This window comes from Ranitomeya variabilis, chromosome 1 (genome assembly GCF_051348905.1).
Source record: "Ranitomeya variabilis isolate aRanVar5 chromosome 1, aRanVar5.hap1, whole genome shotgun sequence".
Classification (NCBI taxonomy): domain Eukaryota; kingdom Metazoa; phylum Chordata; class Amphibia; order Anura; family Dendrobatidae; genus Ranitomeya; species Ranitomeya variabilis.
The window spans coordinates 328,279,845-328,351,933 of record NC_135232.1 but is presented as its reverse complement, the minus strand read 5'-3'; the positions used below and the strand labels follow the sequence as shown (position 1 = coordinate 328,351,933).

At 44.0% G+C, this 72,089-nt stretch overlaps 1 long non-coding RNA gene across 1 annotated transcript; it reads left to right on the top strand.

Moving 5' to 3' along the window:
• The first annotated feature begins 32,857 nt into the window (after positions 1-32,857).
• LOC143817323 (uncharacterized) lies at positions 32,858-70,362 on the top strand. Its single transcript, XR_013224115.1, has 4 exons — positions 32,858-32,991; positions 33,158-33,276; positions 68,431-68,569; positions 69,514-70,362. It is a non-coding gene; the product is annotated as an uncharacterized LOC143817323 (long non-coding RNA).
• The last annotated feature ends 1,727 nt before the right edge of the window (positions 70,363-72,089 follow it).

Sequence of the window (72,089 nt, the reverse complement as noted above, 5' to 3'; positions counted from 1 at the left end):
AAATGTCATCCAGATAAACAATCATAAATTTATCTAGATACTTCCGGAAGATGTCATGCATAAAGGATTGAAACACTGAAGGAGCATTAGAGAGCCCAAAAGGCATCACCAAGTACTCAAAATTAGAGTTGAGCGACTTTCATTTTTTTAAGATCGAGTCGGGTTTTGTGAAACCCGATTTTGTCCAGAGTCGAGTCGAGTGCAGTCGGCCGATTATCGCTAAAAGTCGGGGATCGACCGAAACACGAAACCCAATGCAAGTCAATGGGGAAGCATAGTCGGCAGTGAGTGGAGGCCAGGAAAACACCTACAGTGCCCATTTTAATGCCAAAAACATCCATTCTTGTTTCTGAAGCTTGTCAATCTTAATTAACTTTATAATAATAGTTGGGCATAGGGAATTGGGGGTCATTTGGCAAAAGTTGTGGGGGGAGTAGGGCCGGCTCAAGTTTTTCGTGGGCCCAGGAAATGCGGACTACGTCACGGCGGTGTTGCAGGGAAAGGTAAGTATTTCAACGTTGCAAGTGCTGTGATCCTGAGCAAGCAGGGGGGGCCCACTCGTTCGCATTGGCACTGGCACAGGGCCCCTCAAAGTACAGCGATGTGTGTTTGCATGGCGGGGGCACCTCCCACCAGCAGCGACACTTTTGCGTACTCTGAGGGGCCCTGTGCCAGTGACGTCGCCAACGAGTATGCCCCCCCACCTGATGAAGGAACCTGCACTTTCATCTGCACCTTCCTCTCTGTCCCTGTGTAAGGTGGTATAACATGCGGGAAGGGGAACCTTACTTTCAGCAGGGTCAGATTCTGGCTGTGTAGAGTATAAGGGGAATGTAGTGGTCTAGGTCAATGTACCAGCAGACTCATCTAGCAGTGGCTGGGCAATGGGCAGGATGAGGAGGAAACAGATATAGGGCCAAAGAATAAAGTAGGCTAAATGCAGTTCAAAATTGGTAACAGGACTAAACAGGCGGCATTGCTTTGTTCAGTGGAGTAGCAAACCCAAGAGCAGCAGACACTGTTTCAAGGGCATAACCACACTAGTAGGCCAAATTCAGTTTAATATCTGATAGTATAGGGCGAAAGCCAGAATGTGGAAGCTCAGCTTTGTTCAGTTGAGGACAACACCAGGCAGGGGCAGACAGACACCTTTAGTAGGCCGGAACAGCCAATTGCATTTTTAAAAATGGTAATTTGGAACTGAAGGTAGAAGCTCAGCTTTATTCAGTTGAGGACAACACCAGGCAGGGGCAGACATTCACCTTTACTAGGCCGGAACAGCCAATTGCATTTTTAAAAATGGTAATTTGGAACAGAAGGTTGAGGCTCAGCTTTATTCAGTTGAGGACAACACCAGGTAGGGGCAGACAGACACCTTTAGTAGGCCGGAACAGCCAATTTTTAAAAAAAACAGCAGTTAGTAAGAGGCAGAAGGTAGAAGCTCAGCTTTATTCAGTTGAGGACAACACCAGGCAGGGGCAGACAGACACCTTTAGTAGGCCGGAACAGCCAATGGCATTTTTAAAAATGGTAATTTGGAACTGAAGGTTGAAGCTCAGCTTTATTCAGTTGAGGACAACACCAGGCAGGGGCAGACATTCACCTTTAGTAGGCCGGAACAGCCAATTGCATTTTTAAAAATGGTAATTTGGAACAGAAGGTTGAGGCTCAGCTTTATTCAGTTGAGGACAACACCAGGCAGGGGCAGACAGACACCTTTAGTAGGCCGGAACAGCCAATTGCATTTTTAAAAATGGTAATTTGGAACAGAAGGTTGAAGCTCAGCTTTATTCAGTTGAGGACAACACCAGGCAGGGGCAGACAGACACCTTTAGTAGGCCGGAACAGCCAATTTTTTAAAAAAACAGCAGTTAGTAAGAGGCAGAAGGTAGAAGCTCAGCTTTATTCAGTTGAGGACAACACCAGGCAGGGGCAGACAGACACCTTTAGTAGGCCGGAACAGCCAATGGCATTTTTAAAAATGGTAATTTGGAACTGAAGGTTGAAGCTCAGCTTTATTCAGTTGAGGACAACACCAGGCAGGGGCAGACATTCACCTTTAGTAGGCCGGAACAGCCAATTGCATTTTTAAAAATGGTAATTTGGAACAGAAGGTTGAGGCTCAGCTTTATTCAGTTGAGGACAACACCAGGCAGGGGCAGACAGACACCTTTAGTAGGCCGGAACAGCCAATTGCATTTTTAAAAATGGTAATTTGGAACAGAAGGTTGAAGCTCAGCTTTATTCAGTTGAGGACAACACCAGGCAGGGGCAGACAGACACCTTTAGTCGGCCGGAACAGCCAATGGCATTTTTAAAAATGGTAATTTGGAACTGAAGGTTGAAGCTCAGCTTTATTCAGTTGAGGACAACACCAGGCAGGGGCAGACATTCACCTTTAGTAGGCCGGAACAGCCAATTGCATTTTTAAAAATGGTAATTTGGAACAGAAGGTTGAGGCTCAGCTTTATTCAGTTGAGGACAACACCAGGCAGGGGCAGACAGACACCTTTAGTAGGCCGGAACAGCCAATTGCATTTTTAAAAATGGTAATTTGGAACAGAAGGTAGAAGCTCAGCTTTATTCAGTTGAGGACAACACCAGGCAGGGGCAGACAGACACCTTTAGTAGGCCGGAACAGCCAATGGCATTTTTAAAAATGGTAATTTGGAACTGAAGGTTGAAGCTCAGCTTTATTCAGTTGAGGACAACACCAGGCAGGGGCAGACATTCACCTTTAGTAGGCCGGAACAGCCAATTGCATTTTTAAAAATGGTAATTTGGAACAGAAGGTTGAGGCTCAGCTTTATTCAGTTGAGGACAACACCAGGCAGGGGCAGACAGACACCTTTAGTAGGCCGGAACAGCCAATTGCATTTTTAAAAATGGTAATTTGGAACAGAACGTTGAAGCTCAGCTTTATTCAGTTGAGGACAACACCAGGCAGGGGCAGACAGACACCTTTAGTAGGCCGGAACAGCCAATGGCATTTTTAAAAATGGTAATTTGGAACTGAAGGTTGAAGCTCAGCTTTATTCAGTTGAGGACAACACCAGGCAGGGGCAGACATTCACCTTTAGTAGGCCGGAACAGCCAATTGCATTTTTAAAAATGGTAATTTGGAACAGAAGGTTGAGGCTCAGCTTTATTCAGTTGAGGACAACACCAGGCAGGGGCAGACAGACACCTTTAGTAGGCCGGAACAGCCAATTGCATTTTTAAAAATGGTAATTTGGAACAGAAGGTAGAAGCTCAGCTTTATTCAGTTGAGGACAACACCAGGCAGGGGCAGACAGACACCTTTAGTAGGCCGGAACAGCCAATGGCATTTTTAAAAATGGTAATTTGGAACTGAAGGTTGAAGCTCAGCTTTATTCAGTTGAGGACAACACCAGGCAGGGGCAGACATTCACCTTTAGTAGGCCGGAACAGCCAATTGCATTTTTAAAAATGGTAATTTGGAACAGAAGGTTGAGGCTCAGCTTTATTCAGTTGAGGACAACACCAGGCAGGGGCAGACAGACACCTTTAGTAGGCCGGAACAGCCAATTGCATTTTTAAAAATGGTAATTTGGAACAGAAGGTTGAAGCTCAGCTTTATTCAGTTGAGGACAACACCAGGCAGGGGCAGACAGACACCTTTAGTAGGCCGGAACAGCCAATTGCTTTTTTAAAAATGGTAATTTGGAACTGAAGGTTGAAGCTCAGCTTTATTCAGTTGCAGCTTCTTGGCAATAATATAAAGAAGACGAGACAGGACAACACTCGTTGGATGCCATATCTGTGTTTTCACTGGAAAAAAAACTGTCAGTTAACTACTTGTAGGAGAAAGTTTTTGTAGCTGGAGGCCACTTTTTGTATTGTACCAGTTTTCTGTTGTATGTTTGGAACTGAAGGTTGAAGCTCAGCTTTATTCAGTTGAGGACAACACCAGGCAGGGGCAGACACCTTTAGAAGGACGGAACAGCCAATTTTTTTAAAAACAGCAGTTAATCAGAGCCAGAAGGTAGAAGCTCAGCTTTATTCAGTTGAGGACAACTTGAACTAGGGACTGCAGACAGACTTTGCAGGCTGTCCCCTGTGTGGACCATGCATCCAATACATTAACCCATTTAGCCACAAAGGACACGTAACCTTCCGTGGCCAGGCCTACAGGTCCATGTGTCTGTTGTCAGGTATACCTTTGGACTGACAAATTGACAGAATGCAAGGACAATGCGGTCTTTAACATGCAGGTGGAGGGGTGGGATGGCTTTTCTCGCAAAAGAATTGTCAACTGGGTAGCTCATAGCGTGGTATATCGTAGTTCATCCTGGCTTTATTAATATTAAATTAAATAAAAAAATAGGCTCTAGGCACTTTATTATTGGTTCCAGGGGTACACGGGCAGCAGTGGTCAGGTGAGTGGAGGCCTAGTGGAAGGAGGGACCTTAGACAGGCTTCGAAGGCCTAACATAATAAAATGGGCTGGCGGTAGGCACTTTATTATTGGTTCCAGGGGTACACGGGCAGCAGTGGTCTGGTCAGTGGAGGCCTAGTGGAAGGAGGGACCGCAGACAGGCTTCAAAGGCCTAACATAATAAAATGGGCTGGCTGTAGGCACTTTATTATTGGTTCCAGGGGTACACGGGCAGCAGTGGTCAGGTGAGTGGAGGCCTAGTGGAAGGAGGGACCGCAGACAGGCTTCGAAGGCCTAACACAATAAAATGGGCTGGCTGTAGGCACTTTAAAATTGGTTCCAGGGGTACACGGGCAGCAGTGGTCTGGTCAGTGGAGGCCTAGTGGAAGGAGGGACCGCAGACAGGCTTCGAAGGCCTAACACAATAAAATGGGCTGGCTGTAGGCACTTTAAAATTGGTTCCAGGGGTACACGGGCAGCAGTGGTCTGGTCAGTGGAGGCCTAGTGGAAGGAGGGACCGCAGACAGGCTTCGAAGGCCTAAAATAACAAACAATAGGCTCATGGCAGTTTTACAGCGGTTACATGGATACACGGGCAGCTTGGTGGTGAGTGGAGGAGTATTTAAAGTAGGGACCGCAGACAGGCTATCAAAGGCCTAAAATAACAAACAATAGGCTCATGGCAGCTTTACAGCGGTTACATGGATACACAGGCAGCTTGGTGGTGAGTGGAGGAGTATTTAAAGTAGGGACCGCAGACAGGCTATCAAAGGCCTAAAATAACAAACAATAGGCTCATGGCAGCTTTACAGCGGTTACATGGATACACAGGCAGCTTGGTGGTGAGTGGAGGAGTATTTAAAGTAGGGACCGCAGACAGGCTATCAAAGGCCTAAAATAACAAACAATAGGCTCATGGCAGCTTTACAGCGGTTACATGGATACACAGGCAGCTTGGTGATGAGTGGAGGAGTATTTAAAGTAGGGACCGCAGACAGGCTATCAAAGGCCTAAAATAACAAACAATAGGCTCATGGCAGTTTTACAGCGGTTACATGGATACACGGGCAGGCAGCTTGGTGGTGAGTGGAGGAGTATTTAAAGTAGGGACCGCAGACAGGCTATCAAAGGCCTAAAATAACAAACAATAGGCTCATGGCAGCTTTACAGCGGTTACATGGATACACAGGCAGCTTGGTGGTGAGTGGAGGAGTATTTAAAGTAGGGACCGCAGACAGGCTATCAAAGGCCTAAAATAACAAACAATAGGCTCATGGCAGCTTTACAGCGGTTACATGGATACACAGGCAGCTTGGTGGTGAGTGGAGGAGTATTTAAAGTAGGGACCGCAGACAGGCTATCAAAGGCCTAAAATTACAAACAATAGGCTCATGGCAGTTTTACAGCGGTTACATGGATACACGGGCAGGCAGCTTGGTGGTGAGTGGAGGAGTATTTAAAGTAGGGACCGCAGACAGGCTATCAAAGGCCTAAAATAACAAACAATAGGCTCATGGCAGTTTTACAGCGGTTACATGGATACACGGGCAGGCAGCTTGGTGGTGAGTGGAGGAGTATTTAAAGTAGGGACCGCAGACAGGCTATCAAAGGCCTAAAATAACAAACAATAGGCTTATGGCAGTTTTACAGCGGTTACATGGATACACGGGCAGGCAGCTTGGTGGTGAGTGGAGGAGTATTTAAAGTAGGGACCGCAGACAGGCTATCAAAGGCCTAAAATAACAAACAATAGGCTCATGGCAGCTTTACAGCGGTTACATGGATACACAGGCAGCTTGGTGGTGAGTGGAGGAGTATTTAAAGTAGGGACCGCAGACAGGCTATCAAAGGCCTAAAATAACAAACAATAGGCTCATGGCAGCTTTACAGCGGTTACATGGATACACGGGCAGGCAGCTTGGTGGTGAGTGGAGGAGTATTTAAAGTAGGGACCGCAGACAGGCTATCAAAGGCCTAAAATAACAAACAATAGGCTCATGGCAGCTTTACAGCGGTTACATGGATACACAGGCAGCTTGGTGGTGAGTGGAGGAGTATTTAAAGTAGGGACCGCAGACAGGCTATCAAAGGCCTAAAATAACAAACAATAGGCTCATGGCAGCTTTACAGCGGTTACATGGATACACAGGCAGCTTGGTGGTGAGTGGAGGAGTATTTAAAGTAGGGACCGCAGACAGGCTATCAAAGGCCTAAAATAACAAACAATAGGCTCATGGCAGCTTTACAGCGGTTACATGGATACACAGGCAGCTTGGTGGTGAGTGGAGGAGTAGTGCAAGGAGTGTCTGTCCCAGTACTCCCAAAATATAAATAGATGTTAATGTCTCGCAAAACAACCAAAACAAAAAAAAAGGTGGCATACTTAGGTACAGGGGTGGGCTCATCTACTGAGTTTCTGACATAGTAATTTGGCAGTAACTATTTAATGGTGCCAATATAGGACACAGACACAGACTACTTTAAGTTGCATCATAGATGTCTACAAATTTGTATTGTCAGTGCCAGACATTGAATGATGTCAGCGAATAGACTAAAGATTGGTGGAGCTGTGCGACATAATTTTGCACGTGGTAGAGCACATTTTGAGCTGGGGTAGGGGGGAACTCTCTTGAGGCCGGCGGGACCGCCCCAGGGCCCCTCATGTTACAACGGTGTGTCTGACGTTGGGTGCGCACCACCACCGCCAGAGACACTACATTGTACTATGAGGGACCCAGTAGCAATGCCGTCAACCAAAAGCGAGCACACCCACCTCTTCAGACAAACAGCAGTCTCACGGGTGCTTGCGCCAAGTCGCGATACCACGGCCCCGTGTGGGGAGTTTTGCCATTTAGGGAGGTGTAAACATGTCGTATGCTGTACAATCAGCTGCAGCAAATTAGACATTAGAAAAGTAATTCACAGGCAAGAGCTTTTCATAGGAAAGCTAGGTGTCGGCCGGGCAAGGTGGGGCAAAAGATTTCGAAATCCAGTTGTGGTTCATTTTAATGAATGTTAGATCGTCAACATTTTGGGTAGCCAGACGAGTCCTTTTTTCGGTTAATATTGAACCTGCAGCACTGAATACTCTTTCTGATAGGACACTTGCTGCCGGGCAAGCAAGCTCCTGCAATGCATATTCTGCCAATTCTGGCCAGGTGTCTAATTTGGAGGCCCAGTAATCAAATGGGAATGACGGTTGAGGGAGAACATCGATAAGGGATGAAAAATAGTTAGTAACCATACTGGACAAATGTTGTCTCCTGTCACTTTCAATTGATGCAGCAGTACCTGTCCTGTCTGCGGTCATAGCAAAATCACTCCACAACCTGGTCAGAAAACCCCTCTGTCCAACGCCACTTCTGATGTGTGCACCCCTAACACTCCTAGTCTGCTGCCCCCTGGAGCTCGTGTGAGAACGATCACGTGCGCTGTGTGCTGGGAATGCCTGAAGCAAACGGTCAACAAGAGTTGATTGTTTGGTTGCTAATATTAGTTCCAAGTTCTCATGTGGCATAATATTTTGCAATTTGCCTTTATAGCGTGGATCAAGGAGGCAGGCCAACCAGTAATCGTCATCGTTCATCATTTTCGTAATGCGTGTGTCCCTTTTTAGGATACGTAAGGCATAATCCGCCATGTGGGCCAAAGTTCCAGTTGTCAAATCTCCGGTTGTGATTGGTTGAGGGGCAGTTGCAGGCAAATCTACGTCACTTGTGTCCCTCAAAAAACCAGAACCCGGCCGTGACACGCAACCAATTTCCTGTGCCCCCGGGAAAGGTTCGGCATTAAAAATATACTCATCCCCATCATCCTCCTCGTCCTCCACCTCCTCTTCGCCCGCTACCTCGTCCTGTACACTGCCCTGACCAGACAATGGCTGACTGTCATCAAGGCTTTCCTCTTCCTCTGGTGCAGACGCCTGCTCCTTTATGTGCGTCAAACTTTGCATCAGCAGACGCATTAGGGGGATGCTCATGCTTATTACGGCGTTGTCTGCACTAACCAGCCGTGTGCATTCCTCAAAACACTGAAGGACTTGACACATGTCTTGTATCTTAGACCACTGCACACCTGACAACTCCATGTCTGCCATCCTACTGCCTGCCCGTGTATCCTCCCACAAATAAATAACAGCACGCCTCTGTTCGCACAGTCTCTGAAGCATGTGCACTGTTGAGTTCCACCTTGTTGCAACGTCTATGATGAGGCGATGCTGGGGAAGGTTCAAAGACCGCTGATAGGTCTGCATACGGCTGGCGTGTACAGGCGAACGTCGGATATGTGAGCAAAGTGCACGCACTTTGAGGAGCAGGTCGGAGAACCCAGGATAAGTTTTCAATAAGCACTGCACCACCAGGTTTAAGGTGTGAGCCAGGCAAGGAATGTGTTTCAGTTGGGAAAGGGAGATGGCAGCCATGAAATTCCTTCCGTTATCACTCACTACCTTGCCTGCCTCAAGATCTACTGTGCCCAGCCACGACTGCGTTTCTTGTTGCAAGAACTCGGACAGAACTTCCGCGGTGTGTCTGTTGTCGCCCAAACACTTCATAGCCAATACAGCCTGCTGACGCTTGGCAGTAGCTGGCCCATAATGGGACAACTGGTGTGCAACAGTGTCATCTGCCGATGGAGTGGTTGGCAGACTGCGTTCTGTGGAAGAGCTGTAGCTTCTGCAGGAGGACGAGGAGGAGGAGGAGGAGGGGGTGCGAACGCCTACAGCCAACTGTTTCCTAGACCGTGGGTAGGCACAACTGTCCCTAAATTGATGTCGCCTGTGGACCCTGCATCCACCACATTCACCCAGTGTGCCGTGATGGACACATAACGTCCCTGGCCATGCCTACTGGTCCATGCATCTGTAGTCAGGTGCACCTTTGTACTCACAGATTGCCTGAGTGCATGGACGATGCGCTGTTTAACATGCTGGTGCAGGGCTGGGATGGCTTTTCTGGAAAAAAAGTGTCGACTGGGTAGCTCGTATCGTGGTTCAGCGTACTCCATCAGGGCTTTGAAAGCTTCGCTTTCAACAAACCGGTAGGGCATCATCTCTAACGAGATTAGTCTAGCTATGTGGGCGTTAAAACCCTGTGTACGCGGATGCGAGGATAAGTACTTCCTTTTTCTAACCAGAGTCTCATGTAGGGTGAGCTGGACTGGAGAGCTGGAGATCGTGGAACTTTCGGGTGTGCCGGTGTACATGGCAGACTGAGAGACGGTTGGAGACGGTATTGTTTCCGCCGGTGCCCTAGATGCAATATTTCCTCCTACAAAACTGGTGGTTCCCTGACCCTGACTGCTTTTGGCTGGCAAAGAAACCTGCACAGATACTGCCGGTGGTGCGGAAAATGGTGGCCTTACAGTGACGGAAGGGATGTTGCGTTGCTGACTAGCTTCATTGGCCGAGGGTGCTACAACCTTAAGGGACGTTTGGTAGTTAGTCCAGGCTTGAAAATGCATGGTGGTTAAGTGTCTATGCATGCAACTAGTATTTAGACTTTTCAGATTCTGACCTCTGCTTAAGCTAGTTGAACATTTTTGACAGATGACTTTGCGCTGATCAGTTGGATGTTGTTTAAAAAAATGCCAGACTGCACTCTTCCTAGACTCGGATCCCTTTTCAGGGATTGCAGACTGAGCTTTAACCGGATGGCCACGCTGTCCTCCAACAGGTTTTGGCTTTGACACGCGTTTTGGGCCAGATACGGGCCCGGCAGATGGAACCTGTTGCGATGTTGATGCCTGCTGCGGCCCCTCCTCCACCTCCGCTTCTGAACTACTGCCGCCTGCACCCTGTTCCCCCAATGGCTGCCAATCGGGGTCAATAACTGGGTCATCTATTACCTCCTCTTCGAGCTCGTGTGCAACTTCGTCTGTGTCACTGTGTCGGTCGGTGGTATAGCGTTCGTGGCGGGGCAACATAGTCTCATCAGGGTCTGATTGTGGATCTGTACCCTGAGAGGGCAATGTGGTGGTCTGAGTCAAAGGAGCAGCATAGTACTCTGGCTGTGGCTGTGCATCAGTGCACTCCATGTCAGAATATACTTGTAATGGGCATGGCCTGTTAAATGTTTCACTTTCTAAGCCAGGGACGGTATGTGTAAAGAGCTCCATGGAGTGACCCGTTGTGTCGCCTGCTGCATCCTTCTCTCTTGTTGTAGTTTTTGCTGAGGAGGACAAGGAAGCGACTTGTCCCTGACCGTGAACATCCACAAGCGACGCGCTGCTTTTACATTTACCAGTTTCGGAAGAGGAGGCAAAAGAGCTAGAGGCTGAGTCTGCAATGTAAGCCAAAACTTGCTGTTGCTGCTCCGCCTTTAAAAGCGGTTTTCCTACTCCCAGAAAAGAGAGCGTTCGAGGCCTTGTGTAGCCTGACGACGAAACTGGCTCCACAGCTCCAGACTTAGGTGGAATATTTTTATCCCCACGACCACCTGATGCTCCACTACCACTACCATCATTACCAGCTGACAATGAACGCCCACGACGACCTCTTGCACCAGACTTCCTCATTGTTTTAAAATCTTAACCAAAGTAACTTTATTTGTTGCTGTCAAACAACTTACACGGTGAGCTATAACTTCAGTATGATTTCAATATCCCTTAACAGGTTGGTGAGACCACAAGGAAAATCAGGCACAATGTTACACACTCTGTTTTCTGTGGCACAAAATCACAGAGATGACACACACGCAGGACTGTCACTCAAGCACTAATGTCAATATTAATCTCCCACCTAATTTATTTATTTTTTTTTTTCAGGGAGACTTTAGAAACCAAATAATATTAAAAAAACCAAAAAAATAAATAGCCTTTCTATGGCCCACTGAATGAGAGAGGTGGCACACCCAGGAGTCAAGACTGGCACACAAGCTGAAAGGGCAATATTACTCTCCCACTGTTTTTTTTTTTTTTTTTTTTTTTCAGGGAGACTTTAGAAACCAAATAATAAGAAAAAAAATAAATAAATAAATAGGCTTTCTATAGCCCACTGAATGAGAGATAGCACACACAGCAGTGGCACACAAGCCCTGACTGAGGCCAATATTTTTCTCCCACTGATTGATGTAGTGTTTTTGTGTTGAGGTAGATTTTAGAACACAAATCAAGGAAAAAAAAAAAATGCTTTCTATGGCCCACTGAATGAGAGAGGTGGCACACCCAGGAGTCAAGACTGGCACACAAGCTGAAAGGGCAATATTACTCTCCCACTGTTTTTTTATGTATTTTTTGTTTTTTAAGGGAGACTTTAGAATCCCAATAATATTTTAAAAAAAAAATAAATAGGCTTTCTATGGCCCACTGAATGAGAGAGGTGGCACACCCAGGAGTCAAGACTGGCACACAAGCTGAAAGGGCAATATTACTCTCCCACTGTTTTTTTAAGTTTTTTTTTTATTATTTTCAGGGAGACTTTAGAAACCAAATAATATTAAAAAAACCAAAAAAATAAATAGGCTTTCTATGGCCCACTGAATGAGAGAGAGGTGGCACACCCAGGAGTCAAGACTGGCACACAAGCTGAAAGGGCAATATTACTCTCCCACTGTTTTTTTTTTTTTTTTTTTTTTTCAGGGAGACTTTAGAAACCAAATAATAAGAAAAAAAATAAATAAATAAATAGGCTTTCTATAGCCCACTGAATGAGAGATAGCACACACAGCAGTGGCACACAAGCCCTGACTGAGGCCAATATTTTTCTACCACTGATTGATGTAGTGTTTTTGTGTTGAGGTAGATTTTAGAACACAAATCAAGGAAAAAAAAAATGCTTTCTATGGCCCACTGAATGAGAGAGGTGGCACACCCAGGAGTCAAGACTGGCACACAAGCTGAAAGGGCAATATTACTCTCCCACTGTTTTTTTATGTATTTTTTGTTTTTTAAGGGAGACTTTAGAAACCCAATAATATTTAAAAAAATAAATAAATAGGCTTTCTATGGCCCACTGAATGAGAGAGGTGGCACACCCAGGAGTCAAGACTGGCACACAAGCTGAAAGGGCAATATTACTCTCCCACTGTTTTTTTAAGTTTTTTTTTTTTATTTTCATGGAGACTTTAGAAACCAAATAATATTAAAAAAACCAAAAAAATAAATAGGCTTTCTATGGCCCACTGAATGAGAGAGAGGTGGCACACCCAGGAGTCAAGACTGGCACACAAGCTGAAAGGGCAATATTACTCTCCCACTGTTTTTTTTTTTTTTTTTTTTTTTCAGGGAGACTTTAGAAACCAAATAATAAGAAAAAAAATAAATAAATAAATAGGCTTTCTATAGCCCACTGAATGAGAGATAGCACACACAGCAGTGGCACACAAGCCCTGACTGAGGCCAATATTTTTCTACCACTGATTGATGTAGTGTTTTTGTGTTGAGGTAGATTTTAGAACACAAATCAAGGAAAAAAAAAAAAATGCTTTCTATGGCCCACTGAATGAGAGAGGTGGCACACCCAGGAGTCAAGACTGGCACACAAGCTGAAAGGGCAATATTACTCTCCCACTGTTTTTTTATGTATTTTTTGTTTTTTAAGGGAGACTTTAGAAACCCAATAATATTTAAAAAAAAAAATAAATAGGCTTTCTATGGCCCACTGAATGAGAGAGGTGGCACACCCAGGAGTCAAGACTGGCACACAAGCTGAAAGGGCAATATTACTCTCCCACTGTTTTTTTAAGTTTTTTTTTTTTATTTTCAGGGAGACTTTAGAAACCAAATAATATTAAAAAAACCAAAAAAATAAATAGGCTTTCTATGGCCCACTGAATGAGAGAGAGGTGGCACACCCAGGAGTCAAGACTGGCACACAAGCTGAAAGGGCAATATTACTCTCCCACTGTTTTTTTTTTTTTTTTCAGGGAGACTTTAGAAACCAAATAATAAGAAAAAAAATAAATAAATAAATAGGCTTTCTATAGCCCACTGAATGAGAGATAGCACACACAGCAGTGGCACACAAGCCCTGACTGAGGCCAATATTTTTCTACCACTGATTGATGTAGTGTTTTTGTGTTGAGGTAGATTTTAGAACACAAATCAAGGAAAAAAAAAAATGCTTTCTATGGCCCACTGAATGAGAGAGGTGGCACACCCAGGAGTCAAGACTGGCACACAAGCTGAAAGGGCAATATTACTCTCCCACTGTTTTTTTATGTATTTTTTGTTTTTTAAGGGAGACTTTAGAAACCCAATAATATTTAAAAAAAAAAATAAATAGGCTTTCTATGGCCCACTGAATGAGAGAGGTGGCACACCCAGGAGTCAAGACTGGCACACAAGCTGAAAGGGCAATATTACTCTCCCACTGTTTTTTTAAGTTTTTTTTTTTTATTTTCAGGGAGACTTTAGAAACCAAATAATATTAAAAAAACCAAAAAAATAAATAGGCTTTCTATGGCCCACTGAATGAGAGAGAGGTGGCACACCCAGGAGTCAAGACTGGCACACAAGCTGAAAGGGCAATATTACTCTCCCACTGTTTTTTTTTTTTTTGTTTTTTTTCAGGGAGACTTTAGAAACCAAATAATAAGAAAAAAAATAAATAAATAAATAGGCTTTCTATAGCCCACTGAATGAGAGATAGCACACACAGCAGTGGCACACAAGCCCTGACTGAGGCCAATATTTTTCTACCACTGATTGATGTAGTGTTTTTGTGTTGAGGTAGAATTTAGAACACAAATCACGGAAAAAATAAATAGGCTTTCTATGGCCCACTCAGTGAGAGATGGCACACACAGGGATGGCACTGTAGCAGAAATGCCAATCTTAATCTCCCACAAAAAAAAAAAAAAACAGGGACTGTCCTACAATTACTATCTCCCTGCAGTAATCTAAGCCAGGTATGGCAGGCAGCAATAGGAGTGGACTGATGCACAAATTAAATAAAAAGTGTGGACAAACAAAAAAGATAGCTGTGCAGAAAGGAACAAGAGGATATGTGCTTTGAAAAAAGCAGTTGGTTTGCACAGTGGCGTACACACAGCAATACAGCTATCACGGAGCCTTCTAGGGCAGCCCAATGAGCTACAACGCTGAGGAAAAAAAAAAAAAAAAATAGCTTCCACTGTTCCTGCACACCGAAGGTGGTGTTGGACAGTGGAAATCGCTACAGCACAAGCGGTTTGGTGGTTAGTGGACCCTGCCTAACGCTCTCCCTGCTTCTGACGAAGCGGCAGCAACCTCTCCCTAAGCTCAGATCAGCAGCAGTAAGATGGCGGTCGGCGGGAACGCCCCTTTATAGCCCCTGTGACGCCGCAGACAGCAAGCCAATCACTGCAATGCCCTTCTCTAAGATGGTGGGGACCAGGATCTATGTCATCACGCTGCCCACACTCTGCGTTCACCTTCATTGGCTGAGAAATGGCGCTTTTCGCGTCATTGAAACGCGACTTTGGCGCGAAAGTCGCGTACCGCATGGCCGACAAGCACAGGGGTCGGATCGGGTTTCATGAGACGCCGACTTAGCCAAAAGTCGGCGACTTTTGAAAATGATCGACCCGTTTCGCTCAACCCTACTCAAAATGACCTTCGGGCGTATTAAATGCAGTTTTCCATTCATCTCCCTGCCTAATGCACACAAGGTTGTACGCACCACGAAGATCTATCTTGGTGAACCAACAGGCACCCTTAATCCGAGCAAACAAGTCCGACAATAGTGGCAGAGGGTATTGAAATTTAACCGTGATTTTATTCAGAAGCCGATAGTCTATACAAGGTCTCAAAGATCCGTCTTTCTTGGCCACAAAAAAGAATCCCGCACCAAGAGGGGAAGAGGACGGACGAATATGTCCTTTCTCCAAAGACTCCTTTATATAAGAACGCATCGCGGCATGCTCAGGTACCGACAGATTAAATAATCGTCCCTTAGGAAACTTACTACCAGGAATCAAATCTATAGCGCAGTCACAGTCCCTATGAGGAGGAAGAGCACTGGACCTGGACTCACTGAACACATCCTGATGGTCAAGCAAATACTCAGGAACTTCTGAAGGAGTGGAGGAAGCAATAGACACCAACGGGGAATCGCAATGAATTCCCTGACAACCCCAACTTGACACAGACATAGCCCTCCAATCCAGAACAGGATTATGAGCCTGTAACCATGGCAGACCCAAAACGACCAAATCATGCATCTTATGCAGAACAAGAAAACGAATCACCTCCCGATGTTCAGGAGTCATGCACAATGGCGTAGCATCAATTCCTCTAAGAGGAATAGGATTTTCTAAAGGCTCCAGGACAAAACCACAGCGCCTGGCAAACGACAAGTCCATAAGACTCAGGGCAGCGCCTGAATCCACAAACGCCATAACAGGGTAGGAAGACAATGAGCCAATTAAAGTCACAGACAAAATAAATTTAGGCTCCAAGTTACCAACGGCGACAGGACTAACAAACTTTGTTAGGCGTTTAGAGCATGCTGATATAACATGTGTAGAATCACCACAGTAAAAACACAACCCATTCTGACGTCTATGATTTTGCCGTTCAGTTCTAGTCTGAATTCTATCACATTGCATTAAATCAGGCGTCTGTTCAGACAACACCGCCAAAGGATTAGCGGATTTGCGCTCCCGCAAACGCCGATCAATCTGAATGGCCAGCGTCATAGAATCATTCAGACTTGTAGGAATGGGAAAGCCCACCATCACATTCTTAATGGTTTCAGAAAGGCCATTTCTGAAATTTGCGGCCAGAGCACACTCATTCCACTGAGTAAGCACGGACCATTTCCGAAATTTTTGGCAATACACTTCGGCTTCATCCTGGCCCTGAGAAATAGCCAGCAAAGCCTTCTCTGCCTGAATTTCAAGATTGGGCTCCTCATAAAGCAATCCGAGCGCCAGAAAAAACGCATCAATATTCGCCAATGCCGGATCTCCTGGCGCCAATGAGAAAGCCCAATCCTGAGGGTCGCCCCGCAAGAAGGAGATAACAATTTTAACTTGCTGAGCTGAGTCTCCAGACAAACGAGGTCTCAAAGATAGAAACAATTTACAATTATTCCTAAAATTCCTAAATTTAAATCGATCTTCAGAGAACAGCTCAGGAATAGGAATCTTAGGCTCTGACATAGGACTGCTAATAACAAAATCCTGAATGCCCTGCACACGAGCAGCAAGCTGATCCACACTAGTAATCAGAGTTTGCACATTCATGTCTGCAGCAGAGTTTCAAGCCATTCAGAGATAAAGGGGAAGGAAGAAAAAAAAAAAACAACTCAGAACTTCTTTTTCTTTTAATCCCACTTCTGCAATGCATTAACTATTCAGTGGCCTGGCATACTATTGTGATCCTAATGGCAGAGGATCTCAGGATCTTCAGCGAAGTCTGCAAACATAAAAACTAGCTCTTAGGGAGGTGGTAACTGAGCTGACCACATACCTGATCCTAGCCCACAACTAATAGCAGCCGGGGAACGTACCTACGTTGGTTCTAGACGTCTCGCGCCAGCCGGAGATCTAGCTAACCCTTTCAGAGAAAATACAGACCTCACTTGCCTCAAGAGAAAGGTACCCCAAAGTAGATAGAGGCCCCCAACAAATAATAACGGTGAGGTAAGAGGAAAGGACAAACGTAAGTATGAACTAGATTCAGCAAAGAGAGGCCCACTAAATAATAGCAGAAATATAGAAAGCGGACTTATGTGGTCAGCGAAAAACCCTACAAAAATATCCACGCTGAATATCCAAGGACCCCCGTACCGACTAACGGTATGGGGGGAGAATATCAGCCCCCTAGAGCTTCCAGCAAAATCAGGAATCACATTATGAACAAGCTGGACAAAAAACAGAATAATACAAATAAACAAAAAACAAGAAAGCAGGACTTAGCTTATTGTTGCAAAAATCAGGACCAGTAGACAAGAGCAACCAGACAAGGACTGATTACATAGATGCCAGGCAACGGACTAAGACTCCAGGAAGTTTAAATAGGAACACCCAGAGTCTTAATGAACCAGGTGACGACAAACCTGGGGAAAGAGAATCCAAGAGCCATACAAGACCACAAGAGGGAGCCAAAAAGTATAGTTCATAACACTGTACATAAGAAGGGGTTACATCAAAATACAAATATCACTTACAGTAAACAAACTAACAATGACAGATTGATACAGAGGGAAGAGGACCCTGCCCTTACCGGCTTACGTTCTACAGGGAAAGGAGTGGCTAACCGAGTACAGCTGAATGCTGAATGTATTAGCTTTCCAATATTGCCGATTAACCCCTGTTCTGCTGGAAGAAACAAACACGTTTAATACACTGGAAAAGTGCTTCTTCTTAGGGTAGTAGGAGCAACCAGACGCTGTGGTCTTCTGACTCTGCTCCATTTCGGTAACCCTGTGACAACCGACTACACACTCTTTACACTGTTCTGGCTTTAAGAGTGTTGCCCTGTAACCCCCTGCAAAATAGAACAGGAAGCTACGTCTCATGGATGATCGTGTTTGCTGTGTTCCCGAAAGCATGCATAGTTTCACCTGGCCCACGTCCTCAGCTCCTGCGTGCACCATCAGCAGCACGTAAACTTTCCAGTCCCTTACCCCACGCCTTATCTAAGTATATCTATGGAAGGACTGTAAGGCAATAAACTCTGCCTATATGCCTCTAATTCAAAACTACTTGAGAATGGCGGTTGAGCACCCGCGATACTCGATCGAGTAATGAGTGTAACCAAGCACCACAATGCTTGATCGAGTATCGAGCAGTGGCAAGCACGCTTGCTCATCACTTCTAGATACAGTACAGACCAAAAGTTTGGACAAACTGACTTAGCTGCTTTTTTCTTGCCATAATACAAATTCTAACAGTCTATTGAGTACGACTATCAGCTGTGTATCCACCAGACTTCTGCACGACACAACTGATGGTCCCAACACCATTTATAAGGCAAGAAATCCCACTTATTAAACCTGACAGGGCACACCTGTGACGTGAAAACCATTCCCGGTGACTACCTCTTGAAGCTCATCAAGAGAATGCCAAGAGTGTGCAAAGCAGTTGTGAAAGCAAAAAGGTGGCTAGTTTGAGGAACCTAGAATATAAAACATAATTTCAATCGTTTCACACTTTTTTTGTTAAGTATATAATACCACATGTGTTCATTCATAGTTTTGATGCCTGCAGTGTGAATGTACAATTTTCATAGTCATGAAAATACAGAAAAATCTTTAAATGAGAAGGTGTGTCCATACTTTTGGTCTGTACTGTACATCTCTAGCTCATACTGTATATAAGGGGCTATGTGTGGTCTCATACTATATACAAAGGGCTATGTGAGGGCTCATATTGACTATAGAGAGGCTATGTAGGGGCACATCCTATATACAGAGAGGCTATGTGGATTCTTACAATATATGTAGAGGGGCTATGTGAGGACTCATACTGTATGTAGGAAGCTAGGTGTGAGCTCTTACAGTATATAGAGGTATAGAGGGGAGCTGTACAGGGGCTCATATGGTACATAGGGGGTGTCAGCATACTTAATTCTGCTCAATATTAAGTTGTACAATTATTATTAATATAAAATAATAATTGTAATTAATATGTTACGGTCTCTCATGTAGCCCCTTGAGAAAATTAATAGCCCAACCCTGCTATATAGTAGCATTGGCTATAGTGTCCTCTTCTATTTACTGGCCATCTATCCTACTGTAGCATGTCCACCTCTACATCCAACCATCCATATAATCTAATCTTCTATAATACTGGGATATATAGGTTATTATTGTTGATTTATCACTGTTCAAATCAGTAGAAGCTACTCCGGAATTACATTGTATGGTATTTTATAAAAGTTTTAAGAGGTCAAGGTGGATAATTAGAGTCCATTTCATTAATATGGCAATGAATTGGTTGTATGGCCTGCTCTGGTCTCTTTAAATAACTGCTGCTCCTGCTGATGAGGTCACGGAATGTTGTGGTTTCTGGCTCCGCCCCCTGCATTATGACATCACACACATTGTGTAAGGAGCTGCAGAGCCAGCATTCCATGTGACAGTTGCAGAAGGTGGAGAGAGAGGTAAGTCGGCTCTATGTCGTCTCTTGTTGTGTCCTTCATTCTCTTCTATCATCTTTTTCTCATTTATTTTGTATTCATTAAGGAGTCTTTATTCTATATAATATAAGCAGGCTCAAAATAAATAGTGAACCCCTCATATTAGGAGATGCCCAAATTTTACAGCATTTCTTCCAATACTACAGAGATATATAGGATGTGACGGGATTTATCTTCAAGTACAGAAATGACAATGATTTACCGATTATCCATCACATTTTATTGATTTCTGACTTTCTTGCTTGTCAGGTCCATATATTAGTTATAATTGAGAGAATCCCCTCAGCCATAACTGGAACATGACGACTTCTCGATTTTTAGGCCATAAATTGTTATAGAATCATCCAAATCTGGGAGACTAAAGTTATATCCTGTAAAGGGAACACATGTAACATGAAGATAATTATGTAATTGTCGGATGTTATTGAGACATATAGTAATATACAGTCCAGATCAAAAATATAAATCCAACCATATTAGGAAATCCTTGTACAACACCCATGTATATACATATTAGCTCCATATGTAGTAAAGCTATTCAAATATTCCCCACATTGGTAGGATTCCTATTGTTTGATCTCTAGTATATTATTGGGCAATGTACTTCAATGGAAGTGAGGTTGTTGGATCCGCACCCATTAGCTGCTACTTGTGATGTCACGGAATGTGGTGGTTGTTGGCTCCGCCCACATTAGCTGCTACTTGTGATGACACGGAATGTGGTGGTTGTTGGCTCCGCCCACATTAGCTGCTCCTTGTTATGTCTTAGAGTGATGGGATTGTTGATTCCACCCCCATTAGATGCATCATATGATGTTGCGGAATGTTATGGTTGTCGGCTCTGCCCACATTAGCTCTTATTTGTCTTTTCATGGAATGTTTTGGGTGTTAGTTTTTTCCCCATAAGCTACTACTTCTTATGTCACCAAATGTTTTGGCTGTTGATTTCACCGCCATTAGCTTCTACTTGTGATTTCACTGAATGAGGATGATAGTCCTTCAGAAGAGAATGGCTCTTGACTGCCTGTTAGCAATTGAAGGGGCACTTGTGCTGTTATAGGTGAGGAATGCTGCTCCTGCATTGAAGATGCACATGGCTCAATAGAGAAACATGGATAAAGTAAAGGAGCTGCAGCAAAAAGCCAGAGATATATCCTAGGAGGGATGGAATCCCTTTTTCTGGATGGGGTCTATCAGAGTTGGGTTAAACAATTTACTCTCAACTTTTCAAAAGCCCATAGTGGTAGTGATAGGACTGATTGTATTCAGCTTGATGGCCTGGAAATTATTAATGTGATGTGATTCTCATTGCCGGAAATTAATTATACATTGGAGCCACTGGAAGACACAGACAGAAGAGGGACACTGTGCATGAACAACATATGGACCCTTTGCAGCCCAATAAATCATCATAATGCACAATTTCATCTGCTTTGGAGGTGGAAATTGATCCCCTTACCTCTTGGCCTGTGTGCAGTTGCACAAGTTGCACCCATAACATGTCTTCCCATGTCAACCTCTGAATGGAACCATAGGAAAGATGACACTACAGCTACAGAGGTGATCGTCTGATAGCCTAGCTCGACTACCCACCTCTCCTGAAGACCCTTTCAGCTTTTTGAGACTTGGGTGGAGGACATCATCTCTGAAAATAGGGTCTGACAGCTGCACCCCAATAATTTGAGCAGCACTCTTACATGAGTAAATAGCCTTAGAGCAGAAGGGGGTGCGTAGTCCCTCACTGTGTCACTGAGGATGATAGCATTCTCCAGGGATTACTCTGGAGTGTTTCTTGTGGTGGGATGCAGGTCTGGACAGAATTAATATATGTGTGTTTATGCTTTATAGGGAATCTGTCACCTCCCGAGACGTATGTGACCTATTAATATGGGCATACATGTAATAGAAATGTTAAGCTAGTCCTACCTATATATAATAGGTACTAGTCCTACCTGTATGCCTCATATTAATGGTCTTGTTGTAGAGAAATGTTATATTCTGTCTTTATTAATATACCTAATTTGTACGTGTCCGTGTGTCTGTGCACAATGAGTCATCCACAGCTGAACAGTAACTTAGGTATCCACTTTTACTACCACTAGCAGATAACTGCGTGGGTGCAACCATGGATACCTAAGGAGAGGAGCTCTCCATTGTGGCGAGTTAAGGCATAAACCTGTTTTGAACGTTAGCCTGTGAGGCAACACTGTGAGGCAACATTGTTAGGCAACACTTAGGCAACTGTGTGAGGCAACATTGCAAAGATGGATCAAATTGAGCGCGCTGCTGCACATAGAGAAGCTAATCGCATACGGATGTGTAACCTGCATCTTAATGAAACAGAAGACGAACAAAATTGTCGAAGAACTGCTGATGCAGCCCGACAGAGGGCGGCCAGAGCAAGAGAAACGAATGAACTAACTGAATCACGTAGAGCATCTAATGCTGCACGACAATGAGCAACACGCAATGCACAAAGTGATACACATATTTCACTAAAAAGAGAACAAAATAGAATACATGTCCAAAATGCAAGAGCCACTCGACGACGGCAAGTTACATTTGCTGCTAGAGGACTTTTCAATCAAATAGATGAGAGCCGTATTGAAGAGCACTATGCTGGTGAACTAATATTTTGATGTCATTTCAAATACGAAATGGCGCAGGACAAAACATTCCCTTCCTGCTGCAAGAGAGGGCGCATCTAATTATGTCCTATTTGTATGGATGATCAATTAGTCAAGTTGATGAAAGGAGAACATCAGCACTCCAATAACTTTATGGCTAATATAAGGCAATACAATAGCTCGCTTGCTTTGACATCAATGGGAGCACAATTGTACAAATAGTCCCCAAAACATAATTATAATAAGATTTTTACCATGCATATAATTGCATATTAATGCTAAATTGCATTTTTAGAATATGAGGCACAAAACACTGAATTGCAAAACCGGAGAAAAATAGAGTCAAAATGCCAATAGTTACAAAAATTATGAGAAACTTTATTAAATGACATATACAAACATTAAAATCAATATTGTGCACACAATGTGCACAAAGCTATGAGCAATATAGTAAATAATGTAACACCATAGGGTAAGTGATATGACATTCCAAGAAAAATGAGGAACGATGCACCTTGTCAGCACATATGGGTCATAGTACAGATATAGCTTATAAACACATAGATGGATCTTGTGTTTAGCATTTCATATGTATGGGGCGCCACAGAGAGGTGGTGGGTGTTACAATGCTGGACAGGCTACAGCCAATAGAAGATATTAAAGTCAGCAACTCCTAGTGGTTGCCTGACACCTGTAGCAGCCAGATAATTAGTCATGGTCCAAAGACTCCAACCAGCCCATAGCAGCATATAAAATAATCCCCCAAATGCCAAACAACAAAAGACCATACAAAGTATAGGCAGCCTAACAAAGATATTTACCCATATTGTAACAGAGACAGGCGTCACCGTCACCGTGCTCTCTCCCCAACGCACGTTTCGGTGCGAGATCACCTTCTTCAGGGGGAATTCATGGACAAATTTACCACAGAACTGCCCCATTGCATCCCGCTGTGGGTAGTACTCCCAAGTTTGCCCAGATTTATATCTTGGACAGTGAAGAAGCAATAAGTACAAGAAGTCAAGCAAATAAAAAGTACCTCCCAGAACTACTATCATCTCTTGGAGAGAAAATGAAAGCAATTAACCCACTTGCAAGCGCCTTCACAATTATGAGGGAATTTGAAATAGAGGAAGAGAGGATTGCTGAATTAGAAAATCGCGATTCACTCGAAATAACAATGCCAGTTATAAATGACTACAATGATGACCAGAGGAGCTACAATGCACCAAGGTACAATGAAGTAGCTATAATTTATCAAAATGCAATAGGTCAACCCCCATTTAATAGGGACATCTGAGTTCACCTCAAAAGTGAAAACCAAACTGTTCAAATCAGCTTTCTTCACAGAAAGTGTGATGCAATGACATATCCACTTCTATTCCCATATAGGGACAATGGATGGACAATATATTTGACAACTCCAATTTCCCAACATCAAGGAATTGGTGACATTCATTGTGGAGAAACGGGGTCTACCGTGGGTGCTCTCGTCCGCTGGTCCGGCTGTCTTTAGCAAGACTGCATGGACCACGGCTCATACCACTGAACGCCTGCTCTATCTCCCCGTGGGCAATACACTACACAGACAACACAGGGTTAAGGTAAAACAGTGTGGCAATACTTTATTGAACCACAACACACAATAGCAAACAGAACAATCCCACCATGGCTGGAATTGTTTGGTTACATGGGCGCATATAAAATATCACTGCGTCTCCACGTATTTCCAGTATGACATGATGTCAGAGCTCCCAGAGTCACATGGGCGCATATAAAATATCACTGCGTCTCCATGTATTTCCAGTATGACATGATGTCAGAGCTCCCAGGGTCGCTACTCCATCTGTGGATGAACGCACAGAGAAGGGGTAACGACAAGCATAGGGACATGAACAAGAACTGTCCATAGAGTCCATATAAGGTCCAAAGCCAGTTGGCATGATGTCAGAGCTCCCAGGGTCACTACTCCATCTGTGGATGAATGCACAAAGAAGGGGTAACGACAAGCATAGGGAGATGACCAAGAACTGTCCATAGAGTCTGTTATGATCTGGTGGCCTAGGAGCATCATAAGACGTACCCTGGAGAAGGTGGTATCTGTACTGACCGCAGACCCTGAACTTAACTGTTGTGAATTAGACTTTTTGGCTCCCTCTTGTGGTTACTAGTGATTTGACTCTGGGATTTTCTTCCCTCAGTTTGCACCCAGCTGGGTCGTTAGTTCAGGGGTGTTGCTATATAAACCTCCTGGAACCTTAGTCCAGTGCCTGGCATCGTTGTAATCAGACACATTCTGTTTGCTCCTATCTGCTGGTCCTGGTTCGTGCAAAATTAAGCTAAGTCCTGCTTCTTTGTTTTTTGGGTTATTTGCTTGCTCTCATTTTTGTCCAGCTTGTACTAAATGTGATTCCTGACCTTGCTGGAAGCTCTAGGGGGCTGGTGTTCTCCCCCCGGGCCGTTAGATGGTTCGGGGGTTCTTGAATTTCCAGTGTGGATATTTTTGATAGGATTTTTTGCTGACCATATAAGTTATCTTTCTATATTCTGCTATTAGCTAGTGGGCCTCTCTTTGCTAAATACCTAGCTCATTCTTATGTTTGTCTTTTCCTCTTACCTCACCGTTATTATTTGTTGGGGGCTTCTATCCAACTTTTGGGGTATTTTCTCTGGAGGCAAGAAAGGTCTTTCTTTTCCCTTCTAGGGTTAGTTAGTTCTCCGGCTGGCGCGAGACGTCTAGGATCAACGTAGGAACGTTCCCCGGCTGCTGGTATTTGTGGTGCTAGGATTAGATATATGGTCAGCCCAGTTACCACTGCCCTATGAGCTGGTTTTCTGTGTTTGCAGACTTAGCAATTATTCCTGAGACCCTCTGCCATTGGGGTCATAACACTTAACACCACAACTAGAAGTAGCCGTGGGATGTACCTACCGATCCTAGACACCTCGACACAGCCGGAGGACTAATTAACCCTATAGATAGAAAAGGGAAAACTATCTTGCCTCAGAGAAAATCCCCAAAGGATAGACAGCCCCCCACAAATATTGACTGTGAGAGGAGAGGAAAAAACATACACAGACTGAAAACAGGATTTAGCAAAGAAGGCCAATCTAGCTAGATAGGAAAGATAGGACAGAGTACTATGCGGTCAGTATTAAAATACTAGAAAATATCCACCACAGAAAATACAAAAACTCCACATCTAACTAGACATGGAGGGTATATCTGCCTCTCCAGAGATTCCAACTTGGCTGCATAAATCCTTACACAGATTAAGCTGGACAAGAAAAAACATGAAATGCACTGAACAATAAGGCTCACAACATGTGGCTGCAAAAACAAGCAGAACTTATCTTTGTTGAAATGAACAGCAAGCAGGAGAGACCAGGAAGGGATGTGAATCCTCCAGAAACAATGGACAACTGGCACTGACTAAAGGGTGAAACCAGACTAAATAGCCCAGTCCGAAGTGGAAACAATGATGACTGCTGTGAAGGACAGACAGCAGCGCTACCACTTATAATCACCGGAGGGAGCCCAAGAGCAGAATTCACAACAGTACCCCCCCTTGAGGAGGGGTCACCGAACCCTCACCAGAGCCCCCAGGCCGATCAGGACGAGCCAAATGGAAGGCACGAACCAAATCGTCAGCATGAACATCGCAGGCAACAACCCAAGAATTATCCTCCTGGCCATAACCCTTCCACTTGACAAGATACTGAAGCCTCCACCTTGAAAAACGAGAATCCAAGACCTTCTCAACAACATATGCAGCGCCCCAGAGTCCTGGTCGTTGCAGTACTGTTGCTCCGCCACTAAGGGGGGCTATGGTACGTCTGATGGCACTGAAGGAATTCATCTGACCAGGTATCACATACACCAATACATTTCACAGTCTGGCCTCCAGGGGGAGCTAAGGGTACTATTCATTAGGCCACTCCTCACACTTTGGTAAAACTGGGGGTTAGGCAGGAAGTTAGAAAGAAAGCTGACTGGGTTGGGACCAGGCAACACCTTGTGGCAGAGGGTGTTGCAGGGAAAGATTCGGTAGGGTCCCTGTCAGGGGTGGGATCCTGACAGAGGCCTGGCAACGAGAGAGAAAGTTACGGGACCGTGCCTGCACTTCATAGCGGCGGTGCCCTAAGAAACGACAAGAAGCGAGATTTATTGTGCTAAGTGAGAAACGAGATCAACGCAACAAGGAGAAATACCAGTAGGAGTCGTGCTGTTAGACCGAGGCAACATCCTACTGAGGCGCAATTAACCGGTGGCCGGAACGCCGAGGAAGTATAGAGCTCCAGGCAATACTTCAAACCTACGGCAGGACAGTCAGTTACAGGCGGGCTGTCTCACCTAAATCACCTACGAGGACATAGGGGGCACACTAGGAGAGGGGCGACTCTAGGGTCCCGGAAGAGCTCCGAGCCTACCCGTCATACGGGTGCGTCCCAACCAAGGCATCAGGGAGGGACAGAGAAGAAGAACATCATCAGAACCGAGTTGTGAGGGAACACGAGAAACAGACACAACAGTTGTGGGGACTATCCCGTAAGCACAGCAGGGGAGGACCACAACACACAAGCGCTAGCAGGTAGGCACAGATTTCCACCTGCAAAGGGAATCCTGGAGGTGCCATCGGACCGGCCGGACTTGCGCAGCCCGGTTAACCGTACCCAGGACTGAGGACCCTGAGACCTTCAGTAAAGAGGTAAAGAGACTGCATCCCTGTGTCCTTGTGATTGATTGCGTCCTGCACCACACACCGAACTGTCATTCCTTTATTTGGGCGCCCCTCGGCAGGGTCACGGATCGGGCCTAGCCACCGTGACAACCCCAGAGCAGAGACTCAGAGGCCCAGTACCGGGTACCCCTCGGCCCTGCGGCGGTGGGGGCGCCGCACATACTCCAACTCCCCATCAATCAACACCGGGGCAGGAGGATCAACAGAGGGAACAACGGGCACCACATATTTCCGCAACAAAGATCTATGAAAAACATTATGGATGGAAAAAGAGGCTGGAAGGGCCAAACAAAAAGACACTGGATTGATAATCTCAGAAATCCTATGAGGACCAATAAACCGAAGCTTGAACTTAGGGGAAGAAACCTTCATAGGAACATGACTGGAAGACAACCAGACCAAATCCCCAACCCGAAGCCGGGAACCCACACGCCGACGACGGTTAGCAAAATGCTGAGCCTCCTCCTGAGACAACACCAAATTGTCCACAACATGAGCCCAAATTTGCTGCAACCTGTCAACCACAGAGTCCACCCCAGGACAATCAGAAGGTTCAACCTGCCCTGAAGAAAAACGAGGATGAAACCAAGAATTACAAAAGAAGGGTGAAACCAAGATAGCAGAACTAGCCCGATTATTAAGGGCAAACTTGGCCAGTGGCAAGAAAGCCACCCAATCATCCTGATCGGCAGACACAAAGCATCTCAAATAAGTTTCCAAAGTCTGGTTAGTTCGCTCGGTTTGGCCATTTGTCTGAGGATGAAATGCGGAAGAAAAAGACAAATCAATGCCCAGCCTAGCACAAAAGGCCCGCCAAAACCTGGAAACAAACTGGGAACCTCTGTCGGACACAATATTCTCTGGAATGCCATGCAAACGAACTACATGCTGAAAAAACAACGGAACCAAATCAGAAGAGGATGGCAATTTAGACAAAGGTACCAAATGAACCATCTTAGAAAACCGGTCACAAATCACCCAGATAACCGACATCCTCTGGGAAACAGGAAGATCTGAAATAAAATCCATAGAAATATGCGTCCAAGGCCTCTCAGGGACCGGCAAAGGCAAGAGCAACCCACTAGCGCGGGAACAGCAAGTCCCACAGGACTGCACAAAAGAATGCACATCCCGTGACAAAGAAGGCCACCAAAAGGACCTACTAACCAAATCTCTGGTACCAAAAATCCCAGGATGGCCAGCCAACACAGAACAATGAACCTCAGAAATCACTTTACTAGTCCATTTGTCAGGAACAAACAGTTTACCCGCTGGACAGCGGTCAGGTTTATCAGCCTGAAATTCCTGAAGAACCCATCGTAAATCAGGGGAGATGGCAGAAAGAATCACCCCCTCCTTCAGAATGCCGACCGGCTCAAGGACCCCAGGGGAATCAGGCAAAAAACTCCTAGAGAGGGCATCAGCCTTAACATTCTTAGAACCCGGAAGATACGAGACAACAAAATCAAAAGCGGGAGAAAAACAGGGACCATCGGGCCTGTCTAGGATTCAGCCGTTTGGCAGACTCGAGGTAAATCAGATTCTTATGATCGGTCAAGACCACAATACGGTGCTTGGCCCCCTCAAGCCAATGTCACCACTCCTCAAATGCCCACTTCATAGCCAACAACTCACGATTGCCGACATCATAATTGCGTTCCGCAGGTGAAAACTTTCGAGAAAAGAAGGCACATGGTTTCATCAAGGAACCATCAGAATTTCTCTGAGACAAAACGGCCCCTGCCCCAATCTCAGAAGCATCAACCTCAACCTGAAAAGGAAGAGAGACATCCAGCTGATGCAACACAGGGGCAGAAGTAAATCGGCGTTTAAGCTCCTGAAAGGCAGAAACAGCCGCAGAGGACCAATTCGTCACATCAGCGCCTTTCTTCGTCAAATTGGTCAGGGGCTTAACCACACTGGAGAAGTTGGCAATGAAACGGCGATAAAAATTAGCAAAGCCCAAAAATTTCTGAAGGCTCTTCACGGATGTGGGCTGGATCCAATCATGAATGGCCTGAACCTTAACCGGATCCATTTCTATAGATGAGGGAGAAAAAATGAAGCCCAAAAAAGAAACCTTCTGTACTCCAAAGAGACACTTAGACCCCTTCACAAACAAGGCATTATCACGAAGGATCTGAAATACCATCCTGACTTGTTTCACATGAGACTCCCAATCATCTGAAAAAATCAAAATATCATCCAAATGTACAATCATGAATTTATCAAGATAATTCCGAAATATATCATGCATGAAGGACTGAAACACAGATGGAGCATTAGAGAGTCCGAATGGCATCACAAGATATTCAAAATGGCCCTCGGGCGTATTAAACGCAGTTTTCCATTCGTCACCCTGCTTAATACGAACAAGATTATATGCCCCTCGAAGGTCAATCTTAGTAAACCAACTAGCCCCCTTAATCCTGGCAAACAAATCAGAAAGCAAAGGCAAAGGGTATTGGAATTTGACCGTGATCTTATTCAAGAGGCGATAATCAATACAGGGTCTCAAGGAGCCATCCTTCTTGGCAACAAAAAAAAAACCTGCTCCCAATGGAGAAGAAGATGGCCGAATATGCTCTTTCTCCAAAGACTCCTTAATATAATTCCGCATGGCGGCATGTTCTGGCACAGACAGGTTAAAAAGTCGGCCCTTAGGGAACTTACAGCCTGGAATCAAGTCAATAGCACAATCACAGTCCCTATGCGGTGGAAGGGAACTGGATTTGGGCTCATCGAAAACATCCTGGAAATCTGACAAAAACTCAGGAATTTCAGAAGAGGGGGAGGAGGAAATTGACATCAAAGAAATGTCATCATGAACCCCCTGACAACCCCAACTAGTCACAAACATTGATTTCCAATCCAACACCGGATTATGCACCTGTAACCATGGAAACCCCAGCACAATAGCATCATGCAAATTATGCAACACCAGAAAACGACAATCTTCCTGATGGGCTGGCACCATGCACATGGTTAGCTGTGTCCAAAACTGAGGTTTATTTTTAGCCAATGGTGTAGCATCAATGCCCCTCAAAGGGATAGGACTCTGCAAAGGCTGTAAGGGAAAACCACAACGTCTGGCAAATTCTAAGTCCATTAAATTTAAAGCGGCGCCTGAATCCACAAATGCCATGACAGAAAATGACGATAATGAGCAGATCAGGGTCACAGATAACAGAAATTTAGGTTGTACAGTACTGATGGTAATGGAATTAGCGATTCTCTTGGTACGCTTAGGGCAATCAGAAATAACATGAGCAGAATCGCCGCAGTAAAAACACAACCTATTCTGACGTCTGAATCCTTGTCGTTCAGCTCTAGACACAATCCTATCACACTGCATAGGCTCAGGACTCCGCTCGGAAGACAACGCCATAGTGTGCACAACTCTGTGCTCACGCAAGCGCCGATCGATTTGAATGGCCAGAGACATAGAATCACTCAGACCAGCAGGCGTGGGGAACCCCACCATAACGTCTTTAACGGACTCAGAAAGACCCTTTCTGAAGATTGCCGCCAAAGCATCCTCATTCCATTTAGTCAGCACAGACCATTTTCTAAATTTCTGGCAATACGATTCTGCCGCTTCTTGACCCTGACACAGGGCCAACAAGGTTTTCTCAGCATGATCCACAGAATTAGGTTCATCATACAATAACCCAAGCGCCTGAAAAAAGGTGTCTACATTAGGCAAGGCCGGATTCCCAGATTCCAGGGAAAACGCCCAATCCTGAGGATCGCCACGCAACAGAGATATGACAATTTTAACCTGCTGTATGGGATCTCCCGAGGAACGGGGCTTCAGAGCAAAAAACAGTTTTCAGTTATTTTTAAAGCTCAAAAATTTGGACCTGTCCCCAAAAAACAGATCAGGAGTTGGAATTCTAGGCTCTAAAACCGGAGTCTGAACGATATAATCAGAAATACCCTGTACTCTAGCAGCAAGTTGATCCACACGAGAAGCAAGTCCCTGAACATCCATGTCAGCGCCAAACTCCTGAGCCACCCAGAGGTAAAGAGGGAAAAAAAAACACAACAGAGTACAGAAAAAAAAATGGCTCAGCACTTTCTTTCCCTTCTTCTGAGATGCGGTTAACTCATTGTTGGCCAGTTGTACTGTTATGATCTGGTGGCCTAGGAGCAGTATAAGACGTACCCTGGAGAAGGTGGTATCTGTACTGACCGCAGACCCTGAACTTAACACCGCAACTAGAAGTAGCCGTGGGATGTACCTACCGATCCTAGACACCTCGACACAGCCAGAGGACTAATTAACCCTATAGATAGAAAAGGGAAAACTATCTTGCCTCAGAGAAAATCCCCAAAGTTTAGACAGCCCCCCACAAATATTGACTGTGAGAGGAGAGGAAAAAACATACACAGACTGAAAACAGGATTTAGCAAAGTAGAAAGATAGGACAGAGTACTATGTGGTCAGTATTAAAATTATTAAAATACTAGAAAATATCCACCACAGAAAATACAAAAACTCCACATCTAACTAAAGACATGGAGGGTATATCTGCATCTCCAGAGATTCCAACTTGGCTGCATAAATCCTTACACAGATTAAGCTGGACAAGAAAAAACATGAAATGCACTGAACAATAAGGCCCACAACATGTGGCTGCAAAAACAAGCAGAACTTATCTTTGTTGAAATGAACAGCAAGCAGGAGAGACCAGGAAGGGATGTGAATCCTCCAGAAACAATGGACAACTGGCACTGACTAAAGGGTGAAACCAGACTAAATAGCCCAGTCCGAAATGGAAACACCTGATGACTGCTGTGAAGGACAGACAGCAGCGCTACCACTTATAACCACCGGAGGGAGCCCAAGAGCAGAATTCACAACAAGAGTCCATACAAGGTCGAAAGCCAGTTGACATGTCAGACCTCCCAGGGTCGCTACTCCATCTGTGGATTAACGCACAGAGAAGGGGTAACAACAGGCATAGGGAGATGACCAAGAACTGTCCATAGAGTCCATACAAGGTCCGAAGCCAGTTGACACGAGAGTCACCACCTGGCTTATCTGACCATCTCCATGGAACCAGGCGACCAGCGGGTCTCAACCCTGGCTTTCTCCAAACATCCATGGTTCAGAGATGGTCACTGGATCAGATCTGTGTCCTTCCAACCGGAGCCGAAAACCCCTAGGTTGTATCCTATAGAATCCTAGATTAGTGTCCCTCATGATGGTGCCATGATGAATTTGCGCAGTCCTTTCTCTTGTCTGTTGGGTGGTTTGCAGAATGTCTTGCTGGTAGCTCTGTCTTACTTCAGACTCTCAAGATGTGAACTCTGAGTCATTTTATACCCAAGGCATGTAAGCTATTTTTAGATTTACCCAGTGTCCTTTAGTTCAACATCAAGATATGGCAAACAATGGTGATGAGATTACCTAGTACTACTTGACCATTCAATCTATTTGCACAGTCTTTCCTTCTCTGCTTTAGAAGTCATCAAGCTAGTTCTGGAATTCAATGCACAATTAGCATATCAGCACACATCAATAAACAAAGATAAACACACAATATGTACAAGTCACTATTACAGACATTGTATGTTAAATGGTATCAGTTTGCAAGTCTGTCTTCTTGAACCACCAGACATAAACACTTAAATGTACAAGCCAATATACAGATGAAAAGTCAGTTCTTATTGGTTTGCAAAAACGTAGCTGTCTGGGTAATTAAGATACAATCTGGTTTCTTCACATTCATCTACCATCCATACCAGTGGATCAAGATCGACAAGAAAAAATTACCCTGTTGCCGTACTTTGCATACAGGCTTGCCATTCGTGACAAGTTCAATCCCCTTTAAAATGCTGGGAAGTTGACACAACAATTTATCGTTGACAGTTACATCAAAATTGAATCCGACAGGATCGAATATATAAAACAAAATCAAAAGGCATTACGCTTCAACAGTTATGCCAGCGTTATGGATCCCCTGAGGGATATATGTCTAGCGATTTTTTATCTTCCGCGGAAAGCGAGCCAGACACAGGTTCAGGACCAGGCGTGGGCGGAGGAGACGTAAGCCCGTTCACGCGTGTCACCAGGAACAGGAACCGCAGGCCTGCGTATTACAATCAACGGAGGAAGAACCACAAGTAATTCCACTGTCCACCGATGACGCTCGTGAGTATGACTGCTCTACAAATAATGATTCTCTTCAAATTATTAATTTATCTAATTATCCTTTAAGCACAATTGAGACATCTGTACTCAGAAGGGGTTTGACTTTTTCGCCATCCCAGGAGATGGACAAGTTTACACTCATTAAAGATCTCTTTCTTTTTTGTAGGAAAATTATATTACAGGTCCTACATAACCAGTCACGTCCCTTGTCTATCCCCGATCAAACAGAACAGAGAGTGCTTCAGGACCTTTTGGACCTGCTGGATGAAGGAGATTCTCCTAGAGGTAGGCCACGGTTCCCACACAAAAATAGGTCTATGGTCTGTCCTCCTCTCTCCACGGTTCCAGCTGTAAAAAAATTTTTTGAGCTGGTCAAACAGGACATTGAGGCATTATCTGTTAAATCTGGTGTGGGCACTAATCTTACTAGCCAAGAGCGTAAAGCTCTGTTTTCTCTCAGCAACAACAAAGAGTTTCTCATCAGGGAGGCTGACAAGGGTGGCAATATTGTCCTATGGCCCCATCATATGTACTTGGATGAGGCACATAGGCAGTTAAATAATTCACGTTTCTACCGCAGATTGCCCTCTGACCCCACGGGGGTATATTCCACCAAGTTGAGGGCATTACTTGATAAAACGTTTGAACTAGGGATTATCAATTTACATGAGAGGGACTTTATTTGGGTTAGCCAACCAATTACGCCAACTTTTTATATGCTACCCAAAGTTCACAAAAGTACCACCAACCCCCCTGGTCACCCCATAGTCTCCAGTATGGGCAGTCTGTGTGAGAGGGCGTGTTCTTATATTGACTTTTTCTTGCAGCCCCTTGTGACTACACTTCCATCATATATAAGAGATTCCTCACATTTTATCAGTGTCCACAAAGATATTGCGCTGGCCCCGGGTGATCTCATGGTCACTTGTGACGTCGAGTCGTTATACTCGAACATCAATCATGATGACGGCATGCTGGCTGTTCTCTTCTTCCTCGACCGACAGGTAAACTCGGATAGACTACACGATTCCTTTATTGTCGATCTACTTGATTTTGCTCTAAGGCACAATTTTTTCTTATTTGACCACGCGTTTTATTTACAAACTTCGGGTGTGGCCATGGGGGCGCGGTGTGCCCCCTCATTCGCAAATCTTTTCTTAGGGTGGTGGGAGCTTACTATCGTCTTTGTTTCTGACCTTTTCAAGAACAGGGTGCGACGATATTTTTTTCATTTGGTCAGGCTCCTTGGAGGAATTCTCCCAATTCATGGAGGTCCTCAATAAGAACCCCTTCAATATTTTTTTGACTTATCAGTTTTCTCCTGTTGCAGTGAACTTTTTGGACCTGGAGGTCAGATGTCGGGATGGCCTACTGTCTACATGCCTTTATCGGAAACCTACGGCCGTCACTGGATTTCTTGACTATCGAAGTTTTCACCCTAAGCATACTAGGGATGGGGTCCCGATTGGTCAATTCCTCAGAGCCAGGCGCAACTGTACCCAGGACTCTGACTTTAGGAAGGAAGCACAGGATCTCTCGATAAAATTTAAAACTAGGAATTATCCTAAGAGGTGCATCTCCCGGGCCTATCGGAGGGCTAGTGGGCAGACTCAGGACTCTTTGCTTGCCACCAATAGGAGGAGGCCTGACAGCTACGTGCGGTTCATCACGGGTTATCATACCCAATGGTCTAAGGTGAGCAGGATTTTGAATGACCACTGGAGAATCTTAGCCACTGACACATTAACATCTCAGGTTATTAGTGCTCGGCCACTGATTACAGCTAGAAGGGCCCCTAATTTTAAGGACATACTGACTCAAAGTCATTATAGGAGGCCCACTTGGAGGCTGAACCGGGGCATAACTTTGAGGGGTTCGTTTCCGTGCGGGGATTGCAGTATTTGTCCATTCATGCATCCTGTCCGTGATATGTTCTGCAACCCTGTGGATCGAACCCAGCATAAATTAAAGGCCTATATAAACTGTAAATCTTCTCATGTGGTTTATGCCCTGATCTGTCCATGCCCTTGTATTTATGTAGGCCAGACTTCGCAAGAACTACGACGGAGAATGCAGTGTCATCTTTCCACCATCAACACGGCATCCGTGGATATCCGTAAGGGCAAGACACTCAGCACAGTCGCCTCACATTTTTTACTCCATCATGGGGGCAGCTGTGCCAATATCAGGATTGTGGGTCTGGAGCATGTCAGGAGCTCGGGCAGAGGTGGTTCTCTACACAAACGGCTTTTACAAACTGAGTCTCGTTGGATCTACCTGCTTCATTCCACAGCACCCCAGGGGATTAATGAGGATCTCCACTTCACGGGTTTCCTGGGTTGAACTGGCCAGTTGGTAGCCAGGAACATGGTCCTGGTGCAAATCTTGGTCTGGACAAGCCCCTGATCATGCTTTTTGTGGCCATTTCTTATCTATGAATATGGCACATATTGGACTGCAGCTGGTGCCTATTTTGATTTCCCGATGAGAGTGGATGGACCAGGACTTTTTGTGGACGCTTACTAAGCTACAGTGGCTGGTTATCGTTTTCCTCTTGTCCCTGCTGGGATGTACAGTTTAGAATGGTCTTAGACCATATTATATTTATATTTATATATACTTTGTTGTTATGCATTGATGTGTTTGTATTTCAGTTTGTATATTATATTGTATATATATATATATATATACACTGTGCAGGGTTGTTTTTATCATTGTTCCTGTTTTTGCTTTCTCCTGTTTATGCTCTAACTATTCCTTGCCCCAACAGATATTCGACATATATTTGGTACCATTCAGGGGTTTCTGGGGCTTCATCTTTTTATTGGTGGTCAGAGGGTTTCCTGAACTTCGGTACATTCTCAATATCTGTTTTCTCCTCTTTGCCTACTTCCTGGCTGTGGTCTATTCTTATCTATCTTAACCACAGTTGCTGCTATCATCCTTTTCCCCCGGCTTCTATGCGGACCGCTGGCTATTTTACTGGCGCGTGCGCATTGAAACTGCGTGGGCAGAGACGTCGATTGGGGGTTGATGGGTATATGTCTTTTACATTAGGGGGCTCTATTTACCAGTTATTGGTCTCTGACCCATTTGTGCAGTACTTTATCTTCTTGTGTTTTTTCATGCATACCATTGAGCATGTTTCATGTTTTTGTTGCAGCCATTATTTCACAATGGACCTGATGGGGGGAGTTTTTTTGTATTGCTTTTAAGTGTTTTTAATTATTGTGTTACCAATAAAGTTGTTCCTTTTGATATTCATTATGGGTGGTGTGCGAATAATTGTTCAGTGGCTTCTTTTTCTCTTGGCTTTGTGATCACATCCATAATGCTGCATTACACCAAGGGCTAAAAGCTGGGACACCAGTAATTTTACCATCCACTTTCATTGGAAGCCCTAGAGCTATGCAACAAAATTACCAAAACGTCATGACAATTGTTCGAAAATTCGGAAAGCCAGATCTTTTTGTTACGATGACCTGTAACTCAAAGTGGAAATAAATTACTGAAATCATAGAACCGTGGCAAAGGCCAGAGTTCAGATCAGATTTGGTTGCACGGGTATTTAAAATCAAACTCCAAGCAGTGCTTAACGAGATTTTGAAAAAACACATTTTTGGCAGTGTAGTTGCCTATGTGCATGTAATAGAATTTCAAAAGCATGAACTACCACACGCTCACATTCTCTTAATCCTCGGAGAGGAAGATAAACCGAGGGACAAAGAAATAATTGACAAATTGGTCTCTGATGAAATCCCAAATGAGACAGCAAATCCAAAACTGCATGAGGCAGTGATGAAGCACATGATTCATGGCCCATGTGGCGAAGATCAATGTGGTGCTATATGCATGACAGATGGTCAATGCGCAAAAAAATTCCCAAAGGAATTTAATACAGAGGCAAACCCCAATGTTGATGGTTACCCACAGTACCGTCGACTCAATACTGGGAAAACCAGATGAGGAACGCGAGAAATCGACAATAGGTGGGTAGTTCCATGCAATCCCTATTTATTACTCAAGTATAACTGCCATATCAATGTTGAGATATGTGCTTCAATAAAAAGTGTTAAATATCTTTTCAAATATGTATACAAAGGACATGACTGTACAAATATCAAGTTTGATACATTAAAACTGGAATATAAGCGGTATATAAGCACCCCTGAGGGTATGTGGAGAATCAGAAAAAATATAATGCATGATGCTTCACATACCATTAAAAGGCTTGCTGTTCACCTTGAAAACATGTAGCAAGTGTTTTTCGAAGATGGTAATGTGGATATGGTTATTTCGGACTCAATAGCCTCTACTCTGCAAGCTTATTTTGAGCTAAACAGAGTTGACGCTTCTGCCCGTTAGTATTTGTACAGTGAAATCCCTAAACACTATGTCTGGGATAGAAAAGCTGTACCAGAAGGATTGAATAAACGACGGGCTCAATTAGGGAAAACAATTGCCCAAATGTATACAGTCTCTTTAACAGATGGTGAGCTGTGTTACCAAAGACACCTTTTACTTCATGTAAGAGGAGCAAAGTCTTATGCTGACTTAAGGACTGTCAATGGAGTTGTACATGACACGAATAAAAATGCGTGCATTGATCTTCATATTTTGGAAGACGATTTCCAATGGGAAGATGGTATAACAGATGCAATCGCTTTCCAAATGCCCTACCAACTTCGCAAATGATTTGCTATGCTTTGTGTATATAGTGAACCAGCTAAACCATTGGCATAATGGCAAAAATATAAAACCAAATTTATGGAGGATTACACCAGGCGGTATACTCCAGAAATTGCTGAGCAACTGGCTCTTCGTGATATTAATGAAGTGCTCTTAAGCAATAAAAAGTCCTGTGCTGACTACAGATTGCCAACTCCAGTAAATGTTCCAGATGAAATACTGGACTAACTGAATTATGCTGTAATAAAGCAGGAGGCTGAGCTATTGAAAGCTATGCATAATGAAGCTCAGAAATCAGCTTTCAATGCAATTATGAAAGCAGTCAATGCTGCATCACAGCCAGACGACACTAGCTCACACTGTTTCTTCTGGATGGCCCAGGAGGCAGTGGGAAGACATTTTTGTACAACTGCTTGCACAAGACATTACAAGCAGAAAAGAAGTCTATTTGCTCAGTAGACTCCACTGGATTGGCGGCTACATTACTACAAAAGGGTAGCACCTACCATTCCAAGTTTAGCCTTGGAATTACAACAAATGAGACCACAGTGTCAAAAATTAAGCCAACCTCACTTCAAGCAAAGGAGCTTAGGGAGTCATCTGTCGTTATTTGGGACGAAGTAACAATGACTCCCTGTTTTAATATGGACGCTGTGGATAATTTGTTCCAAGAAATAAGTGGAAAAAAATGACCATTTGGTGGAAAAGTTTTCATAAATGGTGGTGACTTTCGTCAAACCCTACCAATAGTGGAAGGTGGAAAAAGTGCCCAAATTGTACAGTCCACCATTCAATACTCAAAATCCTGGAATCAGTTTTCATGGTTCCAGCTACAACAGAATATGAGAACGTCTCAGGAAGAAGTTGAGTTCAACTCATGGTTACTGAAACTTGGCAATGGAGAGTTGTCAAATGTATATGGTCTACCAGAAGACACAATTGATATCCCAAATTATTTTATTGAAGAGGGTGAATTAATTACAGCTATTTTTGGCAACTCAAGTGAGATTACCGATGCAACGATAGAAGCAATTGCCAATAAAGCAATTCTTACGCCATTGAATGATGACGATCAGGCCTTGAACGACAAAATTCTTAGTCAAGTTCAAAGTGAACACTCAACATATCGCTCCGTCGACACAATTGCGGAAGAGAAGGGTGTGATTCTCACAGATTACCCTGTAGAGTTTCTTAACTCTTTAAATCCCACTGGGATGCCTTCTCATGAACTAAAGCTGAAACCAGGAGCTGTAATTATGCTCCTGCATAATCTTAACAGAAAGCGTGGCCTTTTTTAATGGCACAAGGCTTTATATGAAAAGCTTAAAAGCAAATGTTATTCATGCCGTTGCTTTAAATGGAAAAGCAAAGGGTCAGACAGTTCTTATTCCAAGAATTGACCTGATTTCCAAAGTTAAAAACTTGCCAATCCAGATGCGACGGCATCAGTTTCCTGTCATGTTGGCTTTTACAGTGACCATCAATAAATCTCAAGGACAGTCCTAGGATATTGTAGGAATTTATTTGCATCTCTCAGTGTTTTCACATGGGCAGTTATATGTGGCTTTCTCCAGGGGAAGGAGAAGCCAACAAATAAGGGTCAAAATATTTGAGACACAGAAGCAAGGTAAACTTATTCCTAATGTTGACAAATGGTTTACTGTCAACTGTGTGTACAAAGAAGTCTTTTGTTAACCTTTTTAACAATTGTAAAAGTAAAAAAAAATTGTACACAAAAGCGGGACTAACTCCTAGCCGCGGTCTACGGACCAAACATTGGGCATGGGCAGGGCCTTGGGGGCAGATCCCAAGGGCGCTCAACCATGTAAAATAGCTTACGCTCAGGAACACTGAGGAATAGCGGTATCGGATAGCTCTACCCATTCATTTCCTTTAGGAATAGCTCTATCGGATAGCGCTACCCGTTCACTTTCTTCATGGATAGCGCTATCGGATAGCTGTACCTGAACAGTATTATAACTACAGAGCTTTTTCATACAAAACCTAGGAGTGGCAGGAGAGGTAGACCAGATATTTATGTCTCTGCACATACGCCAGTCTGGTGCATGGGTACACCCCATTACGAGGTCAGTCTGCTGCGTGGTTACACCCCATTGCGTGGTTCGTAATGACAGAGCGCGTCTGAAGGGCAATCAGTCGTGTTGATGATTTCTTTCAGGCTCTACGGTGTGCGTTTGCCTGGAAGAAATCCTTGCCTCCTCTCTACATTGTAATACTACCCCCTCCTATGCACCTCAGTTTGGCCTTGGAATTCCGCACCTACGCCCTGCACTCCTTCAGAAATACATACGTCATACTCCCTTCTATGGGTACTACATTCAGGGATCTGGTGTGAATTCTGGTGTGCTCGCCGATAAGGTGCAGGGCGCAGGATTCCGGGGACATAACTGACACTGATGGGAGCAGGGTAGTATTGTAATGAGGACAGAGGGCAGGGATTTCTTCCAGGCAACGACCGCCCCAGAGCCTGGAAGAAATCATTAACATAAAGACAGAATATAACAATTCTCCACAACAAGACCTTTAATATGAGACATACAGGTAGGACTAGTACCTATTACCTGTGTGCCCATATAATAGGTCATATATGTCCCAGGGGATGACAGTTTCCCTTAAAATAAAGATTGAGTGAATACTTAGATGAAATGTCAACTATAAGTAGCCAGGAATGGATGTCTGATATCCCATGATCTATACAGACTATCTACATGCTTCATGCAGTATAGGTTGTCAACAAGTGTAATTTCACAATAGGCAGGAACAGTGCCGCCATCAGGGCATTACTGCCCTTACGAGTGTATGGTGCCCGGTGAGTAGAAGCAAAGAGGGGGTCGGACATGGTTCAGTTCCTTACATTGTGCACAATACTCTTTGTTGTTTTTATATTATGTTTCTTTGATCTCACAAAATGACCTTATTTTCATTGTGTTGATTGGTTTTATGCACTGTCTTTGTTTTGCACTTTATGTAATTGCACCTACTCAAACAAAAGGATGAAACAACAAAGACACAAAACCAATATGGTAAAAATATATACATTTTATTATGATAATATTAAAATACACATATAAAAAAGGGGAAAGAAGACCAACGGAACAATACAAAAAAACCCCTAGTGCAATAATTGGAGTGGGTTTATAGACAAAATAAAAAACATAATAGTGCAAGGAATATATCCCATATCTCATAGCCAACATCTATTTTGCAAGCCTGCATTCAGAAAATCAAAGAAGCAAAGGGGAATGGGATAGAGCAAATATCCTATAATATTAAACAGTCCATACCCAATAGTATCCTGCTAGCTCCAATGCACGTTTTGCCTGGACGTGGCTTTTTCAAGGAGAATTTTACCATAATAAAATTTATATATTTTTACCATATTGGTTTTGTATCTTTGTTGTTTCATCCTTTTGTTTGAGTAGGTGGTATTAGTTACATGGGGTGATATATGTTGTATATTTATATCCTATTGGTTGAGTAGTTATACTTTATGTAATTGACCAAAGGATTTAACTAAATGACTCTTATGAAAATAGATTTAGTTAGCAAAATATTTAGTTGGAATGTGTTATGAAGCTTTTATGTTTTGGGCATTTGCAACTCTCTGGTTATTATTAACCAATGCGTATATTATTATTATTTTTTTATTATAGCACCATTTATTCCATGGCGCTTTACATGTGAGGAAGGGTATACATAATAAAAACAAGTAAAATAATCTTAAACAATACAAGTCATGACAGGTACAGGAGGACAGAGGACCCTGCCCGCGAGGGCTCACAATCTACAAGTATATGAGATGATTAAAAGGCATTTAGTGCAGAAATTCAGCATAGCCTATATTTCTGTTTCCCATATTTCATATTTGGTGCTGAAATTCAAGAAATGCCATATTAGTAAGAGCCCTATCATCTCAAACACATTCATCAACAATAACCAGAACATGGCCAATCCTTTTAATCATAGTTTAAAGTTTTGCAAGAATTTACTTTAAAGTATGTCACCCCATATATAATAAAATAATAAATAAACAGAAATGATTTTTCTAATAGACTGGCATGTCCAGAAGAAATCCCTTATTAGCAGTCACCTCATTATCGTAACAAGCAGGATTACAATGAGAGATAACAGAATCCACCATTCACAGTAGGTAGTGTCACAGCTCACCTCTTCCCCTTTCTGCACAATGACATCTGCATGTCACTAAACATGCGAACATGAATAGAAATCTTTCCCAATGAAATAGAGTCCCCTATAATTTTTTATGATATATATACACATGTGTATGTACAATGTCCAAATCCCCAAACAGGCAGGAGAGCAGCTTCCATAAATGTACAGGAAAAAGAATACAATAATCTGCAATCAGAAATACAGATTATACAAAAGATTATCACAATCTGATTTCAATTAGTTTAAAAAATGTATGAGACACATTCCCTTAAAGAAAAATAAATAAAAATATACCTAAAAAGATTATTGGATATTTTAAGAAATTGTTAATACGTTAGAGTAGAGTAGGGCCCTGCCTAAAGAGTCTACCTTGTCGTGGTGGCAGGCTTAAATAATCTGTTGGTCAAAACAAAAGCTGATGTTATGTGATATGGTTCCATGGGAACTGTTACTTTGTGATTGGTGAGGATGGGGCAGAAAAGTTTTTCCAAGAGTGGGTGGTGCGACTGTGGAAAGTTTGAGGGGTGTAGGCGGGGTTTGGGTGGAGGCAGAAATGGGGTGAAGCCTGGAAGGAGTCTCAAGGGAGCCCGAAAATGTTGCCATTATGGGGTCCTGAAATTCCTTTTGGCAGCCCTGATCAGGAACATAGTTAGCTAGCTTACATAATATGTCACAATGAAACTATCAAGGTGGTGAGATAGTGTGAAAGAAATAATAATTCCATTGTCTTACCCTTGACCTTAATATCTCTTGGTACATGTATCAGAGATAGAGTAACTGTTATTGCTTTGCGATAGTTCCATCTCCCGCTTTCCTTTATTTTCCCTTGTCTCCCCATATTTTTCCTTTTCTTTTCCTTCATGTTGTTTAACTCCATTTTGTTTAATAATTAGAACATTTTCAATAAAAACAATTTGAACACTAAATAGAATATCTGCTTTGTAAAAGAATGCTTTTGTAACTCCTTCGTGAACATCATGTACTAAAGAAGAGCCACGTCCAGCTGAACCACGGTGAACAATGATGATGGACTTAATCTGGTGGTCACTTCACGAACATTCTTGATGGTGACCATCAGGAGGTGGCCAGTTGCTGTGATTTTTTTTTTCTCTTGCCAAATTAGTATGAGAAAAAAATTGCAGATCTGCTCTGCCCCATGGTATAATATTGGGCCCTGATAAGACACCTGATAGTTCTAGGCCATAACTATAAGGTTATGTGAACAAACTCTTATTGTAATAAACTAATTTTCTTTTAATTTGGAACAGCTGTGATCATGTTGGTTTATTATCCAAAACAGGACCCCTCTCTATTGCTGACAGCTGTAGAAGGTCACTTACACGCCTGCAGTAAACATATTTCCCTTGTGTAATATGATTGTGGGAGAGCTCGAGTGCAGCACTCAGCACAATCATTTGTGTCTCCAGAACCTATGGAATGAATGAATGGTACCCAAATTTACACACATTCAGCCCTATCTGAGTTGCCGGCCAGGGCCTGCGCATACTCAGTACCGGATCTGGTCACAATTAAAGGGGTGGTCACGGTGGCAGCGACCCGGTCCATGGCCCTGAGCACCCAAGTAAAAGGTCTATAACGAGGTATAAACGAATAAACGAATAAAGTTTGTGTTCGTGACGCCACCTGTGGTTCTCAGTCAGAGGTGACAGACGCTGCTTAAAGGTGTCCTCTGGGGCAATGGTGCTGCAGCAAAGATGGCGTTGCTTCCCACTGGTGAAGCAGGATCCCCAGAGCTCCCGATGTGTATGGCAAGAATGGTGAATGCCGGCAAATATATGGAAGACACAGGGTTGCAGTCTTTACCTGGTTTACTGATGTAGACAGCCTCAGTCCAGGGTACCGGCAACAGGTGGTGATGGCGTCCAGGCAGCCTGAAAACAATTGGGAATCCCTTTGCCAGGTCAGCTTGGGAGCCTTACACTCTGCGCTGGTTTCTAGTCCCTTGCTGCCTGTGGTTGTCTAACAAGGTTCTCTTTCTCTCCTGTCCTGGGACTGTACCTGAACGGTAGGCAACTTGAGCAGTTCCCTTGGGGTCTGCGTACAACGTGACTCCGGGCTCCAGTTGTTGCTGTACCTTAGGTGTTATGTGGGCAAGTCCCTTTTAGTTTCCTGTCCTCCAGTTCTGCCATGGGACTTGTAGTTCCACACAGCCTCAGGCTCCCAGTGCCCGGTTTCTGTGCTCAGCTTAGAGGGGCCCAAGCGCAGCCCTCCTCTAGCTCTTAAGTTCTCCTGTGCTCCTTCACTGTCTCTTGTCTGCACCAGACTAACTAACTCCTCCTCCAGACCAGAATGTATATAGGGAAGTTCCCCTTAAACCGGGTTTAGAGCTCCCCCTTCTGGCCTGGAGTCAGAATATGTTGTATGTGCAGCTTACCTGCCAAAGGGACTCTCGTAGTTTCCAGGCATGGCATCACTCTACCCAAGAGGAAGGCAATATCACTGTGGTACCTGAACTTCTGGGGTGCCACATTTTCCCCCCGTGAAATCCAGTACTCCCGGACTGGGAAAAGTAAACATAAACAGTACAGGTTAGATCGTGCAAAACATTTTGAAAAAGGCATTTAAACAGGGTAAACAGATACAAACTTTTTCTTCCCTTACGGGAGGCACTATTGGCTTAAACTTTGCAAAACAGAATTTATATAAATGCGACTGGTCTTATACCATGGTGTCCTTGTTCATATACAACAGTACCCGTCATAAACCCCCAACGTAGGGTTGGGCGGGCTACAAGGAGTACATCCTGACCCAGTGTTCAGCCACGCCAGACGGTTTTGCTTCAGGTCTGTGTACAAACAAGGCCCTACCCACGATGACAATGTGGGTAGAACCAGGGTGCACCTTGGAGGTGCCAACTATTTACAGTGACAGTTTTTGGGCAATTCACCATCCAGTACCCTATTGTCCATCTAAAATTCCCAATAAATATGAGCAAACATTTTTACACAGGTAATATCAATTATTGACATTTCACATTTTTAGTCCCTGTAACGGGCTGGGATCTGACCTCTGGTACTATGGGTTGATCTACGTAGCACAGGCACTGAGGGTGATCTTACCAGATTCACTAGGCTTGCTATCACTGGTGTTATGTGCTCTCTTATGGCTACACTACTGGGAATTCTGGGTAGCACAGGTGTACCTGATCTTCTAGGAGTACTTCTGCTCACTGTGGGCATGACAGATTCACCGATATCAGTGGGTGGATTCTCTGGTTCCACTGCTGGTATGATGTCTGCTGCTTGAGCCCATTGGTGTGAAGTCTCTTCTGTTTCAGGACAATTTTGAGTCACATCCTTTACTGGTATTTCCAACTGGGGAAAAGACAAAACAGGAACCACTATTGCTTGGTTTGCCTGAGTCCATGACTTGGGAAAGTCTCCAAGAATGGTATGGATTCTATTTTCTTCTTCCGTGGGTTGAGAAGTGCTTGGGTCTTTTTCTCTCTCTTTCAGTTTGTAAGGGCACACTTTAAGATGATCCCTTGATACTGCAGTCGAGGTTTCTCCTCCATCTTTGCTTATGAGACACACTTTAGTGTTATCAAAGTTTGATGGTAAGATGGTATATGGTTCTGCTTCCCACTGGTCATCAAGTTTGTGCATTTTTCTTTTTCGCTTTATCTCTTGTTCACCTGATGACAAGGGATTTGCCGGGGCACATTGATTGTAGTTTCTTTCTTGTTTTTGTCTTTCCTGGGACAAGCTTCTTTCCACACATTCTTGTACTTGGTGGTATTTCTGTTGTTGCTCAGTATCCCAATCTGCATCTGGGGAGGTTACTTCTGGTGTTAGGACTCCCATATCAAGGTGAACAGGTAATTTGCTTTCCTCTCGTTAGGTAAGCTGGAGTGCAGTTGATGGAATTCACCGGGATATGGTTGTACAGATCTACCTTGTCTGGCAACTTCTCTGGCCATAAGTTTCTCTCTTCCAAATACAAGGTTTTCAGTAAGTCAATTACCACCTGATTCATCTTTTCACACATACCGCTGGTCTGTGGATGGTACGGAATTGTTCTTATCGTCTTACATCCGTACAGGTTGCAGAATTCCTGGAACACTTCTGCTTCAAAGGCTGGGCCTTGGTCGGTGAGTACCTTTTCAGGGTATCCGTGTGGTCGACAAAAGTGTTGTTAGAAGGCCTTGGCTGCCGTCTTCGCTGTCTGGTCCTTGACAGGCACGACTATCAGGAATCTGGAGTAATGGTCCACAATGGTCAGAGCATAGACATAGCCTGACCGGCTTGGAGTTAGCTTCACGTGGTGAAAGGCCACCAGTTCAAGTGGCTGTTTGGTAACTATGGGCTGTAGGGGAGCCCTCTGGCTGTCACGGTCCTTTCTGCGCAGGTTGCATGGGCTACACTCTGCACCACTTTTCAATGGCTTTTTTCATGCCAATCCAGCAGAACCTTCCACAAAGTAGGACCTCAAACTTCTTCCATCCAAAGTGTCCTGCTCCATCGTGGTATGCTTCCAAGACCATTGGCGCATCTTGTCTCGGGACTTCCATCTGCCAGACCAGCTCATGAGTGTGTGGGCCGATATTTCTCCGACACAGCTTACCGTCGTAGATAAACAATTTGCTCTTCTCCTTCCACAACTGTTGAGTCTCTTGTGGGGCATCTGGACCAGGGTGTGAATCGGCTTGCATCAGCAGCTCTTTTACCAGACGGACTGCTGGGTCGCTATCCTGCGTCTCTGCCCATCCATGGTGGGGCTATGGGTTCAGCGTGGCTTCTCGCCTGTCATTGCGCTTGTTCTTCACATAATTAGAGTACTGGGTCACCCCGGGGCGATGGAAGGATGGTAACTCAATCTCTTCGAGTGCTTCTGAATCTTCTCCCACCTCTGGTAAATTGGGCATCCTAGACAACGCATTGATATTTGCGTCCTTGTGCCTTGCAGGGTACTTGATGGTGAATTCACAGTTGGACAACTGGGCCATCCATCACTGCTCTAATGCACCTAGTTTTGCCAACTCCAGGTGAGTCAGCGGGGTGTTGTCCGTGAAAATGGTGATTTTGCTAAGGCCAGGAAGTGCTTGAACCACTTTGTTACCCACCAGACTGTGGCGAGGAACTCCAGATTGATGGAACTGTAGTTTTTGGGGTTACTTTCAGTGGGACGAAGCTTCATGCTGGAGTAGGCAATTACTCTTTCTTTGCCTTTCTGCACCTGGAACAGCACTGCTCCCAATCCCACGTTGCTGGCATCCGAGTAAAGTGTAAGTGGTTGGTCATAGTCAGGGTAGGCCAGTGCCTCATCTCCCGTGAGAGCCAACTTCAACCGAGTGAAGGATCCTTCCAGCCTGTCGTTCCACTCAAACGGAGGACCCTTGCACTTGGTCTTCTTGGATTGGCTCACTAACAGGTCTTGCAGGGGTGCAGCTATCTTAGTGAAGTTCTTAATGAACCTTCGGTACTAGCCTACCAACCCGAGGAACTGTCAGACTTCGTGGATGTTGCTGGGTTTCAGCCAGTCCCTGATCACGGTGACATTGTCAGGGTCTGGTGCCACACCTTCGGTGCTTACCACATGGCCCAGATACTGCACTTTGGGCTTTAACAGGTGGCACTTGGATGGCTTTACCTTCAGGCCAAAGTTAGACAGAGCTTCATAAGTCTTAGAGAAGATGATGACATCATCATCCAGGTACAACAGGACGGTTTCAATATTCTTGTGCCCGAGACAGAACTCCATCATCCTCTGGAATGTTCCTGGTGCGCTGCACAGTCCGAACAGCATGTAGTTGAATTCAGAGAAGTCCATCTGTGTCATGAAGTCAGTTTTTTCTTTATCCGCCTCTGCCACGGGAACCTGCCAATACCCACTAGTGAGATATAAGATGGAGAAATAGTTAGCGTATTTTAAAGCAGCTAATAACTCTTCGATTCTGGGCACCTGGTATGCATCCTTGTGTGTATTGTGGTTTATCTGCCTATAATCAACACACATCCTCATTGTACCATCCTTTTTCCTGATGAGGACCAATGGAGCGGCCCAGGGGCTACAACTATCTCTGATTACCCCAGCCTCCTTCATCTCTCGTAACATACTCTTGGCACATTGGTAGTGAGCTGGAGGTGCAGGCCGGTACCTCTCTTTAATGGGCGGATGACTTCCATTGGGGATTTGATGTTGAACCCCTTTTACCTGCCCAAAATCTAGTGAATGTTTGCTGAATACCCACTCATACTCATGGACCACCCAGCAAGCCCCTTTTTTTGGTGTGAAGGGGTAGAATCAGTGCCCACGTGTTATTTCTGACACCAATCCTCCAACTGTCCTGCAGAGCCATTGTCCTCCCCCTGGTCGGACTGGACCAAGGTTTCTGTTGCTTGTATTGCATTATTATTAACAGTGAACAGTTTAACAAGTGTGGCATATCTGGGTAAGTGGACCTCTTTCTCTCCACAATTAAGGACACGTACCGGGTCTACTGTCTGAATACACAGGTTCTACAAGGGCCTGATAGTCTTTACCTCTGAGGCCTATTGCTGCCTGACACCAGATTAACATTTCACTCCTGGAGGGTATTGCAATAGGGATCGGATCACTCACTGTGACACGGCCAACTTCTCCACCAGACAATTCTACTTGTTGTCTCTTCATCAGGGCTCTGATTTCTTTTTGCAGGACACTCTGTTCATTGGATCCAGCAGTTTCGGCCACCTGTTGTAACAAGAAAATAGCCTCGGCAAAACAGTTTTCTATGACCTTAGTACCTAAGGTCATCATGGGATTACATTCTCATCGGTCAATATCAACAATCACCAGTCCTTGGGCCTTCAATTCTACCCACCCCACCTTAATGGTTACTTCCTTGTACCCCACCTGTGGCAAAGGTTGAACATTACTGGCTACTATTGTCAAATCACTATCTGGGCCATGGGTAATGTCTGAGTCAACCCAATACCTTTTGTAGAGAATTTAAGGCATAGTCGTCACCTGAGAGCCGTTGTCCAGTAAAGCGTTCATCCGGATGCCGTCAATCTCAATGTGGAGGACCAGTCGTCCTCCGACGTACTTGGCTCACCAGCTTTGTGGACCTAGATGTCCTATTCCTGGGGGTTGGCCCTCTGCCCCAGGGTTCGCTCATTGAAATGGCAGAACCTTGCAATGTGTCCTGCCTGGTTGCAGCAGCGACAGATGAATCATCCTTCCTGATGATAGTGGTCGTTGTCTCTTCCTCTGACCGGTGGAATCCTCTTCTGTCATCGCTAGGGGATGTCCTCGACTGGAAGCCATCTGGATTTTCTCCTTTGGGGGGTTCCTGCAGGGACTGCACGGTCCTGGCTAGTGCAGCTACACTTTTAGTCAGTTCCTGGACCTGGAGGTGCCGTTCTGTTGAGGGATCATCATCCAGGATTTGTGCGTCGACCTCAATGAGTGCCTGAGGAAAGGATGCCACCTCCTGGTGGTTTGTGATTACTGGATGCCTAGGGGACACTGGGCGGCTGGGCTGTGGTTCATGCAGCACCCCGATGGCCCTGTCTTTAAAATGTGCAAAGTCCAGGTCAGAGTTTTGCAATGCCAGGATGCGCAGCTGTGTCCTGTGGGGAATGGATAAGAGTCCCTCAATGAACTGCTCCTTTAATAGCTTGTCCCCATCCTGCATGCTGTTCGGGTCAACCTGCTTAATGGCTGGCAATGCCTCCTGGAGATTAAGGGCATAGTCCCGTATGCTATCCTGTGCTCTTTGTTTGCACCTGAAAAACCTAATTTTGATTTCTGCAGCAGTGCGGGTATCAAAAATTGTTTTAAGTTTGGCAAATATCTGCTTAACAGTTCCTTTTCCATATCCGGCCAGGATTTCACTTCTCTTTGTGCTGCACCAATTAATTGACCAGTTAGAATGCTGACCTTTTGATGTACTGTCAGGGGATATACTTCAAATAGGCTGCATAGCCTTTCTTTAAAGTCACTCACCGTATAGGACTCCCCTGAATATTGTGGCAGCCAGGCTGCTCTAGGTATATAGGGCATGGATAGCGGCATTATAGGAAGCTGTTACTGTGGCGGGGTCCAGTCAGTTTGCAGGAGCTGCGGGCATTGCGGGGCCTGGTGGCCTCATGGGGCCTGCAGCTGCGACCACCACGGGACATGTCCCTTCCCCTGTGCTAACCTCAAGCTGGGCGGACATCTCGCCACAGAGTCTACAGCGGTTCCTCCTGCGCTCGGTAAGGCGATCCTCATGGTCCTCCTTCCGGGGCTTCCGGCGTCCTCACTTGCGGCTCCCTATGCACAGCGCCCGCTTCCTCGTCGCGCTTTTTTCCTGACTCTGCCCACGAAGGTACGCTTCCTTCTTCCCCTCAGCTCCACGCTGCGCGGCAATGGCGGCTCACATACAAATTCAATGCAGTCTATGGCACACAGTACCTGGCGATACCAGGGCACGTATCCTGTTCGTGACGCCAAGTTGAGTCTTCATGAGACTTCACAAATCTCGCAAGACATCAGCATTATGTTCAATGGAGCACGGTGAGCCACTCCACTGCGCAGGTGCCAGATTCCCAGACCCACAGTGTGAATATATTATAACACACTGCAGGGCGGGATCTGGGGACTCCGCTGTGCGCAGGCGTGATCTATTTACATTACTTGATGTAAGTTCCAGGGCAGCGCACACGGCACATGCCCGAGAAATAATTGCAGAGCGCAAGCGCCGGTGACCCCACCTCCTTGTACCCCACTTGTGGAAAAGGTTGATCACTACTGGCTACTATTGTCAAATCACTATCTGGGCCATGGGTAATGTCTGAGTCAACTCAATACCATTTGTAGAGAATGTAAGGCATAGTTGTCACCTGAGAGCCGGTGTCCAGTAAAGCGTTCATCCGGATGCCATCGATCACAATGGGGAGGACCGGTCGTTCTCCGACATACTTGGCTCACCAGCTTTATGGGCCTGGACGTCCTATTCCTGGGGATGGCCCTCTGCCCCAGGGGTCGCATGTTTAAATGGCAGGACCTTGCAATGTGTCCTGCCTGGTTGCAGCAGCGACAGATGAGTCATCCGTCACAAATCTCGTGAGACATCAGCACTATATTCAATGGAGCATGGTGAGCCGCTCCACTGTGCAGGCACCAGATTCCCAGCACCACAGTGTGAATACATCATAACACACTGCAGGGCGGGGGATCTGGGGACTCCGCTGTGCGCAGGCGTGATCTACTTACATCACTTGATGTAAGTTCCAGGGCAGCGCGCATGGTGCATGCCCGAGAAATAATTGCAAAGTGCAGGCACCTGTGATGGCACAAGACAGAGAGGAGGCGATGCCTGGTGGGATGATGGACTGCTGCAAGGAGCTTGAATCAGCGAGAAATCATACCTCCCTGACTCAATAGAGGTATGACGTGAAATTTATAAAAGTGAGTATTTCACCGTTCCTAGGGATACAAAGCATAAGAGCCACCTTCACAGAATGCAGCCTTAGTGCTGAAGTTGGCTCTTTTACTTAAAAACACCCTGGGGGGGGGGGGGGTGACCGTTTCCCTTTAAATCACAGAGATATGTCTTACAAAATACTTGATAAGTAACATTTCCCACATGTTTTACTTTATATCAGCACAGTTTTGGAACCAATGTTCTTTTTGTTAGTAAGTTATAAGGGCTAAAAGTTGACCAGCGATTTCTCATTTTTACAACACAATTTTTTTAACCCTTCAGGTGCTTCACAGGATTTTTTAGAATGTTTAAAAAAAATTAACATTTAACTTTTTTTCACAAAATATTTCAGATACAATTTTTTTTATTTTACCAAGTGTAACAGGAGAAATTGGACCACAAACATTGTTGTGCAACTTGTCCTGAGTACGCTGATACCCCATATGTGGGGGTAAACCACTGTTTGGGCGCATGGCAGAGCTCAGAAGGGAAGCAGCACTGTTTGATTTTGAAAACACAAAATTGTTGTTACACTCCCACACTGATAGGTTGGCGCGAGCGTGCAGGGTGTGGCCCCACTGTGCCATAAACCAGACTACCCTGGAAGGGGTGTGACTAAGCAGCTACCTTGGTGTTCACTGGAGCCTCTGATGTGAGGTCAGGCTCGTGTGGCAGGTAGCTGCCAGGTACCACTCCAGGGTGGTGTCTGGCTGTGGCTGCTGATCCAATTGGGGGACGGAACGTTAGGAAAGGAGCAGGCAACGGGCTCAACTGGCAGACACGTCTGAGACACTGGCAGGCGGGTACGACTAAGACACCAGCAGGCAGGCATGGCTGAGACACTGGCAGACGGGCATGGCTGAGACACTAGCAGGACAGGTACTGACTTGGTAGGGACAGGAATACGGGCAGGTATATGGAAACAGATAGGGGCCTGTTCAGACTGGAGGGTTTATGGGTACAGGTAGGGGCCTATTCAGACTGGAGGGTATATGGGTACAGGTAGGGGCCTATTCATACTGGAGGGTATATGGGTACAGGTAGGGGCCTATTCAGACTGGAGGGTATATGGGGACACGTAGGGACCCAGTTGGAGAACGGAAGTAGAGCCTGACCGCAAGGTTGTGGAGCAGAGAGCAGAACAGGAATGCTGGTTACAGTGCCATGAGCTGAACCGAATGGAGCGGATGCAAGGCAGAACCGCAAGGAGCGGAGTAATGCAGATCCGCAAGGAGCAGATGCAAGGCAGAACCGCAAGGAGCGGAGCAATGCAGAACCGCAAGGAGTGGATGCAAGGGAGAACCGCAAGGAGCGGATGCAAGGCAGAACCGCTCTGTCATGATGACATCGGGTCTCCATGGCAGGGGGGCTGTCAGGAGTCTCTGATCCAAAGGCAGAGGGGCTGTCAGCCCCTGTGCCGGCTTCGGAATGCTGCGATCATGCTCGATCACAGCATTTCGGGGGTTAAAGTGCCGGGAGCAGTCTGTGACCGCTCCTGTCACTTAGTGCCGGGTGTCAACTGTGAGAATCAGCTCACACCTGGCCGGGATCGGCCTCAAACCAGCGGTGTGCGCGGCTCATCGCTATGACGTAATATCCTGTCCATGGGCAGACAGCCGCAGGGCACATGGATAGAACAGAATGTAAGATGTCAGAGAGAGGTTATATGCTTTGTTATCAGTTGCAAAGAATGTAGTGGCATTGTAAGAAGATGAACCGGTTTGGGGGTACCTCTCTTGCGCTGGTTCCGGAACTGACAGAACTCACAATTGTTACACGGGGGAGAGCTTTCTGGCCCGGACCGACCTTTGCACTTGTCAGCAGGGGGCAGGTCAGGGATAAAAAGTACTGCACGAGGGAGAAAAACAGGAGTTCTGGCGGGAAGACATAGAGCGCAGCAGGGTGAGGTACAGGCCTTTGTAGCGGGGCATCCTGTAAGCATAGGCTCACCTAGCGCAATCCCTGTAATTGTGTCCACTGCTCACGGACATTAGACAGCGACTCTCCCTACGTTCCCCGGGAGGTTACTCACATGTGGGACCTGTGACTGCTGCGTTCGTGCGGCCTAGCCTTGTACCAGTGACTGAGCCAGTATATGCCGGTCCCTTCCCCGTCTGTGCTGCAGAGCAGAGCCACGTTCCGGTGATACCATATAACGAACTGAGACCAGTACGAGGAAACTGCGGGTTACGGGAACCCGCTTAATGTATCAAAGACTCTCCGTCTGCATCAAGGGACCGGATCTCCGCCTAACCATGACAACCCCAAGATATCACATGCCGCTGTTGTCAGTGCCACTGTTGGAAACCGAGACGCTGCAATCAAGAAGCCAACAGACTGATAAGTTGTACACTTCTTTCCCCTTCCTTCTTTCCCCTTCTTTCCCCTTACACCTGTTCACCCCGTTCTCCCCTCCAACACCCATATCGTTATAATCTTTGCCTCCCATATCCACTTCCTCCCTGCGTGGAGTTTTCAACTGTTACTAAATTTGTTAACTCTTGATCTGCCTCCTGTCCGTGACGACATCCCGATCTCTGCAAGTCTACAGCATGTTCAGCATTTGAACTGGCGATACAATTACCGCAAGGAGAACATCCCCAACGAGAGATTGGTCTAGGAATAAGCATGGGGAATAAAGTGCATTGATTATTGACAAGGTAAAGACTTTTAAACTCCTGAAGCTCTCACTCCACTGCCAGTCAATAGCATCCCTCTCCTAGTGTATACTGCTGCGCTTCTGGTTGCTGTTCTGGGCCTGTTCATTGACCTTCTTTTTTATCCATTCCACCAATAAATAATTAATAAAAATGTAACACTGAAGCCGTGTCACTGTTCACACATAGAGTAAATGCTGCAGTTTTTCTGCATTTAAAAAAGTAACATGTTTTTTTAACATGCGTTTATTTTTTAAGGCTCCCCATAGAAGCCTACAGAGGAAAAACTGCACCAAAACTGCAAAGTTTAGCATCTTTAGATGCACAGTGGGCAGGAATTTTCATGAAATCAGACCCACTTTAATTATCATTATTATTTTTATAGCACCATTTATTCCATGGCGCTTTACATGTGAAAAGGGGGCAAATATAGACAAATACAATTAAACATGAGCAAAAAACAAGGCACTAACCGATACAGAAGGAAGGAGGACCCTGCCCGGGAGGGCTCACAGTCTGCAGGGGATGGGTGAGGATACACTAGGAGAGGGTAGAGCTGGTCGTGCGGCGGTTCAGTAGGTTGAGGATCACTGCAGGCTGTAGGCTTGTCGGAAGACGTGAGTCTTCAGGTTCTTTTTGAAGGTTTCTATGGTAGGCAAGAGTCTGATGTGTTGTGGTAGAGAGTTCCAGAGTATGGAGGAAGCACGGGAGAAGTCTTGGTTGCGGTTGAGGGAAGAAGAGATTAGAGGGAAGTAGATAAGGAGATCTTGAGAGGATTGGAGGTTGCATGTAGGTAAGTACCGGGAGATCATGTCATGTCAATTAGACATTTTCACATTTAGTGTAAATGTTGTATTTTTTTCTGCAGCTTTTTTGGGGGGTAAAAACCCTGTCCAAGCAAAATGGATGTGATTTCATGCTGCTCCCTCTCCATACTGTGCACTTTCTGCACACTGTCCCCCAAGCTGTCCCTCAAACTGTCCTCTCACACTGTCCTACCTTTTGTATACTACCCCTCCGTAGTTTGCCTATAGTTAGGTATATTGACTTTATGGACCATGTTCTATTGCGGTTCAGTGACTGAATATTCTACTCTACTCTTTGGTGCTGGCACAGCCCGCAGCAAACCCCAGACAAGACTTGCATTTTCTATTTGTCTGCTGGAAGAGGAGTCTCTGTGGAACAATATAAAATGGTGCAGTGGTTTAGCTCCAACAGACTTTATCCACGGCACCTTTGCTTATATGTACAGTATGTAAATGTGGTTAATTTTGGAATATTCTTAATATAGTTGAGGACGGACTTTTCCTCTAGTTTTCTTGAGATTATACCGGAACAGGAGGGGAATATTTCATTGGGAAATAGTAATTGAAATACATATTCTTAGGATTGTGAATCATTGTGCTGGACCGCAGCTGAACTCGTGCTTTGCACTCATTTAATTAAACCAGCTTCTCTCAAAGTGTAATCAGGTAACGGCGGCCAGTTCAGACGGGCCCTCCAACAGGTAAATTTACATAGAGAATACAACAGAAACAGTTCAGTTGGGTGCTGAGCTGTTCAGCACAGAGGATATAGCCTTCTGGAGAAATATTTATTGGATGTGTTCTCTTTGTGTGGTTGTCAAAACCGAGTAGGAATAATTTCATCCCTAAGTAAAATAGTTACAGAAAGTGGATTGTGTGAAATTGGATCTTTTCCCATCTGTGACTCCGCTGTATCTGGAACAACACCCTCGGTGCATGATTTACACATAGACCTCACTCTCTATTCTGACCCCTCACACTGTGCCATCCGTTTGTATACTGCCTCCTATAGTGTCCCATCACTCTTAATATTGACCCCCCCATTCTGTGCCCTCAATCTCTATACTGTCTTCCATATTGTACAATTACTCTTTATACTGATCCCCAATACTGATCTCTCATTTTCTATGTCAAACCCTACTTCCTGCTCTGAGGTGCCACTGCACATCGGACCAAGAAGCTGATTGGAGCTCCTCTTACTCTTAGAGGTGCAAATACATATGAATGCAGTCGCCTGTCTGCAAATGACCCTGTTTCATTATGTGGTCTGGCAGAGAGTTTAAAAAATTATATATATATAATCATATTTTCACAAAAAACTGTGGTAAATATCTTGTGCCAAATGTATTGTGTGTTTTAGACATGTTTTGCACCTTGCTAGACAAGGAAAATAGTCCCTTGTAAAAGCTGCAGCGAAACGAGCGTTGGGCACAGCGGTCTAAGCGGTAAACAGTCTTTTCCTTCACTTGGCACTTATGTATATTCTGATATTGGTACATTGATCACTTTAAATTATCTGTCTTTAATATTATTTATTGTGCCTTTGTTGGTTGCTCTTATTTACTCCAGCTACCGGGCTGGTTTTCTTTTCTTGTTGCATTAAATATTTATGTTAATTATAGCTTGAAAGCTTACATTCAAAAATTTTTGGGGCATAATTGCAATATTGCTATCTGGTACTTGTTATTATTATTTTTTCATATATTATCACAAATTTCTATACCAGACATTATATCTATGTCTTTTTTCCTGTTTTGTGCAATATTTACCATGCTGGCTGCTATTTGAAATTTTTGTATCATATGTGATTATCTCCCGCTCCCCCCATTCTTTTTCAATTTAGAATATTTTATGTTATTATTTACTTATTTGATTACTATAGTAAATATGTTAAAATATATACTTCTGCCTTGAATCCTCTATATACGGTAGGTTTAAAAGGAAAATGGTTTAGAGGGAAATAAGTTTGTTCAATAGCAACCCCCAGCCTACCCTTTCCATTGCTGTAATATGTAACGGACATACTTATGCAACTATATGTTATGTCCTGAGCTTAGTCCTGTTTCTGTACATACACCATGACCCCGGTCCTAGGTCTGAAACTGGCGAATCCCCGGAGCACACAGCTCGTGCGCTGAGGGATTCATAACTCTGCAGTCACACAGAGTGACTACAAACTAAACGTCAGCATAATACTGTGCCCTGGGAATTTCATGTCATTGGGTTTCGATGCTGAGCAGCTGCATGCAAGCCTTAGTTTTCCAAGCACAATGTAAAATGTCGGAAGTGGTGAAAATACGCATCCCCTGAATTCTAGAGTAGTGGAAATGTGTTTTTTTATGGCGTGATTGATTAATAAAGTGGAAGACCAGTGATACATATTTTGCTTGCTACACAATCCCTGACGAACAGAGCCACATAGTAACACAGTAGATCCCAATAGATAATAAGGTCCCTGTGTATGCAATATGGACTATCAGCCCCTATCATTAATACAAATGCACAAAAGTCCACACAACAAATGACTAAAGGGTTCAAGTAATGTATAGAAATCATAATTTATTAGTTAAAATGACCAAAACATTAGGTCAAACAACGACGTGTAAGAGAAAGATATGCAAAAAGATTGAACATACATTGTGGAATGTTGCAAATGTCAGAACACACCGGGACATTGGAAATAAATGAGGCAGAAAAAACTGTAACCTCACGATACCAGGCAGCAATATACCAATGACCCGGACCGTCCGCCCTGATGCGCGTTTCGGACCTTCCTTCTTCCAAGGGGGCCTGCAATCCCATGTCATGTCCCACCTTATATACCTACACCGCAAAATGCCGGCTCGCAAAACGTGGCCGCCAACCGGAAGTCACGGTCCCGACTGGAAATGACACGCACATCTCCCCGGCAACAGCGACGCCGGCCGGCGTCGGCGTCACGTGACGGCAGGTCCTGCCAGGACAACGCTCGCCACGAAGAGACGCCGAAAGCCGCCCGGGGGCGCAGAGCTAGGGAGACAAGCGCGTACAGGTACGGGAGCATCACCTACCACAGCAGCGCAGAAATAGGTGTGATCCCACAGTGCAACCCCTGTTAGACCCAAACTACGTCACCGGATAGAACATATACAAATATACCACAAGTTAAAAATGGGGAACAGGGCAAAACACCAAATAGAAACAATATTACAACAACACAATAAAACACATCTGACTGAGTCTCAGATCGTTCAATACATGTCAAGATAACAGGGCACAATTATTACATAAAATAATATCTGTTTATTTTCATAATTTCTTTAATTGGATTATCTCCATCACTCATACCTTAGTATCTTGACACCAGATCTTCAGTCGAATAAAGATATAGAGGAGACACTCGGGAACTACAAAAAAGTATATAAAAACAGTTAAAATCAAAAACGCAGGGTAACAATTACAACGACCACAGGGCCAGAAACACAGATAATCACTAAACAGACAGATGGGTGATGCATAGAGCGTGGATAATCATAAGAATGGAGCAAAACTCACATTTTCATTAAGCCCAGATGGATGGACCGTGTTCAAGGTCCAAATCCATCTGGACTCTAATTGGGCCAAACGTTTTGAAATCCCCCACCACGGATACCAGTATCTATTTTATCAATCCCACGGAATCTAAGAAGGGCACCGTCACAGTTGTGGCGTTCTTTAAAATGGCGGGGAAGAGTTTTTAACATGGATATGTCAGATTCCGTGGCTGCTGCCGTAATACCACGTACGTGCTCTCTAACCCGTATTTTAAATTGCCGTGTCGTCATGCCCACGTAGATTTTACCATACGGGCATACGGCATAATATACTACATTTCTGTCAATGCACGTGATCCATTTTTTTATATTAAACTGACGTGATCCCTCAGCATTACTAAATGTATTGCACCTATCAATACTGGAGCACGCAACACAACGGCCACAGGGGGCACACCCATACTACCCCACCATTTTATCCAAAAAAGTAGTAGTTGTCTCACTTACATAGTGACTATGAACTAAATAGTCACGTAAATTTCTGGATCGCCTTGCTGTGACGGATGCCCTCTCAGGGAGGAATCTAGAAATTACCGGATCCGCTTTCAGAATATGCCAAGATCCCTCTAGTGCCCTTCTCATATGGGGGAAATGAGAATGGAATTTAGTGACAAAACGAACCATCTCGTCATTACTTTTGTCCCTCCTATTTTCATACAGCAATGTGTGCCGAGTGGAAAACCTTGCTCTATTGTATGCCTTCTTTATCTTATGGTTACTATAACCACGCTCAATAAGTCGATCTTTAAGATCTTCCGCTTGTCTAAAAAAATCAGCATCTGTTGAACACAGCCTACGGAGGCGCAAAAACTGTCCAGTGGGGACAGACTGAACCATGTGGCTAGGATGGGACAAGGAGGCATGCAGGAGCACGTTAGTGGCAGTTGGTTTTAGGAAGATATCTGTCTGTATCTCCCCATGTATGTCCCGTTTGAGTATGACATCCAGGAACTCCACCGCGTCAATATCATATTTAAAGGTAACATGAGATATTCAGTGTATTATCATTAAGTGACTCCATGAAGCCCTGGAGGTCCTTCTCAGACCCCTGCCAGATCAGTAAAATGTCGTCGATGTACCGCGTCCAAGAAAGGACGCGGCACATCGGCGACGACTGATCCGGCAGGGAGAGGTCCCTCTCCCACAGCCCCAGGAACAGGTTGGCGTAAGCCGGGGCAAATGCTGCCCCCATGGCTGTTCCTTGGAGCTGTAGGAAGAAGGACCCCTTAAAGACAAAAAAATTGTGCGTCAAAGCGAAACCAAGCAACTGGATCACTAAGTCAATAATCTCCTTCGGCAAATTAGATGTACCCAAATAAAATGTAACTGCGCTTAGACCATCATCGTGCCTGATGCTGGTATATAGGGACTCAATGTCACCCGTAACCAGCATCATATCATTATCAAGACATATACCGTCCACCTGTCTTAACAAATCACCAGTATCTTTTAAGAACGATGGCAAGCCTTCGACTAAAGGCTGTAATTTGGAATCTTTCCATTTATTGATGTTTTCCAAGAAGCCTCCCCTCCCTGACACTATAGGACGACCAGGGGGCGTCTGTGCGTCCTTGTGAATCTTAGGTAGCAAGTAGAAGGTGGGGATAATAGGCTCCGTCACAACCAATGCCGCTGCCAACTCCTTACTAATTGTCCCCACCTCCCTCGCATTATTAATAATGGACAATAATTGTGCAGAATAGGCGGACAGGGGGTTAAATGTAAGCTTTTTGTAACACGTGGTGTTATGTAATTGACGAAAGGCCTCTCTCTCATAGAGGCCCTTAGGCCATACCACAATGTTATGGTAGGGCTCTAATTGTCATTAACCCTTATTACTTGTTTGGGGTCTAGATGTATAAATTGATCTTTTGCCCGTATGTGAGGTTGCAGTTTTTTCTACCTCATTTATTTCCAGTGTCCCGGTGTGTTCTGACATTTGCAACATTCCACAATGTATGTTCAATCTTTTTGCATATCTTTCTCTTACACGTCGTTGTTTGACCTAATGTTTTGGTCATTTTAACTAATAAATTATGATTTCTATACATTACTTGAACCCTTTAGTCATTTTGTTGTGTGGACTTTTGTATATTTTGCTTGCTGCACATTATAGAAGAAACTAACATGGTGGAAAAATATTGCTAGAGCCCATCTATGTCTGACAAACAAAGTTTTAGCCCCTTTTAAAATATGTTGCAAAAAATGGATTTTAGTAAAATTCATTGTACATTTGGCAAGTGTTTCTATGGGATACATAACTTGCTAATTACAACAAGGCCAGGTTTAGATTTGGCTTGTACTTGGCCATGCTGAATTCTTTATGATAGAAGATGATTATATTTTTTATTTCAGTACATTAAAGTCTCTATAAATAAAGTGTTTCCAACATTCATATTGCATAATTTGCATCAGACATGAAGATAAGAACACTCATACACCAAAAGCAGGACTGGCCCACATATGAACTGGTGAATCACCCGGTGGGTCCCCACACGAGAACTGCTTGGCACAATGAGCTTGATTTATTATATGCAGGCAAAGTCAGCAGACAGCATCTCATTAATTTAACAAACTACTCATTTTACTATTTTATGGACAAATAGGCAGAAATTACATAAAGAGCAGCAGCAATCCACATATTATCTGTTATCCTCAGCAAGTAATATTTGCATGTGACTGAAGAATGGGCCCCCATAATCAATGATACTGGTGGGACGTTGGTCCGTTGCCACTGCTCCAGAACAAAAATAATATATATTAGAAATGTTACTATGTTTATAAGAAAATGTATTTGAAGCTATAAACCCTCCATCCCACCTCAGTGATTATGGGCATATACAGCTGTCAGGTGTCAGACACTGCAGGTTATTGTGCATCCTGCTCATGCACTTGGCACAATGTGGCACTGAACACACAGTAATAGGTCCCGGTATCAGACATCCTTATCTTGGTGATATTCAGAGGGAACATTTTCTTTGACTTGTCGGAAGTGAAAAACACTCTACCCCTGTATTCTTCTTCCAGATCTGAGTCTTTATTTAAACCACTGAGTAACATCTTCATAGTATGACCGGGCTTCTGAATGTACCAAAACAGATTATAAGCCGTCTGATCGTAGCTACAGCTCAGTGGGACTTCCATTCCTTCACCGACTAATACATTCAGGGGAGATTGGGTCACCGTCTGGCCCAAAGTACAGTCTGAAAGAATAAAATTAAGGATAAAAGAAATCCAATTAAACAGTTATAAAATCCATTATTATATACGTTATATCAACATAAAATCATTCCATTTGTTGCATGCAGTCGGAAGGTTGACCAGTTCGAAGAATCTCTACTTACACATTAAAGATGTTGATAGAAAACATACGAACGTTGAAGTCTGCATATTTGCAGGTGTCGTCTGACAATGAGGACACTCGGAGAGAATACTCATGTAGAAAAGTCTGTGCCTCCCAGGAAATAATTGTGGGGGGGGTGAAGGGGTTACCCTGAAAACCTTGTCACATAGGCTTTAGTATGAAATAATCTATATAGTAAAGCTCCAAGACTACTCCCAGTCTTATATAGCCATAATGACATGATTATTGAATATAATATTTAGTATGATTACAGGTTTCTGGTCTTACTTTTAAATGCGGTTTTCAATCTCTAAGATATGCCTCTATTTATTCTGAACATGAAGATCACCTTCATCGTTGCTGTACTGTGAAGCGATGGCCAGGGAACCACCACAGTGCAGGGAGACTACGGTACACAAGATGAGATGCAAGCAACAAAGGGTAAATTTATTGGAAGGCAAGGAATGAAGTGGATGAGGAAGATGCAAACAGGGGTATGAAATGGCAAAAGATAAGAGTTGTATTCTTTAGCTGGGCTGTCAAATAGCACGGTGCTCCAACTATTACAGAATCAATATACGTCACACAAGCAAATGCAAACAATAAACAAAGAATGATGCTACTCCACGTATAGCCTCCCTGGCCTTTACTAAGCAGGCCTTCACGGCTGCCATGTTCTGTCTGTTGAAGCGTACACTAGGCCCTGACATGTGCACAAAACAGGAACAAACTCACGGTGATGTTGGGGACTCAGATCCAATCCCGGGGGGGGCCCCTAACAGTCCAGTATGGTGGTGCGCACGGCCCCCTGCCGGCTCCATGAAACATGGTCTTCTCCTTGCTTCTGGGTCCGGAAGGAGCTCCTGGAAACTGTAAATCCCTTTCTCAGTATCTTAGTGGCTTCTTAAACTAGCACAGGACAGCCACCCTTGCTACGCCCGAAGAGTCTGTCCAATTTCACGAGTCCACTCTGTCCCAGGCTGTGGGTCCTCTTTTGCAGTTACATGCACAAAGTTCTCTGCAGCAGCTTCAGCTCACACACACTGTCCGGGCTCCACCACTCCCCTCAGCACAGTGCAGTTCATTCACACAGTCTATTGCAGGGGGGGAGCAGAACACTCCATCACACCAGACAAGGGGGTGCTGGCTCTTAAAGTGGCAGCGTGTTCCTTACTGTCCATAATAGCACCACCCCCCTACAACTGCAGAAATAGCAAAGTGGAGGGAAAGTTTGGAAGGGAACAATGCACTAAATTAGTGTTACTGCCCTCCCATTTTTACAATTGGTGGAGGCTCATGGAGTCATTGCAATATTCTTTAATTGAACCAAATGGAAATAAAAACCATCCAGAATGCTTCATTGTTGTCAGGGTGGGAAATTCACTGCACATCATTTTACACTTTAAAACTAGTGGTGGCAACATATGAAAAATGTCTGAACTACAGAAGGGTACATAGAATAAAGTGACCCCTAAGTGCAATTGTAAAGGGGTACCTTTCCTAATATTGGCTCATTCCGCCTTGTCATCCTCTAACAGGACAGTCTTGTTGTTGTTCTCCTTTCAGCTTGTTCCAGAAGGTTCTTTGGTTGTGATAAGAAACATTGGTAAAATGTTCCTTAATTGATCATATTGCTTTAATGAATTAATCAATTGCTATATTATATTTCTATCAGTATATGCATATATTTTACATTTCTCTTTCTTACAAAAAGATGTTTATTTTAGAATGGAAAGAAGAAGGAATTTAGGGCCCTGCCTGTCCACTCTTTCATATCTGAGACCAGGCTGCTGGCAGTCAATACTGACTTGGCTATTAGTATGAGAATGCACATGGTTCATGTTGGGTTCAAATAATCATTGCGTTAATCAAAATTAAATCAAAACATTTATGGGCACCACGTTTTAAGAAAAAAATTAAAAACTGGAGCAAGTTTAATTAAGAGCTACCAGGATGGTGAGCAGACTACAAAGCATGTCCTACGAGGAACGGTTAATGATCTGTGAATGTTTAGCCTGCAAAAAAGAAGGCTAAGAGAAGGCTTAATATCTGTCCACATATACAGTATCTGAAGGGATGTCACAGTGTAGAGGAATCATCATTATTCTCATTTGCACATGGAAACACGAGAAGCAATGGAGTGAAACTGAAAGGAAGAAGATACAAATTAGATATTAGAAAAAACTTTTTGACAGTGAGGGTGATCAATGAGTGGAACAGGCTGTCATGAGAGGTGGCGAGCTCTTTTTCAATGGAAGTCTTCAAACAGAGGCTGGACAGACATCTGTCTGAGATGGTTTAGTGAATCCTGCACTGAGCAGGGGGTTGAACATGATGATGCTGGAGGTCCCTTCTAACGCTAGCATTCTAGGATTCTATGTACCTATATATTTTTCGTAATTTTCCATTGGTTTTTAAGGAGGCTATTTCTTTTTAAATTGCCAGAAAATACTATGAAAAGCCCACTGAGGCAATTGGTTCATATTCTTCAATGCTGTCTCTAAGATAGGAGCAGATCTGTGGATCATGTATCTCTTTTATTTCTTTCTTTAAATCTTTTTGCTGTTGCCTCACTTCAATATGAACTTTCTACCTGATTGAAACTTAAATTGGGAAGATGCATGAAGAAGTAAGAGGACAATGAATTTGGGTCACTGCAACAAATGTTCAATTCCATAACAATGTACAAAATCTAGTTTATTGCGCTGAAAATTGGCATATTCTCAAAAAAATCCTTGCTCTTAGCCCTTTTAATCAATGCTATGAAGTACTCTAGAGCTAACCCTTAAAATATATAAGTAGAACATGCATGCTGTAAATAATCATTGGCTTACCTGATAAAATAATTAGCTAATGTGAAATTCTACTCATAGGTTCTCAAGACTAAGAGACTGATTTATTAATGTGTTCATGCTAAACATCTGTTGTAAACCCCTTTATAAGTCATGATATTTTTGTGCAACAATCTCCAATTGTTGCTGTAAGAAGCAGGTGCTGCTTGTATAATGCACATGCTTTTTCTCAACATGGCTGTGTGATGCCCCTGCCTGTGGAGAGCTGTACCAACTCTGCTGCATCACCATCTGCCCCGGCGGTCTCTTTAAGTAGCGTCAGCTTACATCACCTTTATTGCCAAATACCACAGGTGACATCACGAACATTTATCCCAAAAAATGTAATACCCCTTTTATTGGAAGCCCAGGGCCACGGACCCGGTCACTGCCCTTGTGACACGTCCCCTTTAAGAACCGGCCTGGTACCCCACGGCCCTGGCAGGCGTTCCAGCTGCACATAGCAAGGCATTTTTTATTGAGTACTACATATTTGCCAAAGCTATACTTTTTAAAAATTTGCCCTAAAATCGTATACAGTCATCGCCGAAAGTGTTGGCATCCTTGAAATTGTTTCGAAAAATGAAATATTTCTCCCCCAAAATTATGGCAATTACACTTTTTTTATACATGTTTATTTACTTTGTGTGTATTGAAACAACACAAAAAAAAACAAAAGAGAAAAAAAGGCAAATTTAACATAATTTCACTCAAAACCACAAAATTGGTCCTGACAAAATTGTCGGCACCCTCAACTTAATATTTGGTTGCATACCCTTTGGAGTAAATGAATGCAATCAATCGCTTCCTATAACTATAAACAAGCATCTTACACCTTTCAACTGGGATTTTGCAAACTGCTCCTGATCTCTCATTTGAAGGAGGCCTTCTCCCAAAATCAGTTTTAAGATCTCTCCACAGGTGTTCAATGGGATCTAGATCTGAACTCATTCCTGGCAACTTCAGGACTCTCCAGCTCTTTGTTTCCATCCATTTCTGGGTGCTTCTTGAAGTATGTTTGGGGTCATTGTCCTGCTGGAAGACCCATTACCTATGTCTCAAACAAAGCTTTCTGACACTGGGTACTACAATGTGACCGAAAATCCTTTGGAAATCTTCAGATTTCATGATGCCTTGCACACGGTCAAGGCACTCAGTGTCAGAGGCAGCAAAACAAACCAAAAAAAATCTTTAGACCTCTATCATATTTCACTGCAGGTATTGTGTTCTTTTATTTGTAGGCCTCATTCCATTTTCGGTAAACAGTAGAATGATGTGCTTTACTATCTTTTTTTTTCCCAGCCACAAAACGCTTTCCCAGAAAGATTTTGGCTTACTCACATACATTTGGCAAAGTGAAATCTAACCTTTTTATGTCTCTGTGTCAGCCGCGGAGTCCTCTTGAGTTTCCTGCCATAATGTTTAATTTCATTTAAATGTCGATTCATAGTTCGTGCTGACACTGATCCATTCTGAGCCTGCAGGGCATATTGAGCTTCTTTGGAACTTGATTGGAGCTGCTTATCCACTATCCTGACTATCCTGCTTTGCAACTTTTCATCAACTTTTCTCTGCCGTCCATGTCCAGGGAGATTAGCTACAGTGCCACAGGTTGGAAACTTCTTGATTATGTTGTACACCATGGACATAGGAACATCAAGATCTCTGGATATGGACTTGTAACCATGAGAATGTTGATATTTTCAAAAATTTTGAAACTCAAGTCCTCAGAAAGTTCTCCTCCACTTTCTGTACTGCATGCTTAGTGTGGAACACATAGACAGAATGCAAAGGTTGAGTCAACTTCTCCCCTTTTTATCTGGTCTCAGATTTTCATATTACCGACAACTGTTACTTGCCAGAGGCAAGTTTGAACGAGCATCACATGCCTAAAACAAAGTTAATTACCCACATTTTGGAAAGGTGTCAACAATTTTTGTCCAGCCCACTGCATGTGTGTGTGTTTCTGTGTGTGTGTTCGTGTGTGTGTGTGTTTGGGGGGGGTGTGTTTTTTTGTGTGAAATTATGTTCAATTTGTCTATTTTTCAGTTTTTTTTGTTCCAATCCACGTAAAGAAAAACAGCATGTACATAACAAAATGTATCATTGTAATAATTATCTGGGAGAAATACTTCATTTTCCAGGAGTACCAACACTTTTGGCCATGACTATATGTAGACTCTTTTATACAAGTCACATTATGACTGCATTTTGAGAGCTTTTTTCTGTGCTCTTATGGTCTTTGTATTACTTTTTTTTAGATAATAATTGAGAGCGTATTGAGAAAGGAGGTGTTGCTTCCATCTTGTGGTGGGAACCTAGAACAGTCCATGACTGAAAACTGCAAGTGAAATGAAAAATGAGGGGCAACATCCACAAATTTAAATATTTTAAAAAATAGACGTGATGCTCTAAACTCTAGCCTCTAAACAACCTGTATTTTACACTGCCTAAATGCCATACTTTCAACGTATAGCAAGTTTTTGAACATAGCTGTCTTTGGGTTCTTTAAAGAGAACCTGTCATCAGGAAGTTAGACTCCTAACTAAGGGCATGTTTGTAAAGGCCCTTTAATACTTATTAAATTCATAACATTCTTGTGGTATTCAATTTGGAAACTGTAGAACAATCCATCTTTGAAGTTTTGATATGGGTGGACGATGCACTTCCAGCTCTCATGCCTGTCTCCTTATTTTGCCTGCCCGCCAAAGGCCTTCAGTCTGACAGGTCACCCTTCTCTCTTCCCTTGTCCAAGATTCTGCTCAATGTCACATCATTGCCCTAAGTCATTTTATGAGAGCCAGTGCCGACCCCAATTGCTAGAGACAGCCGGCCGTTCATTGCGTGCATCCATGGAAACTTCAGGCTGTGATTCTGTTTAGGTGCTGAATAATTTCTTGGGGTCATCTCAACAGAGAGGACTGTGCATGTGCAGGTCGTTAGGCCGGCTATCAGAACGTCATAGGAGTGCGTGTGCCACCCTGTCTGTTGAAACAACTCTGGGCAATGATTCCGCACCTGGGCAGAATTTCAGGCAGGGGAAAAAAGAAGAGTGACCAACCAGTCAAAGACAGATGGCTACAATTACCAAAATAAATAGTACAAGCAAGGTATGCATTTCATAAGCATTAAAGGGCCTTTAAAAACATGCCTTTAATTAAGTGACAAGTTTCCTTTATTGTAATTTGAGAATAAGCTACTTAAGTAAAAAAAAAAACCTGACATTACTCAGACTAAGGCTGGTTTCACACTAGCGCTGCTGTGCGCTCCGGATGGCAGCGTACTTCCTCCTTCCTTCCGTGTAGCTCCTCCCAGGCTCCGCCTACTGCCGCCTGCGTCCTGCGTTTCCCTGCGTACCTATCTTTAGCATCGGGTACACAGGGACATGCGTTGTATGCGGATGCGTCCGCATGCGGCGATTTGATGTGTGAGGAGACCGCACGGAAATGCAAATCAGTATTTGGTCAGTATTTTACATCTGTATTTGTAAGCCAAAACCAGGAGTGGGTGATAAATACAGAAGTGGTGCATATGTTTCTATTATACTTTTCCTCTAATTGTTCCACTCCTGGTTTTGGCTTACAGATACTGATGTAAAATACTGACCAAATACTGCTAGTGTGCACTTGGCCTAATGTTATTCAATCGGGCTCTGATATGTGATAAAAATCACAGCATGCACTGTTCTCTTATGTATTTCATCGCAGACTCGCCTATTCAAGTCTATGGGTGCGCAAATAAATAAAAACAAATGGATACCATATGGAACAAGTGTGTAGCATCCAAATTTATTCCAGATACATTGTAGTTAATTTAACATTGTAAACTCTATTTGGTTCTGTAATGTTAACAAGTGCTGATGTATAAAAGCTATTGCCATATGCATTTCATTCAGATGAGAATAGGGGTGAAAACTTGATTGTTTTTTTCTGTAGGTAAATCAGGTGATGTTTTTGTACAGTCACCTTAGTGTACCTATTGATGTAATTCTTGATACGTGAAGTCAGCGATGCCTTGCTGAAGTGGATGCACATACCGGTGCGGAAACCTCCTGCACCACCAAGAAGACGTTTGGTGAGTGGCACATGCTCATTTATAGCAGCACTTATTTCCCAGCAATAAGCTGCTGATTTTAACAGGGGAATGGTTATCATGTGAATAATAAGCACATAATATTTTACTGATGGTTTTCACAACTGAAAATTTTTACATTTCTTTATGGTGAATTGTGCAGGTTTGACAGTAAATGAAAAAAGGTATAAATTGTCCTAGTGACGAAGCAGCTACAGCATCAAATGCATTCAGGTTGTGTTATCCCAAGTAGACATTATACTAATTATCATCATCAGTCACACATTAGCAAGTTTCACCATACATGCAATGAGCCACCCCTTGTATAAGATATTTTAATACAATTATGACCCCTCTTCACTATCAGTGAAAACAATAAAGGTATAGGTTAGGTGTATGTGTGTAAGGGTGTGACAGGGGGTGTCATGCGCCTCTTTCCCTAATGACAACGTGTGCATAGATAATATATTGTAACGTAAATGATGCTTGTGTGTACCTTGCTTATAATAATGTGATTATTATGTTGTGAATGGGTATTACAGCTACTTTGCATGTTTTGATATTGTGATATGATTAGAGAAAGGTGTTAGGGTAAAAAATTAGGACTTGTAAAACATAAGATAAGGAGGTTGTCATAGCTAGGATTGGGACTAGTACAGTGGAAGGCACTGTAGGTTAGGAAGCAGTTATATACAGGTAGGTAAGGGTTAAGCATAGAAGTGAACAGCCTCAGTTTAGGGAATTTCCCAGTTGGAAGGGGAAGGATCAGTAAAAAGAGTAGGACACTTCCTGTTGGTTAGTTAGTTGGATAGTGCTGATGCAGAGTAAAATAGAGAAATCAGAAGAAAAGCTGATTGTGTCAGGGGGCTGGATAGCTCTGAAGAGCATGGGACTGCAAAAGAAAGAGCATGTGGGCGGTCACTACTAACTTCAGTTGGTCTTCACAGGATATCTGTAGCCTACGGCCCGAATCAGGCACAAAAGCGGGTGCCTTATTCACCTTCCACAAGGGGAAGGTGGATGGGAAACCATGTCAGAAGAGTAGGCCCAAAAGCACGGAAGCTGTAGAGGTGGAAAAAAGCGTCTCTAGGGCCAGTGGTGCCAAAAAGTGAAGGGAGAGCTCAGAATGAACAAGTGGACACATACTGTGCTGAATCTGCTATTATTAATCATCTGATGTTAAGTGAAGTTGAGTTATTGAAAAATGAAACAGTCTGTCGTTAAATGTGTGGTGGCATCCGGATCCGGGATTGCAGGACTAGAGGAATCTCCACGCGCAAACATGAGTGTTGTACATGGTACACAAACCACATAACAGACAGGGCATTTATCTTTGTCCTATTTATCTTAATGAGGCCAGGAAAATCAATGTGTTGCTAGCCAAACATCCAATTTCAGATGAATAAAACTGATTTTCGGTCACAAGTTGTTGTATGGAGTGTGAATATACCCTTATTGTGATGTGATGATGTGATAATTATGACAAATAAATGTCTTAACGATATTCAGACCCTCTCTGCACCCACTGGGTAACCGCTGGGTAACATCTAAAAATAAAATTAAAAGAAACACCTGGTGGTAAAGATTTTTCCTTAATGATATTTTTTATCCATCTTCCAAAATGCCAACATAATTACAGCACACAGAAAAAATAAAACATAACATTCACCCCGATCAGGCAACAATTACTGAGACTTATAGCTACGTTGTCCCAAGATGGCGTGTTGTGTTACACGTTGAAACTTCTGCTATCTCCACTATCCATTGATGTTACAGAGTTCTTGGAGCGGAGGAGAATCTGCTAAAACACTCAGCAATTCTTGCCTGATGAGGGTGAATATGAAGTGTTATTTTTTCTCCACGCTAACATTGTGTTGACATTTTGGAATATGGATATTAACTATCATTGGAGAAAATTTTTTACCACCTGGTGTGTACACATCTCCAGTCAAGCATTCTGTTGTTTTGGTCACTTTTCTCTCCGCTAGGATTTCTTTTTCCTCTGTCTCTGTCTCCTCTCTCATTAAGAACACCCAAGTAATGCTTCACTGCTCACATCAGACCTTAGGCCTTCTTTCTATGCATACTTGGCCCTTTCTAACACCTGATAGGAAAACGCTCTCCTGCCCTTCACCTTAGCCACGTCCACTCTGGGCTAGTCCCAAATGTTCATCCTAACTGTCCCTATTAATTACCTGTTGCTGGACAGAATGCTAATTCATCGCTAACAATACAGATCATACAAACATCTTAACGCATTGCAACAAGAGGGAACGTGAGCAGTATGTCTATCTCCTTACACAAGCAGACCAACGTCATCGGTGCACACTGAGTGATATATAGTAGATTACTCATTAAACATAGGCTTTTATGGTTTTTAATGGTGTGAGTCTTCTTTATACGGGATGATGCACTGCTGAAAACGATGATCTTTTGAGCTGCACAAAAGATCACTTCACCCGAAGAGCATTTGGCTCGTCAGCCTGTTTGTTTACACTAAATGATAATTATGAGACAAACATCTTAAAGGGAATCTGTCAGGTGATTTTCTTAGTGAAACACTAATGGTATGCTGAAATAGGACTTGAGCAGCCCTCTCAGAATATGTAATAAAACAAAAATAAAAAAACATCTTTCTGTCCCACGCCGTAATCCATGTCTGGGGATTAATAGTTTGTGACCATCCAGGCTGAGAACCACTGTTGAATGAGCTGCTGCAAGTGCAGCCTCAGTGACTAGTGGTGACATAATTGATGTTACCGCAGGTCACTGAGGCTGCATTCCCAGCTGTGCTGAAATGCGGTAATCTCAGCACCATGGGAAAAAGTCAGTGATAAGGTCACCACAGTTCAAGCTCAGTGACTTCACCACTGATCACCGTGAGAATTTCTCACCGTGATCTGCGGTAAAGTCACTGAGCTTGAACTGCGGTGAACTCAGTGATTTTTTCCCACAGACTCCTTTTTCTTTCACAAAGACTCCTTTATTGAATCTAAATTATATCGTACTCATCGAACACCCAATGTCTACTGCAACAAAAATAAAATAATAAACCACAATATTCCTCACCTGTCCGCTGAAAAGATAATACTCCATAATGTCCCATGATGACTTTGATGACTTTGAGAGTAGTCACTGACGGCTATATACTGAAAGCTGGCTATATAGTGACACAGGAGTGTCGCTCCTGCAGTGTATAGCACTGAACTGCCGTGAGAGAGGTCACATGAGTTCATCAGCTGATGAGCTCCAGTGATCTCACAACACCACCACTGTGTGAGAAAGTTCACCGGAGTTCATCATGAACTCGTGTGACCTCTCTCACAGCAGCTCAATGCTTTACACTATGGGAGCGATGACGCTCCTGTCAGTGCATCGTGGGTGGCCGGGTAGAGCAGTCAGTTCTCCTGATATGACTGTTCTACACATGAGATCGTCGTGGGACACTTATGATTACATGGACTACGGTGGACAGGTGAGTATATGATGGTTTATTATTTTTGATTTTTTATAGGAGCCATGG